The sequence below is a fragment of the Vicia villosa genome, unplaced genomic scaffold (assembly GCF_029867415.1).
Source record: "Vicia villosa cultivar HV-30 ecotype Madison, WI unplaced genomic scaffold, Vvil1.0 ctg.003077F_1_1, whole genome shotgun sequence".
In the NCBI taxonomy this organism is placed as follows: Eukaryota; Viridiplantae; Streptophyta; class Magnoliopsida; order Fabales; family Fabaceae; genus Vicia; species Vicia villosa.
Genome location: NW_026706108.1, coordinates 214,542 through 286,630, shown reverse-complemented (window position 1 = coordinate 286,630; position 72,089 = coordinate 214,542). Strand labels below are relative to the sequence as shown.

At 33.4% G+C, this 72,089-nt stretch overlaps 1 protein-coding gene and 3 long non-coding RNA genes across 4 annotated transcripts; 2 read left to right on the top strand and 2 right to left on the bottom strand.

The window, feature by feature from the left end:
• Positions 1 to 14,559: 14,559 nt before the first annotated feature.
• LOC131640361 (uncharacterized) lies at positions 14,560 to 15,486 on the bottom strand. The gene is made up of 2 exons (XR_009295230.1): positions 15,391 to 15,486; positions 14,560 to 15,217 (listed from the first exon to the last, which is right to left on the bottom strand). It is a non-coding gene; the product is annotated as an uncharacterized LOC131640361 (long non-coding RNA).
• Positions 15,487 to 30,054: 14,568 nt separating this feature from the next.
• On the bottom strand, positions 30,055 to 30,980 carry LOC131640360 (uncharacterized). Its single transcript, XR_009295229.1, has 2 exons — positions 30,885 to 30,980; positions 30,055 to 30,711 (listed from the first exon to the last, which is right to left on the bottom strand). It is a non-coding gene; the product is annotated as an uncharacterized LOC131640360 (long non-coding RNA).
• A 4,345-nt stretch (positions 30,981 to 35,325) lies between these two features.
• Positions 35,326 to 40,816, top strand: LOC131640359 (probable potassium transporter 4). Its single transcript, XM_058910764.1, has 7 exons — positions 35,326 to 35,409; positions 35,483 to 35,705; positions 36,775 to 36,996; positions 37,075 to 37,125; positions 40,186 to 40,407; positions 40,486 to 40,536; positions 40,758 to 40,816. The coding sequence occupies exons 1-7, from the start codon at positions 35,326 to 35,328 to the stop codon at positions 40,814 to 40,816; spliced, it is 912 nt and encodes a 303-aa protein (XP_058766747.1).
• Positions 40,817 to 41,886: 1,070 nt separating this feature from the next.
• On the top strand, positions 41,887 to 44,173 carry LOC131640362 (uncharacterized). The gene is made up of 3 exons (XR_009295231.1): positions 41,887 to 42,154; positions 42,254 to 42,412; positions 43,901 to 44,173. It is a non-coding gene; the product is annotated as an uncharacterized LOC131640362 (long non-coding RNA).
• The last annotated feature ends 27,916 nt before the right edge of the window (positions 44,174 to 72,089 follow it).

Genomic DNA, 72,089 nt, shown 5'->3' with positions numbered 1-72,089 from the left:
ACCCCTACAATGTCAATTTTTGTTTTAGTATATCTTGTGCACAAGTTCTTCGCGCCATTTAGTATTTTCCTTATTGTTATTGTTTACTGGATACCAACTTAGGATGAGTAGCTTGTGACCATCATACTCATTTAAATGATTTGACTAACACAGTTCTGTGCATGTTTGATATAAATAATAATATAAATAATTAACTTTTCATCTTACAAATCACTACCAATACAATACATATTTAATATAATTGAATTTATATAATTATTATCATTTTACAATTAAATAATTGATTTAAAATTTATATGTATTCTTAAATATATTTTATATCATATAAACATGTGCCAACATACATATCCAATATGCTTTATTGATAAATTTCTGTTATAATTGATGATGTGATGTTACAATATTCCATACATTGAATTTAATATATTAGTATTTTATTATAATTGATGATGTGATGTTACAATATTCCATACATTGAATTTAATATATTAGTATGCGCAATTACAAATATTCTAAGGTGGATTAAATTTTAAAAAATTGATATTCTTATATTAAAAGATATACTACATCTTATTTAGTGGTCACCATTAAGATGAACATTTTTTATTAAAAAATTAATAATTTGTTTTAAAAAAATAATTTTTATTAATTTTTTTAATTAAAGAAGATCGATATAAAAATTGTGTAAGTAATTTACTTTATTATTCAATTAATCAATATTTTTCCCTTCATTATTTATACTATTAAAAATTACTTTAATATCTAAGCGTTTATTAATCAACTTTGTCATTTATTAACCAACATTTTAAATTTTATTAATTAATTTTATTTTATTATTAAAAATTATTTTTAATATCTAATAGTTTATTAACCTAATTCAATATTTCATTAATCAAAACCTTCCACTTTATTAATCAAATTGATTTTAGAACAATAAATTATTTTTAATATCTATATATTTATTAACTAAACTATAAATTATATTTAACATCTATTTAAATTCAATTAATCAATTTTATATTACTACAATTCATGTATGGTTCAAGGGCAATATTCATACAACTTTTCATGTCACTGTATACTATTTATGATGTATATCATGAACAGTGAATTTAGGTGTACGGAATGACCTTAAAATAGTATTGGAAATAAATTTAATATATTATATAGATGGGTGGGCAACAAATGAAGTCCTATATATACTGAGTTATTGGAGTTGGAATAGTTGCATTGCTATATTCACTTGGAGAAGAGTGAGTAGTGTTTGGTGACTACTAAGTTTAGTCTTCGTTTAGTTTTCTGAGTTTGGCTCCATGGATGACCATAATCTCAATCCTCCTTCCTCAAACGATGCTGTCCTCAACGTTCCTGGTCCTTATCCATGTATTCAACAACAGGTTCGTATTCATTTACTTAGCTTTTTTTTTTCTAGCCTATTATTACTATGAATCATTCAAACAATGCATTGCAGGGAAAGGGGAAACAGGGCAATATAGTCCTTGCATACAAGAGTTTAGGTGTGGTTTTCGGAGCTCTCGTCACTAATCCGCTTTTCGTTTACCCTTCAATGCATCTGAGTTCTCCAACTAAAGAGGACTATTTGAGACTTTATAGTATTATGTTCTGGAGCCTCACTCTCATTGGTCTTGTTAAGTACGCTAACATTGCCATCAAAGCTGATGATCATGGCGAAGGTAGCTTACCTCACTTACCTTTAACTTATGAAACACATACTCAGACACGAACACCACAACACGATATGATATGAAGACTCCGACTTTGATAATATTAAAAACATAGGATATCAAAATCGCCACATATATCAAAATATTTTAATAAAAATTAGTGTATTTAATTTTTCATTAATAATATTCTTTCAATACATACAAAAATATCCAAAGATGTGAAAGGTACATTTAAAAAACAATTATTTTTTTTAAAGACTTTTCATAAGTCTTGAAATTGAAACAATGAAATATATTTTTTAAGACACTTTGACTTTTCGGGTCTGATTATTGGTGTTGTGGCCTATGTGGCATCAACATTTTTGTTTGATCTAATTAATTTATGCTTATTTTAGTGTTATGTCCTGTTTTATTTTTATTTTTTTATAAGAAATGATTATATTAATGTCAGTATTAGGGGTACTCAAACCCGCTTACAAAATAACGATAACAAAGTTTAGATAAAGAAAAATTGTAAACCAATTAAACTTAATTGAGATAAAACAAAAAACTTTTGTGGAATTCATAAAAGTTACAATTAATTTATGTTTTGTTGTGTCAGCTGTATTTGTCAGTTTTGTGTTACAACTAGGTTTATGTTGCATTTTAATAACTCTGTAGTTTCAGGTTGGAGGCCACTAGAATTGATAAAATTGATTATAGAGGTGTAAAATTGATTTGACATGTTTAATTATCATCGAGTACAATTAATTTTGCTTTTGGATTTGATTCTAATATGAAGTTATGATTTATAGTTTTTCATTTTTAAACCCGGTGAAATTTATAGTTCAAACTTACTTTTAATATAAAAATCACTCAATCAATTCTAGGGATAGAAATCACATATTATAACTAAAATCAATTTAGAAAACAAAATCAATTCTACTTTTAATAAAATAAACACCTCAAAATCATGCCAAATTAATTTTACAACTCAAGAATTAATTCTAAATCTTTCAAAAGCAAAAGCAAATCCAAATCCAAATCCAAATCCAAATATACTAATAATAAAGAATTTCTATTTCATTGTAGGAGGGACATTTGCTCTATATTCTTTACTTTGTAGACATCTCAATATTGGGTTCTTCTCTCCCAAACAGGTGGGTTTGAACTCACCTAGGGTTACTGAATCACAGACTTGGCTTGCTAAGTTGTTGAAAAATAGCTTCGTTGCAAGAAGGCTTTTGCTTTTCCTTAGAATGATGGGTACGTGTATGCTTGTTGGTGATGGTGTACTCACACCTGCCATTTCAGGTTTGTGAATATTTGTTTTTGGTCTCTTTGAAATGTGGTTTTATTTGGGTTAATTTGTGGATTCGTTTATCTTCTCAGTCTTGGCAGCAATGGATGGCGTTAGAGCCCCTTTTCCTTCCTTTAACAAAAGTAAGTATTCACTTGCAACTACAATCTTTTTATAGCCTGTGTGTTGTTTTTACTCCCAGGCCATTATTTAAGTAGGTTTTGACGTATGACAACTTTCACCAAATATATGCAATTAAGAAATTTCCTTTCTTGCTCAGATTGTGTTCAAGTATTGTGTAGGATCCCGTCCTGAACGCTTACTGTTAGAACAATGTTCAACGTTATGATAACTATTTGGTTAGGAAACTGTAGCAAGGGGAAATCGACCATGCATTATCCCCGAACAAATGCCGGTGTATAGAAAAAATGGACAATAAAGTACCCCTACAATGTCAATTTTTGTTTTAGTATATCTTGTGCACAAGTTCTTCGCGCCATTTAGTATTTTCCTTATTGTTATTGTTTACTGGATACCAACTTAGGATGAGTAGCTTGTGACCATCATACTCATTTAAATGATTTGACTAACACAGTTCTGTGCATGTTTGATATAAATAATAATATAAATAATTAACTTTTCATCTTACAAATCACTACCAATACAATACATATTTAATATAATTGAATTTATATAATTATTATCATTTTACAATTAAATAATTGATTTAAAATTTATATGTATTCTTAAATATATTTTATATCATATAAACATGTGCCAACATACATATCCAATATGCTTTATTGATAAATTTCTGTTATAATTGATGATGTGATGTTACAATATTCCATACATTGAATTTAATATATTAGTATTTTATTATAATTGATGATGTGATGTTACAATATTCCATACATTGAATTTAATATATTAGTATACGCAATTACAAATATTCTAAGGTGGATTAAATTTTAAAAAATTGATATTCTTATATTAAAAGATATACTACATCTTATTTAGTGGTCACCATTAAGATGAACATTTTTTATTAAAAAATTAATAATTTGTTTTAAAAAAATAATTTTTATTAATTTTTTTAATTAAAGAAGATCGATATAAAAATTGTGTAAGTAATTAACTTTATTATTCAATTAATCAATATTTTTCCCTTCATTATTTATACTATTAAAAATTACTTTAATATCTAAGCGTTTATTAATCAACTTTGTCATTTATTAACCAACATTTTAAATTTTATTAATTAATTTTATTTTATTATTAAAAATTATTTTTAATATCTAATAGTTTATTAACCTAATTCAATATTTCATTAATCAAAACCTTCCACTTTATTAATCAAATTGATTTTAGAACAATAAATTATTTTTAATATCTATATATTTATTAACTAAACTATAAATTATATTTAACATCTATTTAAATTCAATTAATCAATTTTGTATTACTACAATTCATGTATGGTTCAAGGGCAATATTCATACAACTTTTCATGTCACTGTATACTATTTATGATGTATATCATGAACAGTGAATTTAGGTGTACGGAATGACCTTAAAATAGTATTGGAAATAAATTTAATATATTATATAGATGGGTGGGCAACAAATGAAGTCCTATATATACTGAGTTATTGGAGTTGGAATAGTTGCATTGCTATATTCACTTGGAGAAGAGTGAGTAGTGTTTGGTGACTACTAAGTTTAGTCTTCGTTTAGTTTTCTGAGTTTGGCTCCATGGATGACCATAATCTCAATCCTCCTTCCTCAAACGATGCTGTCCTCAACGTTCCTGGTCCTTATCCATGTATTCAACAACAGGTTCGTATTCATTTACTTAGCTTTTTTTTTTCTAGCCTATTATTACTATGAATCATTCAAACAATGCATTGCAGGGAAAGGGGAAACAGGGCAATATAGTCCTTGCATACAAGAGTTTAGGTGTGGTTTTCGGAGCTCTCGTCACTAATCCGCTTTTCGTTTACCCTTCAATGCATCTGAGTTCTCCAACTAAAGAGGACTATTTGAGACTTTATAGTATTATGTTCTGGAGCCTCACTCTCATTGGTCTTGTTAAGTACGCTAACATTGCCATCAAAGCTGATGATCATGGCGAAGGTAGCTTACCTCACTTACCTTTAACTTATGAAACACATACTCAGACACGAACACCACAACACGATATGATATGAAGACTCCGACTTTGATAATATTAAAAACATAGGATATCAAAATCGCCACATATATCAAAATATTTTAATAAAAATTAGTGTATTTAATTTTTCATTAATAATATTCTTTCAATACATACAAAAATATCCAAAGATGTGAAAGGTACATTTAAAAAACAATTATTTTTTTTAAAGACTTTTCATAAGTCTTGAAATTGAAACAATGAAATATATTTTTTAAGACACTTTGACTTTTCGGGTCTGATTATTGGTGTTGTGGCCTATGTGGCATCAACATTTTTGTTTGATCTAATTAATTTATGCTTATTTTAGTGTTATGTCCTGTTTTATTTTTATTTTTTTATAAGAAATGATTATATTAATGTCAGTATTAGGGGTACTCAAACCCGCTTACAAAATAACGATAACAAAGTTTAGATAAAGAAAAATTGTAAACCAATTAAACTTAATTGAGATAAAACAAAAAACTTTTGTGGAATTCATAAAAGTTACAATTAATTTATGTTTTGTTGTGTCAGCTGTATTTGTCAGTTTTGTGTTACAACTAGGTTTATGTTGCATTTTAATAACTCTGTAGTTTCAGGTTGGAGGCCACTAGAATTGATTATAGAGGTGACTAAAATTGATTATAGAGGTGTAAAATTGATTTGACATGTTTAATTATCATCGAGTACAATTAATTTTGCTTTTGGATTTGATTCTAATATGAAGTTATGATTTATAGTTTTTCATTTTTAAACCCGGTGAAATTTATAGTTCAAACTTACTTTTAATATAAAAATCACTCAATCAATTCTAGGGATAGAAATCACATATTATAACTAAAATCAATTTAGAAAACAAAATCAATTCTACTTTTAATAAAATAAACACCTCAAAATCATGCCAAATTAATTTTACAACTCAAGAATTAATTCTAAATCTTTCAAAAGCAAAAGCAAATCCAAATCCAAATCCAAATCCAAATATACTAATAATAAAGAATTTCTATTTCATTGTAGGAGGGACATTTGCTCTATATTCTTTACTTTGTAGACATCTCAATATTGGGTTCTTCTCTCCCAAACAGGTGGGTTTGAACTCACCTAGGGTTACTGAATCACAGACTTGGCTTGCTAAGTTGTTGAAAAATAGCTTCGTTGCAAGAAGGCTTTTGCTTTTCCTTAGAATGATGGGTACGTGTATGCTTGTTGGTGATGGTGTACTCACACCTGCCATTTCAGGTTTGTGAATATTTGTTTTTGGTCTCTTTGAAATGTGGTTTTATTTGGGTTAATTTGTGGATTCGTTTATCTTCTCAGTCTTGGCAGCAATGGATGGCGTTAGAGCCCCTTTTCCTTCCTTTAACAAAAGTAAGTATTCACTTGCAACTACAATCTTTTTATAGCCTGTGTGTTGTTTTTACTCCCAGGCCATTATTTAAGTAGGTTTTGACGTATGACAACTTTCACCAAATATATGCAATTAAGAAATTTCCTTTCTTGCTCAGATTGTGTTCAAGTATTGTGTAGGATCCCGTCCTGAACGCTTACTGTTAGAACAATGTTCAACGTTATGATAACTATTTGGTTAGGAAACTGTAGCAAGGGGAAATCGACCATGCATTATCCCCGAACAAATGCCGGTGTATAGAAAAAATGGACAATAAAGTACCCCTACAATGTCAATTTTTGTTTTAGTATATCTTGTGCACAAGTTCTTCGCGCCATTTAGTATTTTCCTTATTGTTATTGTTTACTGGATACCAACTTAGGATGAGTAGCTTGTGACCATCATACTCATTTAAATGATTTGACTAACACAGTTCTGTGCATGTTTGATATAAATAATAATATAAATAATTAACTTTTCATCTTACAAATCACTACCAATACAATACATATTTAATATAATTGAATTTATATAATTATTATCATTTTACAATTAAATAATTGATTTAAAATTTATATGTATTCTTAAATATATTTTATATCATATAAACATGTGCCAACATACATATCCAATATGCTTTATTGATAAATTTCTGTTATAATTGATGATGTGATGTTACAATATTCCATACATTGAATTTAATATATTAGTATTTTATTATAATTGATGATGTGATGTTACAATATTCCATACATTGAATTTAATATATTAGTATGCGCAATTACAAATATTCTAAGGTGGATTAAATTTTAAAAAATGGATATTCTTATATTAAAAGATATACTACATCTTATTTAGTGGTCACCATTAAGATGAACATTTTTTATTAAAAAATTAATAATTTGTTTTAAAAAAATAATTTTTATTAATTTTTTTAATTAAAGAAGATCGATATAAAAATTGTGTAAGTAATTAACTTTATTATTCAATTAATCAATATTTTTCCCTTCATTATTTATACTATTAAAAATTACTTTAATATCTAAGCGTTTATTAATCAACTTTGTCATTTATTAACCAACATTTTAAATTTTATTAATTAATTTTATTTTATTATTAAAAATTATTTTTAATATCTAATAGTTTATTAACCTAATTCAATATTTCATTAATCAAAACCTTCCACTTTATTAATCAAATTGATTTTAGAACAATAAATTATTTTTAATATCTATATATTTATTAACTAAACTATAAATTATATTTAACATCTATTTAAATTCAATTAATCAATTTTGTATTACTACAATTCATGTATGGTTCAAGGGCAATATTCATACAACTTTTCATGTCACTGTATACTATTTATGATGTATATCATGAACAGTGAATTTAGGTGTACAGAATGACCTTAAAATAGTATTAGAAATAAATTTAATATATTATATAGATGGGTGGGCAACAAATGAAGTCCTATATATACTGAGTTATTGGAGTTGGAATAGTTGCATTGCTATATTCACTTGGAGAAGAGTGAGTAGTGTTTGGTGACTACTAAGTTTAGTCTTCGTTTAGTTTTCTGAGTTTGGCTCCATGGATGACCATAATCTCAATCCTCCTTCCTCAAACGATGCTGTCCTCAACGTTCCTGGTCCTTATCCATGTATTCAACAACAGGTTCGTATTCATTTACTTAGCTTTTTTTTTTCTAGCCTATTATTACTATGAATCATTCAAACAATGCATTGCAGGGAAAGGGGAAACAGGGCAATATAGTCCTTGCATACAAGAGTTTAGGTGTGGTTTTCGGAGCTCTCGTCACTAATCCGCTTTTCGTTTACCCTTCAATGCATCTGAGTTCTCCAACTGAAGAGGACTATTTGGGACTTTATAGTATTATGTTCTGGAGCCTCACTCTCATTGGTCTTGTTAAGTACGCTAACATTGCCATCAAAGCTGATGATCATGGCGAAGGTAGCTTACCTCACTTACCTTTAACTTATGAAACACATACTCAGACACGAACACCACAACACGATATGATATGAAGACTCCGACTTTGATAATATTAAAAACATAGGATATCAAAATCGCCACATATATCAAAATATTTTAATAAAAATTAGTGTATTTAATTTTTCATTAATAATATTCTTTCAATACATACAAAAATATCCAAAGATGTGAAAGGTACATTTAAAAAACAATTATTTTTTTTAAAGACTTTTCATAAGTCTTGAAATTGAAACAATGAAATATATTTTTTTAAGACACTTTGACTTTTCGGGTCTGATTATTGGTGTTGTGGCCTATGTGGCATCAAGATTTTTGTTTGATCTAATTAATTTATGCTTATTTTAGTGTTATGTCCTGTTTTATTTTTATTTTTTTATAAGAAATGATTATATTATTGTCAGTATTAGGGGTACTCAAACCCGCTTACAAAATAACGATAACAAAGTTTTGATGTTATAACTAAAATCAATTTAGAAAACAAAATCAATTCTACTTTTAATAAAATAAACACCTCAAAATCATGCCAAATTAATTTTACAACTCAAGAATTAATTCTAAATCTTTCAAAAGCAAAAGCAAATCCAAATCCAAATCCAAATCCAAATCCAAATATACTAATAATAAAGAATTTCTATTTCATTGTAGGAGGGACATTTGCTCTATATTCTTTACTTTGTAGACATCTCAATATTGGGTTCTTCTCTCCCAAACAGGTGGGTTTGAACTCACCTAGGGTTATTGAATCACAGACTTGGCTTGCTAAGTTGTTGAAAAATAGCTTCGTTGCAAGAAGGCTTTTGATTTTCCTTAGAATGATGGGTACGTGTATGCTTGTTGGTGATGGTGTACTCACACCTGCCATTTCAGGTTTGTGAATATTTGTTTTTGGTCTCTTTGAAATGTGGTTTTATTTGGGTTAATTTGTGGATTCGTTTATCTTCTCAGTCTTGGCAGCAATGGATGGCGTTAGAGCCCCTTTTCCTTCCTTTAACAAAAGTAAGTATTCACTTGCAACTACAATCTTTTTATAGCCTGTGTGTTGTTTTTACTCCCAGGCCATTATTTAAGTAGGTTTTGACGTATGACAACTTTCACCAAATATATGCAATTAAGAAATTTCCTTTCTTGCTCAGATTGTGTTCAAGTATTGTGTAGGATCCCGTCCTGAACGCTTACTGTTAGAACAATGTTCAACGTTATGATAACTATTTGGTTAGGAAACTGTAGCAAGGGGAAATCGACCATGCATTATCCCCGAACAAATGCCGGTGTATAGAAAAAATGGACAATAAAGTACCCCTACAATGTCAATTTTTGTTTTAGTATATCTTGTGCACAAGTTCTTCGCGCCATTTAGTATTTTCCTTATTGTTATTGTTTACTGGATACCAACTTAGGATGAGTAGCTTGTGACCATCATACTCATTTAAATGATTTGACTAACACAGTTCTGTGCATGTTTGATATAAATAATAATATAAATAATTAATAACTTTTCATCTTACAAATCACTACCAATACAATACATATTTAATATAATTGAATTTATATAATTATTATCATTTTACAATTAAATAATTGATTTAAAATTTATATGTATTCTTAAATATATTTTATATCATATAAACATGTGCCAACATACATATCCAATATGCTTTATTGATAAATTTCTGTTATAATTGATGATGTGATGTTACAATATTCCATACGTTGAATTTAATATATTAGTATTTTATTATAATTGATGATGTGATGTTACAATATTCCATACATTGAATTTAATATATTAGTATGCGCAATTACAAATATTCTAAGGTGGATTAAATTTTAAAAAATGGATATTCTTATATTAAAAGATATACTACATCTTATTTAGTGGTCACCATTAAGATGAACATTTTTTATTAAAAAATTAATAATTTGTTTTAAAAAAATAATTTTTATTAATTTTTTTTAATTAAAGAAGATCGATATAAAAATTGTGTAAGTAATTAACTTTATTATTCAATTAATCAATATTTTTCCCTTCATTATTTATACTATTAAAAATTACTTTAATATCTAAGCGTTTATTAATCAACTTTGTCATTTATTAACCAACATTTTAAATTTTATTAATTAATTTTATATTATTATTAAAAATTATTTTTAATATCTAAAAGTTTATTAACCTAATTCAATATTTCATTAATCAAAACCTTCCACTTTATTAATCAAATTGATTTTAGAACAATAAATTATTTTTAATATCTATATATTTATTAACTAAACTATAAATTATATTTAACATCTATTTAAATTCAATTAATCAATTTTGTATTACTACAATTCATGTATGGTTCAAGGGCAATATTCATTCAACTTTTCATGTCACTGTATACTATTTATGATGTATATCATGAACAGTGAATTTAGGTGTACGGAATGACCTTAAAATAGTATTGGAAATAAATTTAATATATTATATAGATGGGTGGGCAACAAATGAAGTCCTATATATACTGAGTTATTGGAGTTGGAATAGTTGCATTGCTATATTCACTTGGAGAAGAGTGAGTAGTGTTTGGTGACTACTAAGTTTAGTCTTCGTTTAGTTTTCTGAGTTTGGCTCCATGGATGACCATAATCTCAATCCTCCTTCCTCAAACGATGCTGTCCTCAACGTTCCTGGTCCTTATCCATGTATTCAATAACAGGTTCGTATTCATTTACTTAGCTTTTTTTTTCTAGCCTATTATTACTATGAATCATTCAAACAATGCATTGCAGGGAAAGGGGAAACAGAGCAATATAGTCCTTGCATACAAGAGTTTAGGTGTGGTTTTCGGAGCTCTCGTCACTAATCCGCTTTTCGTTTACCCTTCAATGCATCTGAGTTCTCCAACTGAAGAGGACTATTTGGGACTTTATAGTATTATGTTCTGGAGCCTCACTCTCATTGGTCTTGTTAAGTACGCTAACATTGCCATCAAAGCTGATGATCATGGCGAAGGTAGCTTACCTCACTTACCTTTAACTTATGAAACACATACTCAGACACGAACACCACAACACGATATGATATGAAGACTCCGACTTTGATAATATTAAAAACATAGGATATCAAAATCGCCACATATATCAGAATATTTTAATAAAAATTAGTGTATTTAATTTTTCATTAATAATATTCTTTCAATACATACAAAAATATCCAAAGATGTGAAAGGTACATTTAAAAAACAATTATTTTTTTTAAAGACTTTTCATAAGTCTTGAAATTGAAACAATGAAATATATTTTTTTAAGACACTTTGACTTTTCGGGTCTGATTATTGGTGTTGTGGCCTATGTGGCATCAAGATTTTTGTGTGATCTAATTAATTTATGCTTATTTTAGTGTTATGTCTTGTTTTATTTTTATTTTTTATAAGAAATGATTATATTATTGTCAGTATTAGGGGTACTCAAACCCGCTTACAAAATAACGATAACAAAGTTTAGATAAAGAAAAATTGTAAACCAATTAAACTTAATTGAGATAAAACAAAAAACTTTTGTGGAATTCATAAAAGTTACAATTAATTTATGTTTTGTTGTGTCAGCTGTATTTGTCAGTTTTGTGTTACAACTAGGTTTATGTTGCATTTTAATAGCTCTGTAGTTTCAGGTTGGAGGCCACTAGAATTGATTATAGAGGTGACTAAAATTGATTATAGAGGTGTAAAATTGATTTGACATGTTTAATTATCATCGAGTACAATTAATTTTGCTTTTGGATTTGACTCTAATATGAAGTTATGATTTATAGTTTTTAATTTTTAAACCCGGTGAAATTTATAGTTCAAACTTACTTTTAATATAAAAATCACTCAATCAATTCTAGGGATAGAAATCACATATTATAACTAAAATCAATTTAGAAAACAAAATCAATTCTACTTTTAATAAAATAAACACCTCAAAATCATGCCAAATTAATTTTACAACTCAAGAATTAATTCTAAATCTTTCAAAAGCAAAAGCAAATCCAAATCCAAATCCAAATATACTAATAATAAAGAATTTCTATTTCATTGTAGGAGGGACATTTGCTCTATATTCTTTACCTTGTAGACATCTCAATATTGGGTTCTTCTCTCCCAAACAAGTGGGTTTGAACTCACCTAGGGTTACTGAATCACAGACTTGGCTTGCTAAGTTGTTGAAAAATAGCTTCGTTGCAAGAAGGCTTTTGATTTTCCTTAGAATGATGGGTACGTGTATGCTTGTTGGTGATGGTGTACTCACACCTGCCATTTCAGGTTTGTGAATATTTGTTTTTGGTCTCTTTGAAATGTGGTTTTATTTGGGTTAATTTGTGGATTCGTTTATCTTCTCAGTCTTGGCAGCAATGGATGGCGTTAGAGCCCCTTTTCCTTCCTTTAACAAAAGTAAGTAGTCACTTGCAACTACAATCTTTTTATAGCCTGTGTGTTGTTTTTACTCCCAGGCCATTATTTAAGTAGGTTTTGACGTATGACAACTTTCACCAAATATATGCAATTAAGAAATTTCCTTTCTTGCTCAGATTGTGTTCAAGTATTGTGTAGGATCCCGTCCTGAACGCTTACTGTTAGAACAATGTTCAACGTTATGATAACTATTTGGTTAGGAAACTGTAGCAAGGGGAAATCGACCATGCATTATCCCCGAACAAATGCCGGTGTATAGAAAAAATGGACAATAAAGTACCCCTACAATGTCAATTTTTGTTTTAGTATATCTTGTGCACAAGTTCTTCGCGCCATTTAGTATTTTCCTTATTGTTATTGTTTACTGGATACCAACTTAGGATGAGTAGCTTGTGACCATCATACTCATTTAAATGATTTGACTAACACAGTTCTGTGCATGTTTGATATAAATAATAATATAAATAATTAACTTTTCATCTTACAAATCACTACCAATACAATACATATTTAATATAATTGAATTTATATAATTATTATCATTTTACAATTAAATAATTGATTTAAAATTTATATGTATTCTTAAATATATTTTATATCATATAAACATGTGCCAACATACTGTCATACCCCAATTTTTGACCTAAGATACCACCTCATATCATTGCATATGCATCATTTGCATCTCTAACAAAATTGCATAGCTTGTGTTTGCTACTTGTAACTCAGCAGGATTTAATCAGGAAATCACTCATCAGTACAAGTAACAATCAATTAGGGTTTTTGTTCTCCCTTCATCTCAAATGAATCATCTTCATCTACAATCAATATTTGGTCCTCAGAGATTCATTTCAACAAGCTCAAAGGCTCTGAATCGACTGAATTAGGGTTTTGACTGAAGATAGCATACTCCTGACTTCTGCTCAGGATTTGACCTAATGACTTGGGACATGACCTCAAGACCCCAAGTGCATCATTTTGACCTAATCCATTGGCTCAAGACATCTCCTACACAAAGATTGATCAACAGTGAAATTTCAAATCCTCAGATCAGGGTTTTGAACTATCAGAGACTGAAATCAGGGATCACATTTGGGAAACCCTAAAAATCCCCAGGAAGTCAATCAAAGGTTTCAATCATCTTCAAATAAAGTGTGCCATATCCATTTGTGTGATTCAAGAGTTTTGATTGGAATCTATTTCAAGATTTTGGCCTATGGATTCATCATGGTGAAGAATTGATTCATATGGATTATTTGAAAGTTGGTACAAGTTTGAAATAATTCACGGAAATTTCACCAAAATTGCAAGAAATATCTTTTAGTCCATTTGTTGAAAGATTATTTCAAGTATGGTTTAAAACCATAAATTCAAGAATTAAAAGTTCATTGGTGCAAGAACATTTTTCACATTACTTCAAGGACTTTTCTTTCAAGAATATCCAACATTCATGGTTCATACAAATTTATCCAAGATTCTAAAGGAAATTCAAGTGGAGTGTCTTTACATGAACAAATTCCAATTTTCAAATGAATTACAAAGGAACTTTATCTAAAGTTCAAGAATTACAAAATTCTATTCATTTTCAAGAATACAAGTTCATACAATTTTAAAGTTGGAATGAATTGGAAATTACAAGAAAAAAGAGAAAAACTACAAAGACATTCTTGAAGACTTTCTTCAATCTTCAAATCTCCATTCTTGGAATTCAAGTTTCTTCATTCTTTCTTCAAAGAATACTCATGTCACATGAAAAAAAAAAAGAAACAAAAAGGGGTGAGATTAGCAAAAAGTCCAATAAAAGAAATAATTCAAAAAGAAGAGATAATTCAAGACAAAAAGGAATCAAAGAGAGATTTTTCTTCCACTTGCATGATTCATATCATAAGAAATATCTTTGCATAATGACATGGAGAATATTCTTATTCTTATTCTTATTTTCTCAATGATTACAATCTTGCCAATCAAGTTAATTTTTATGCCAAACACATCCTAAGCTTTTCCTATAAATAGAGGTGTTCTCTTCATTGCAAATCACACCAAAGCAACCTTAACTATTTGCTTTCTCACTTCTCTCATAATTTTCAAGTTTCTTAGTCCCATAGTTTGAAAAGGAGTGAAGAAGTTGTTCATACCTTGGTTGAGAGTTCTAACTTGAAGTTCATCTTCAAGTCTTGAAGCAAAGTTCAAAGAGAGGTGGTGGCACCACCTTCATCAAAAAGCCTACAACAAGTTCAAAAAAGAGATTGTTAGTAACAACAATTAATAGTTGTTTCAAACAATTATTCAAAGTTTGTTCATCTTCAAGAATCCAAAATTCAACAATTCAACATAAAAATTCAGCATCATAACAAGAGATTCACAGCCTAATTTCTAGAAACAGAGTCGTTACATACCTTCAACAATGATCCGGCAAAAATCTCCTTGCCGTAGGTAAGTCTTCTACACTCTCGGTCTTAAAATTATTGTTGTTGTGAACTTTAGCTTTCCTGTAACACAAAAATCACCAGAAACACATAAAGCTTGAATTTGCTATAACTGAAATTGCAGAATCTTCTCTATAAATTAAGCTTAATACACCAGAATTAAATCCAATATTTCAGTTGATTCATCATAAGAAAATCGCACAAAAAAAACATTTTACGGTTCTGTTTTTTTAGCTTTGAGTCTGAAGGTGAATAACAGTGGTGTTGTGTTTGGGGTTTAACTGAACGATTAAGAGCTGAGAGAAACATACCTGGATTTTTGCTTCATAGTCTACTTCCATAGTCGCCGTGAGCCAAGGTCGAGAGAGATTTTCAGGTTGTTGTTCACCGTGAGAAGAGGTTGTTGTTGTCTGTTGTTTCTCAAGCAGAGAGAACTCGAGAGGGAAAGAGAGAACCACCGAGCGAGAGAGACTGTGAGCTCGAGAGAGAGAGACCGCAAAATCAGAGAAAGAGCGATGTTGTTGTTATTCCGCGAGAGATGAACACCGAGAGAGAGAACCGCGAGAAGAGAATCACGAGTGAGAGAGAAGGCTTCGGTTGTTGTTGATCACTAGAGAGCGTGAGAGAGACAGTAGCGAAAGAGAGTGAATCGTGGGGGGAAGTTTGAGATTGCTGGTTTTTGTTCTGTTCCTCCATTTTTTTTCTTTTCAAGAACGAGTGAGAAAGAAAAGGGGCGCTTCTGCCTCCTTCTTTTGCTTCATAGGGTTTTCAAAACCCAGCTCCCTTGTTTACAAGAGTTGGGCGGATCCGGGTCACCTGACCCGACCCGGTCCGGTCCACTCTTTTATTTTTAATTCAGCTTCTCTCATTTGGGCCATGCACCTCCAATCTGAGTTTTAGCACCCCTGGCCCAAGGTTTTAGTTCTTTTTTTTATAATTTTCTTTAAAAGATTGTTTTATATAAAAAGGTTTAGTATTTTAATTTTTAGTATAAGATTTTAATTTTCTTTTATAATCTTTATTAAAAACTCCAAAAAATATATTAGATACATATTTTTATTTATGTTTCTAATTATTTTCTTCTTCTCATAAAAAACAACAAAAAATACATTAGATGCATATTTATGTTTATGTTTCTAACTATTTTCTTTCTTTTGATGAAAAAAACACAAAAAATATCTTTTCTTAGATTAATTTCATTTGAATTTGATATTTTCATATTATTTTGTGTAATTAATCATTTAAGTTTCTATTTGATTATTATTGCACATTTTACTTGAATTTTCTCACTTCATCCAAGACTTCGAGATTATTTCTCTATTGTCTTTTGGATTTGTCTGTTTGTTTGGTCTTCCATTTGCTGTAGAAATCCATAAACAATTACTGGATGATCAAAGAATGCTGTAAGCTGTGAGATTATTCGACGTTCTATTCTGCTGGTGTGGATGCTTAACATCTGTTGAGATCCCAATTTATTCCAAGCACATCACTTGAAGATCACGGTAACACCTCAAATTCAGAAATCTGATTTCTCATTCTTCGAGGTAAGCCTAAAACTCAATCAACTGTTTTCACAACAGTAATCAATTCATTTTCAAAAACATTCAAATCATTTTCAAAACCATCCACCCTGTTTTATGAAAATAAAACAGGGGCCTCTCGAATATTAGAGAGTGTAAGTCCCATTTCTTTTCTTTTTGTACAGTTTTCAAAACAATAAAACTTCTTAACAAAATCTTTTCAAACAATTTTCAAATCATTTTCAAAACAACAAAACTTCAAATGATTCAAACTTTTCAAATATACCATGGGCCTCCATGTAGGTATAAGTCCCAAGCCCTTTTGTACATACCCACTCAAGTACATGAAATTAGGTATTTCATTGTGCGCCTTTTGTACATATCTCAATCAATCTATTTTTTTTAACTTTGAATAACAAACCAAAAATGAAGGTTTTCTTTAAATCTTCCCAAAAATATACCATGGGCCTCCATGTAGGTATAAGTCCCAAGCCCCTTTGTAAATACCTGTTTACATAGCTGTTGAATAAACTCAATGGGCCTCTCCCCGAGTATGAGTCCCGAGCCCTGTGTATACAAATGGATCATGCTTACAGGTATATTTCCTTCATAAACTCCATTATATACACACACTTTGTCATATATATAACTGTTCATATCTGTTCATGTACTTGTTCATATTTGTTCGTACTTGTTCATACTTGTGATTGTGTTATATGCTTATTCAACTTAGTACAACACTAGGTTCCCCATAGCCTCTTATTGGGCTTCGTGCAAAGAATCTTCACTAGTTTAGGTTAGGACATAGAGTATGGTTTCCCGGTGAAATCGCTCTAAGAGCTCAAACCAACTATACCATGCCTCCCCTTGGGCTTTGTACAAACGAGTGACCCTCCCATAGCCTCCTCTTGGGCTTACAATGCAAGGACCCTGGATTGTCCCTCCCATAGCCTCCTCTTGGGCTTACAATGCAAGGACCCTCGGATAGCCTCCTCTTGGGCTTCGTACAAGGACCCACGGGCTTCTTATAAGCATCCCCAATATCCAAATCAAATACCCTAGGAGATTAGACATTTTTCATCTCTATGCTAGGAGTATCTCTTATATATCATCACAAACAATCAATCAATCAAACTTTTTTGCCACAAGGCTGGCTAATCAATCAAACCGTTTTGCCACCGTACTGGCTGATTAATCAAAGTTTTTGTCACAAGGCTGACTTCATTGAAACTTTTGCCATGAGGCTGGCTGATTAATCAAAACTTTTTGTCACAAGGCTGACTTCATTGAAAGTTTTTGCCACAAGGCTGGTTAAACAAACAAAAAATCAAACAGATGTATGTGATGATATAGATTAGATACATCTAGCATTTAGACGACATTTGTCTATTTTCCTTTGCTTCCACTAGCATAAGTGGGAACTACGATTGCTCTGACTTTCTCAACATCCCTTTGAGAATACGTAGGCACAAGGTCGATCCTTGGCGAGCAAAACAAAACAAAAAAAACCATTCAAACCTTAGCACCCGTAGACCCGAGCTACAGATGCTCTGATTCCCTCTAGGGGATATGTATGCAGAGGATCGCGATGATCTTTGCGAGCATAATCAAACAAACACCTTAGGTCCCACCTATTTCACAAAAACCTCTCAATAACATGGAATGAAAAACAAAGCAAAGAAACCTATAGAGTACTATAGATACGTTGGGTGCTAATACCTTCCCTTCGTATAACCAACCCTCTTACCCAAGATCTCCCCCCACTTTTAGGTTATTGCAGCTTTTTTCCTTTTCCTCCTTTGGAAATAATAAAAAGTTTGGTCGGTACAAAAGAAAAATCATTTTTATGAGCACTCGAGCCCAAAGAAGGCATCAGGTGTCTCATCCCAAAAAAGAGGAACAAAACGGTTTTTCGCCCGCGACAGAAAAATGGCGACTTCACTGGGGACCATCTTTTTATTGTTTCCAAAGGAAGGGTTAATTCTATTTACTTTACTTTTCATTTCATTTTTTGTTATATGTGTGGTTCTGGTTCTGTTACATCTGTGGTTCTGTTACAAGTGATACATTATGGACAAATCCTAACCCGGATTAAGTACACATAAGAAATTAGGTGGAGGGTATAGTCATGTGCAGGCGCACGTGAGAATCCTTCCGCTCAGTGGAGGTTCCTTGTTTGTAATACATGTTTAGCGAGTTAATTGCGAAGACATTGTTGCTTTCATTGAACTGTAGAAGCTGAGAGACCGTAGAACCCCAACCCATCCTGGCCTTATTAGGTTGTGGTGCAGAAACTATTCAGGTGAAGACTTGGATTAGTTGTCATGCGGAGAACCACACTCAGACGAGTTTTTCTTGAGAATATTGCTGGCTCATGAGTTTAATTGTGGAAAGCCGGTAATATCCGAAAGAAAAATGTAGACTCTGACGTATCAGTAGAACATGTTGTACAGGTGATTAACTAGAACTATCCCATGTTTGGTTCTCTGACCTCATGCTCGTGACGCTGGACCTTTGAACCTGTGTGTACCATGTTTGTGTTACCATGTTTGTGTTGCCATGTTTACAGTACCATGTTTGCGTTACCATGTTCGCTTTACCATGTTTGAATGTGTGGCATCCATGCATCCATGCATTCATACATCCATAAAAAATAAAAAAAATCTTTTTCCATAAAAACATGATTTTTTCCAAACAATTAGAGAATTTTCTTTGCAAACATTATAGGATTAGGTTATGGAGTGGGTAAAAAGGCATACCAAGAGGTACGGTTTCAAAGAGCCTAATGTGGAAAGACTGAAAGAGTTAGCGTCTTTTGTACAAGATCCTTCTGATTTCAGGAAAAGCCATGGAAAGCTTTTGCCTATCTTGAACACTCATGTTGATGAAGGACTTCTCAAAACTCTGGTTCAGTTTTATGATCCCGTCTACCGGTGTTTTACCTTTCCAGACTATCAGTTGGTACCAACCTTGGAAGAATATGCCAATCTTTTGGGTATTCCTATGTCTGACAAAATACCTTTCAATGGTTTGGAAGCCATTCCTAAGTCACCGGTCATTGCAGCAGGTATCCACTTGAAGAAATCTGAAATAGAAAGTAATTGGACTACCAAAGGAAACCTTCCAGGTTTGCCTTCACAGTTTCTAATAAAGAGAGCCTTTGATTTCATCGAGACTGGTAGCACGATAGCTTTTGAAGCTGTACTAGCCTTGCTCATCTATGGGTTGGTTCTGTTTCCCAATATCGACGACTTTGTTGATATCAATGCCATAAAGGTCTTTTTGAATGGAAATCCCGTTCCGACTCTACTTGGTGACATGTATTTCTCTGTCCATCATAGGAATCACCAAGGTGGTGGAATCATTGTATGTTGTGCACCTCTTTTATACAAATGGATTGTTTCACACTTACCTAAGTCTCCCATTTTCACGGAAAACCAAGAAGGTTTACGTTGGTCTCAAAGACTTATGTCTCTTACTAATAATGATATTCAGTGGTATACCTTGGCTCGCTGCGGTACAGAAACCATTGAAAGTTGTGGAGAATTCGCCAACGTACCTCTCATTGGTACACAAGGAGGAATTAACTACAATCCGGTCCTAGCCCGACGACAACTCGGGTATGCAAATTCAACAAAACCCATTGGCCCTACAGTGGAAAGCTACTTCTATCAGGAAGGAAATGATCCTCAAGGGTTGAAGACAAAAATGGTGAAAGCCTGGTACGACATCCGATGGAAAGAAAAAGGTGAGATAAAGAACTGTATTGCTACGAACGCCTATACCTGTTGGGTGAAGAAAAGAGCAAAGGAGTTTCAAATGCCTTATGATTATGAAAAACCCATGTTCCCTGTGGTACCTCAACGACCCAACATTCCTGCTATGGAGGAATACCAAGACACTCTGACCAAGATGAGGATAGAAAAAGACGCTTGGAAAGAAAAGTTTCGAAGAACTGATGTGGAAAACAGAAAATTGAAGAAACAAGTGAAAGAACATGAAGAAACTCTCTATTATCAGGATGGATGGCTCATGAACAAAGATGAGAAGATCCGTCGGAAAGATGCCGCAATCAGAAGATACATCAAAGAAAGCAAGAAAAAGCTTGAAGGCTCAACAAGCAACACTCCAACTCCTGACAATTGGAAGAATGTGGTTGACAAGCTGAGAGCTGAAAAGGCCGAGTTGAAAGCTTACTATGGGAAAGAAATCATGAAGCTCAAGCTGCACAATGCATTTGGTTCTTCGTCTGATGAAGATGTTTAGGATTTGTTTAGATTTTCATGTATCATTTTCATTCTGTAAGGAGCTACGCTCCAATGTTGTAACATTTCCCATTATTTCAATAAAAGAATTGTTTGTGTTCAAATGTTTGCAAGGAAATAATCTTTAAAATGTTTGGAAAAATCATAAATTTTCTTTTTGCATACATCATTCTGCATATCGAGTCTGTTGTATAGAGTCTCATCTTTTGGATCTTTCTCCATTAGATCGTCAAGCTGTCGCGTCTCAAAGTTTCTCGACCGCGCTCGCAATCAGATCACAGATACAATACTCGTTCAAGCAGAAGAAGAGTAATGGAACACTCTGAACAAGAGAATATTGAGCTCCGTGGTACAGTGACCACTCTTCAGGAAAAATTGGAAAGTCTCACTACTTTGGTTGACTCCTTAATGGCCGCACAGAATCAGCCGCCACCACCCAACAGTCAAGCAGCGGTAACATCTGAAGTCACTACTCCAGTTTCTACAGTTGCATTCGGTATTCCATCTTTCTCTATGCCAGAAGGTTGGGGCCCGCCTTTCAGCTTTGGTACAGGTTTCCGCCATAATTTCTCTGGGGTTCAAACAACCACAACTGAAGCGCCTGCTGCACAAAGTTCACAGTTCACTCCAAATCAGGGGGTAACTTTTTCCCAAATCACTATGGCACTTTCTCAACCCACTATGACGGTTCCGACCCCTACGGTTCACACTGTTCCTTATGATGGCAATGAGATCTATCATGATCAAGGTGATAGCACAAATCAGCGTAACCTTGTGGAAGATCTCCAAGAGCAGTTCAACAAGATTCAACTGGAAGTCAAAGCTATTCGTGGCAAAGATTTGTTTGGAAAGAATGCCCAGGAGCTATGTTTGGTTCCCAGTGTACAAATACCTGCTAAATTCAAGGTCCCAGACTTTGAAAAATACAAAGGTAGTTCTTGTCCACAAAGCCATCTTGTGATGTATGCCAGAAAGATGTCTACTTATGCAGATAATCATCAGTTGCTTATCCATTACTTTCAAGACAGTTTGACTGGTGCCGCACTGAAGTGGTACACAGGCTTGGATAGCACTAATATTCGGACTTTCAATGACCTAGGCGAGGCCTTTGTCCGACAATACAAGTATAACTCGGATATGGCTCCGGACAGAGATCAGCTTCGGTCCATGGCTCAGAAAGATCATGAAGCTTTCAAAGAGTATGCCCAACGATGGAGAGAAACTGCTGCTCAGATTAATCCACCGTTAAAAGAGAAAGAGATGACAAAGATCTTTTTGAATACTCTCAGTCCGTTTTATTATGAACGCATGATTGCTAGTGCTCCAAGTGATTTCACCGAAATGGTAAACATGAGGATGCGTCTAGAAGAAGGAGTCCGAACCGGACGTCTGACTAAAGAAGGTGGATCTTCAAGTGGAACCAAAAAGTTCGGAAGTGGTTTCCCAAAGAAGAAAGAACAAAGTGTTGACATGGTATCCCAAGGGAAGCCAAGAGGAAACATCAATCGTCAACGACAGGTTGCTGCTATCACACCAGTCGTTAATACAACACCGAATCCGGGATTCACTCCTCAGTTTCAGCAACAACAGCCTCGACAACAGGCTCAACAACTTAACAACAATCAGAATCGTGTGCAAAGAGCTCCACAGTTTGATCCGATTCCAATGACCTACACAGAATTGTACCCTGCTTTGATTGAAAAAGGTCTCGTTCAAACTAGAGCACCACCACCAGTACCTGAGAAACTCCCATGGTGGTACAAAGCAGAGGTCTCATGCCCTTATCATCAAGGAGCACCTGGACATGATCTTGAGCATTGCATAGCTTTGAAATATGAAGTTCAGAGGTTGGTTAGATCTAATCTTCTCTCTTTCAGAAATTTGAACCCTAATGTGCAAGCAAATCCGCTGCCCAATCATGGAGGGCATGTTGTAAACATGGTGTATGGATGTCCTGGCCAATACCGAGTCTATAATATCAATTTCTCAAGAGCCGACTTGGTACAAATGCACGCCACTCTCTGTCGAGGGCCGAATTTTCGCCAGCATCAATACGGTTCCTGTAGAATATGTTGTGTGGATCCTCACGGGTGTTCGATTGTGAGAAGAGATCTCCAAGTTTTGCTAGATAATGGTACTATTGAGATCTACAGAAATAGGGATGAAAATGAAGTTAACATGATAGGATGTTATCCGCATGAGCTTTTAGTCTCAGATATCAACTCGGAAATGCCTACAGTTAACGTCATCGTTCCTCATTTCAACATGCCTGAGCGCATAGAAGTTACTTACAACAAGCCAAAGGTTCCTATTGCTCCTTTGATCATTTGTCTACCTGGACCTGTTCCTTATGACTCTGACAAGGCAGTTCCGTACAACTACAATGCAACAATGATAAAGGATGGACAAGAAGTTCCTTTACCAACTCTCTCATCTGTCGAAAACATCGCTGATGTGAGTCGAGTAACAAGAAGTGGACGTGTGTATACTCCACTACCTCCAAAGCAGCCTGTTGTTCCTGCAACCGGACAAAATCCTGTCAATGTTCCAGTGGGAAATCCTGTGGAAACTCCTGTCAGTAATACAAACACTGATGTTGGTCAGTCCAGTGGAACCAATGTGAATCCTGACTTTGACGAAATTTTGAAGCTTATCAAAAGAAGTGAATACAAGATTGTGGATCAGCTTATGCAGACTCCTTCAAAAATCTCAATACTTTCATTGCTGTTGAATTCAGAAGCCCACAGAGAAGCCCTGATGAAGGTCTTGGATCAAGCTTTTGTCGATCATGATGTGACTGTTGATCACTTTGATGGGATAATAGCCAACATAACTGCTTGCAACAATTTAAGCTTCTGTGATGAAGAACTCCCCGAGGAGGGCAGAAATCACAATCTTGCTTTGCACATTTCTATGAACTGTCAGTCAGACTCTTTGTCCAATGTGTTGGTAGACACTGGATCTTCCTTGAATGTTATGCCAAAGACGACTCTTGCTCGTTTGTCTTACCAAGGAATGCCTATGAAATTCAGTGGTGTAGTAGTCAAAGCATTTGATGGATCGCGAAAGTCTGTTATCGGCGAAGTCAACCTTCCCATGACAATTGGTCCACATACATTTCAAATCACCTTCCAGGTCATGGACATACAAGCCGCTTATAGCTGTCTGTTAGGACGACCATGGATCCATGAAGCAGGGGCAGTAACTTCTACGCTCCATCAAAAGTTAAAGTTTGTAACAAATGGAAAATTGGTAACAATAAATGGAGAACAAGCTTTAATGGTGAGTCATTTATCCAATTTCTCTTTCATTAGTGCTGATGATGTGGAAGGAACTCAGTTCCAAGGTCTCTCTTTAGAAGACGAATCTTCCAAGAAGAAAGCATCAATCTCTTCTTACAAAGAGGCGGTAAAAGTAGTGAAAGATGGAACTACCACTGGCTGGGGGCAAGTTGTGATCCCTACCAAGAATGAAACCAGAGCAGGACTCGGATGTTCACCAACATTCTCAAACTGCACCAAGAAGGATGAAACCTTTCGTCCGATCAAAGAAACGTTCCATAGTGGAGGGTTCCTTAACCCAATTCCTCAAGAGGTTAATGTCCTTATTGAAGAATGCATTGAAGAAGGTCTACCCGATCCTGAAGAAGAATGGAAATGTTATCTCAATGACTCGGGATACATATCTCAGGAAGAACCATATCCTCCTTCAGAGAAAACAAGTACTAAAGAAATTCCGCCTATTCCTGCAGAGGTTTGGGACACCTTGGGACAACCAAGTGGAAAATTTGATTATATGGTGAAATACACTGCACCTGAAAGTTACAAGATTGCGATTGAAGATATCCAACCAACTGGATGGGGAGATTCCTTTGAATATCATAGTCAACCAGAAGAGGCTTATCAGCCCTGTCAATTTTCTCAGCAGCCTGAAGTTACTGAAGATTTCGGATTTAATGCATCTGCCAAGATTAACAATCCTGAAGATGGTTATTATCACATAAATGCCATTTTTGAAGATGAAGGGGAAGATGGTCCCGCAACTGACTCAGAAAGTGTCGCTGACAATGAGTCTCTTCATCCCGAAGACTGGGAAATACATCCTGAAAATTCTGAAGATTGTGACTCGTCTTATGCTCTTCAAGAAGTAGAAGAAGACCGTTTCAACTCTACAAAGAACAAGGTTGACAAACCAGGACCTTCAAATCCTGCTCGACCAGCGGTCAATGTCAATACTGAAGATAATTCTGGAGAGAATTTTCCTGAATACATAATACACAGAGGAGTTCGTTGCTACTGGAAGGCTGTCGACGTTCCGAATGTTGTTCGCCGCTCAAAGTAATCACCTCGCTGTTATTTTGACCTCCTGCCTTGCCCAAAGCAGAGAGATGTTTTATAGGGCTTTGCTTTTAAATATTCCGCCCAAATAACTTTGTGTATAGGGCTTTATTTTAAAAGTTTCCCTCTTTGTCCTGCCCAAGACAAATGAGTTTGTGTTTAGGGCTTTGTTTCAAAGATGAATCATAAATAAAGTGTCATTTTGAATTCCCTACATTATATGTTTTATTTTTTGCTTTTTCTGGAAATGGTAATCCTAAAAAACCCAAAATAAAAAAATAAAAAAAAAAAACTTTTTCAAAAATAATCTGCATACACTCCTGCATTCATAAATTTTCTGAAATAGATATAAATCACATGTGCAGATTTACTATTGATAAACCCATTGAATGCAATAACCCTATGCCCTCTCCCAACTTTGAGTTTCCTGTGTTCGAAGCCGAAGAAGAGGAAGAAGAGGAGATCCCGGACGAGATCTCTCGATTACTTAAGCACGAGGAAAGAGCCATTCGGCCTCACAAAGAGCCTTTAGAAAAGATTAACTTGGGTTCTGAAGAAGACAAAAAAGAAGTGACCATTGGATCGCTGCTTGATGCTGATATCAAGAGTAAGTTGACAGACCTTCTCAAAGAATATGTTGACGTGTTTGCTTGGTCCTACCAAGACATGCCTGGGTTGGATACCAATATTGTTCAGCATTACTTGCCATTGAAGCCAGAATGTCCGCCGGTTAAGCAGAAATTGCGAAGGACTCACCCTGATATGGCTAACAAGATCAAAGTGGAAGTTCAAAAACAGCTCGACGCAGGTTTTCTTGTCACTTCTGAGTATCCTCAATGGTTGGCCAACATAGTGCCAGTTCCGAAGAAAGATGGAAAAGTCAGAATGTGTGTTGACTACCGTGACTTGAACAAGGCCAGTCCAAAAGATGACTTTCCATTACCACATATTGACATGCTGGTTGATAACACTGCTAAGTTCAACGTCTTTTCCTTCATTTCAACAGGGGCAACTCCCTTTTCTCTAGTATACGGCATGGAAGCTGTGCTCCCCGTAGAAGTTGAAATACCATCAATGAGAGTCCTCATGGAGACTAAGTTATCAGAGGCTGAATGGTGTCAAAGCAGATACGATCAGTTGAACTTAATCGAAGAAAAACGTATGACTGCTCTTTGCCATGGACAGTTATACCAAGCAAGGATGAAACAAGCCTTCAACAAAAAGGTTCGACCTCGTGAATTTCGAGAAGGTGACCTCGTGCTTAAAAAGATCTTGTCTTTTCAACCAGATTCTAGGGGCAAATGGTCTCCTAATTACGAAGGCCCGTATGTTGTCAAAAGAACATTTTCTGGCGGTGCCATGATTCTTACAACCATGGATGGTGATGAACTCCCACATCCTGTGAATGCTGATGCAGTCAAGAAATACTTTGTCTAAAAAATACAAAAGAACAGCTCGGTAAGTCGAAAACCCGCAAAGGGCGACTTAGGCAAAAATGAGCGTCTCGGTGGACTGAAAACCCGAAAGGGCGGTCCAGGCAAAAATTAGAGACAATAAACAGAAAAATACATCCTGGTAGATTGAAAACCTGAAAGGGCAATCTAGGCAAAAATTAAGGATTTATGACAAAGTAACTGCATCAGTCCGTACTTCGTCACCTGAGGAGTCTTTTTCATCAAAGGATCTTCAATCAAATCATCGCCAATCTGAAGCGACCAGCACAGTTGGAACTCAAAGTTGTTAGGGGGAATAGTGGTTATTGCTTTCAATGTAGCCTTTTCCGCATAATTACCATTTCCAACTTTTGTAAATACTCCATGGAATCACGCCTTTAGCTGATTACCATCCTATTAAATAAATTTGAGCCTTGTGCCCATTTGTTTGCAATCTTTAATTTCTTTCAGCTTGCAAAATGACGCTTTAATTGTGTTATTCACTTTTGAAACAAAAAAAGAAAAAAAGTTTTAAATGAATTTACTTTTCTTTTTCAAATAAAAGCGAAATTTTCCTTTGAGTTGTGAACAACGGAAGGAACATCAGCAGTCGTCTCCATAGGATGAACAAAAGGATTCTCCCTGAAAAATTGTTGAGACAACGGTATTCTTGTCCCAGAAAAGAATTCTTGAAGCAATTATCCCTCGAGGAAAAGCACTTCTATCCCCAGTGAAGAAGGCCTTTTATCCCCAGTGAAGAGGATCTGTTATCCCCGGTGTCGAAGATTTTCCATCTCCAGTGAAGAAGTTCTTCCATCTCAAAAAATGCTTATCTTACCCAGAGAAGATTAAAGCACGCGACACCGTTCATCACCTGTGTTATCTACACCGTGTTGAAGAACATTTGCCAAGTATCTGGTTGTATTGCGACATCGGTCCCTCTCCAGTATACTTCTTTGTCTGTCGGTATTGTTAGCATGCATGCGACATTCATGACATTCATCATTCATACATATTTGCATCATTTATGCATCACTGCATTTTTCAAATGTCTGCCTAAAATCACTTGTTCAGGATATATCTATCCCAAAAAAAAAGAAAAAAAGCAAAAAAAGAAGAAAAGAAAAAGAAGAAAAGAAAAAGAAGAAAAGAAACATGTATGGGCGTGTCATCTCTCCAGTAGGTTGTCACCCATAAGCAGAAATAACATCTTCTTTCTCCAGTTCCCCACTGAGATCATTCCTCGTGGAAGAAGGTTGCTTTAGTTTCTCCTCTCAAAACAAAGGAGAAAATCCCCAGTTGAGTTCATTCCTCATGGGTACAAAGTTCTGTTTGACTGTTTCTTTCCAATTCATTCATGGTTAGAACTCTGTCTTTGCCAAAGATTCAAATTCCGATTCTCCAAATAGAGTCAAGAGAAAAACAGACAATAAGCAATAGCCTCATCATCTGAGCAGCTTATGTCTCTTCCAAAAGACTTTTTCCTCTCAAGGAAATCAACCATGAAGACCATTTGACAATCAGGGCCTTATTACTGTTCACAAGGCTGAATAACCAGTAATTCCCCTAACAAAGTCTCCAGGATCATTTTATCACTCGGCTGATAATTGATCATGTCTTCAAAACCACTATCACAAGGCTGGTAGTCGGTAACCTTTTGTTCTGGTTATATTATTAAACATGTCTATCACCAGGCTGATAGTCGGTAATATTAACCGAACCTTTGAAACTCTTTTACCTTGTCAAGTCTGTCACCATGCTGATAGTCGGTAACACAGTTTCATACCTTTCACCTTCGCATTATTAAACAGGTCTATCCCCATGCTGATAGTCGATAATGTCGATAGGTAAGCTTTTCTTACAAAGCTATCATTCCCAGGTGAAGCATACACTTGCTTTCCCGAAGGAAAAACAGATTCTCTTCCTAAAACGGATGGAGACATCCTTCCCGGTCTCTTCTCCCCAGTGGAGTCAGTTCTTGATATTCCCTCGGTAAAGATATCCTTGCATCATTCGCAATTTTGGTATCTTAGGTCCAAAATTCGCGTCTTCTGATATTTAAGTCTCTTCCACCCTATCAAAACGAAGATTTTCAATCTTCATGTCTCAGGTTGAAGAAACTTAAATAGGGGCATCTGTCATACCCCAATTTTTGACCTAAGATACCACCTCATATCATTGCATATGCATCATTTGCATCTCTAACAAAATTGCATAGCTTGTGTTTGCTACTTGTAACTCAGCAGGATTTAATCAGGAAATCACTCATCAGTACAAGTAACAATCAATTAGGGTTTTTGTTCTCCCTTCATCTCAAATGAATCATCTTCATCTACAATCAATATTTGGTCCTCAGAGATTCATTTCAACAAGCTCAAAGGCTCTGAATCGACTGAATTAGGGTTTTGACTGAAGATAGCATACTCCTGACTTCTGCTCAGGATTTGACCTAATGACTTGGGACATGACCTCAAGACCCCAAGTGCATCATTTTGACCTAATCCATTGGCTCAAGACATCTCCTACACAAAGATTGATCAACAGTGAAATTTCAAATCCTCAGATCAGGGTTTTGAACTATCAGAGACTGAAATCAGGGATCACATTTGGGAAACCCTAAAAATCCCCAGGAAGTCAATCAAAGGTTTCAATCATCTTCAAATAAAGTGTGCCATATCCATTTGTGTGATTCAAGAGTTTTGATTGGAATCTATTTCAAGATTTTGGCCTATGGATTCATCATGGTGAAGAATTGATTCATATGGATTATTTGAAAGTTGGTACAAGTTTGAAATAATTCACGGAAATTTCACCAAAATTGCAAGAAATATCTTTTAGTCCATTTGTTGAAAGATTATTTCAAGTATGGTTTAAAACCATAAATTCAAGAATTAAAAGTTCATTGGTGCAAGAACATTTTTCACATTACTTCAAGGACTTTTCTTTCAAGAATATCCAACATTCATGGTTCATACAAATTTATCCAAGATTCTAAAGGAAATTCAAGTGGAGTGTCTTTACATGAACAAATTCCAATTTTCAAATGAATTACAAAGGAACTTTATCTAAAGTTCAAGAATTACAAAATTCTATTCATTTTCAAGAATACAAGTTCATACAATTTTAAAGTTGGAATGAATTGGAAATTACAAGAAAAAAGAGAAAAACTACAAAGACATTCTTGAAGACTTTCTTCAATCTTCAAATCTCCATTCTTGGAATTCAAGTTTCTTCATTCTTTCTTCAAAGAATACTCATGTCACATGAAAAAAAAAAGAAACAAAAAGGGGTGAGATTAGCAAAAAGTCCAATAAAAGAAATAATTCAAAAAGAAGAGATAATTCAAGACAAAAAGGAATCAAAGAGAGATTTTTCTTCCACTTGCATGATTCATATCATAAGAAATATCTTTGCATAATGACATGGAGAATATTCTTATTCTTATTCTTATTTTCTCAATGATTACAATCTTGCCAATCAAGTTAATTTTTATGCCAAACACATCCTAAGCTTTTCCTATAAATAGAGGTGTTCTCTTCATTGCAAATCACACCAAAGCAACCTTAACTATTTGCTTTCTCACTTCTCTCATAATTTTCAAGTTTCTTAGTCCCATAGTTTGAAAAGGAGTGAAGAAGTTGTTCATACCTTGGTTGAGAGTTCTAACTTGAAGTTCATCTTCAAGTCTTGAAGCAAAGTTCAAAGAGAGGTGGTGGCACCACCTTCATCAAAAAGCCTACAACAAGTTCAAAAAAGAGATTGTTAGTAACAACAATTAATAGTTGTTTCAAACAATTATTCAAAGTTTGTTCATCTTCAAGAATCCAAAATTCAACAATTCAACATAAAAATTCAGCATCATAACAAGAGATTCACAGCCTAATTTCTAGAAACAGAGTCGTTACATACCTTCAACAATGATCCGGCAAAAATCTCCTTGCCGTAGGTAAGTCTTCTACACTCTCGGTCTTAAAATTATTGTTGTTGTGAACTTTAGCTTTCCTGTAACACAAAAATCACCAGAAACACATAAAGCTTGAATTTGCTATAACTGAAATTGCAGAATCTTCTCTATAAATTAAGCTTAATACACCAGAATTAACTCCAATATTTCAGTTGATTCATCATAAGAAAATCGCACAAAAAAAACATTTTACGGTTCTGTTTTTTTAGCTTTGAGTCTGAAGGTGAATAACAGTGGTGTTGTGTTTGGGGTTTAACTGAACGATTAAGAGCTGAGAGAAACATACCTGGATTTTTGCTTCATAGTCTACTTCCATAGTCGCCGTGAGCCAAGGTCGAGAGAGATTTTCAGGTTGTTGTTCACCGTGAGAAGAGGTTGTTGTTGTCTGTTGTTTCTCAAGCAGAGAGAACTCGAGAGGGAAAGAGAGAACCACCGAGCGAGAGAGACTGTGAGCTCGAGAGAGAGAGACCGCAAAATCAGAGAAAGAGCGATGTTGTTGTTATTCCGCGAGAGATGAACACCGAGAGAGAGAACCGCGAGAAGAGAATCACGAGTGAGAGAGAAGGCTTCGGTTGTTGTTGATCACTAGAGAGCGTGAGAGAGACAGTAGCGAAAGAGAGTGAATCGTGGGGGGAAGTTTGAGATTGCTGGTTTTTGTTCTGTTCCTCCATTTTTTTTCTTTTCAAGAACGAGTGAGAAAGAAAAGGGGCGCTTCTGCCTCCTTCTTTTGCTTCATAGGGTTTTCAAAACCCAGCTCCCTTGTTTACAAGAGTTGGGCGGATCCGGGTCACCTGACCCGACCCGGTCCGGTCCACTCTTTTATTTTTAATTCAGCTTCTCTCATTTGGGCCATGCACCTCCAATCTGAGTTTTAGCACCCCTGGCCCAAGGTTTTAGTTCTTTTTTTTATAATTTTCTTTAAAAGATTGTTTTATATAAAAAGGTTTAGTATTTTAATTTTTAGTATAAGATTTTAATTTTCTTTTATAATCTTTATTAAAAACTCCAAAAAATATATTAGATACATATTTTTATTTATGTTTCTAATTATTTTCTTCTTCTCATAAAAAACAACAAAAAATACATTAGATGCATATTTATGTTTATGTTTCTAACTATTTTCTTTCTTTTGATGAAAAAAACACAAAAAATATCTTTTCTTAGATTAATTTCATTTGAATTTGATATTTTCATATTATTTTGTGTAATTAATCATTTAAGTTTCTATTTGATTATTATTGCACATTTTACTTGAATTTTCTCACTTCATCCAAGACTTCGAGATTATTTCTCTATTGTCTTTTGGATTTGTCTGTTTGTTTGGTCTTCCATTTGCTGTAGAAATCCATAAACAATTACTGGATGATCAAAGAATGCTGTAAGCTGTGAGATTATTCGACGTTCTATTCTGCTGGTGTGGATGCTTAACATCTGTTGAGATCCCAATTTATTCCAAGCACATCACTTGAAGATCACGGTAACACCTCAAATTCAGAAATCTGATTTCTCATTCTTCGAGGTAAGCCTAAAACTCAATCAACTGTTTTCACAACAGTAATCAATTCATTTTCAAAAACATTCAAATCATTTTCAAAACCATCCACCCTGTTTTATGAAAATAAAACAGGGGCCTCTCGAATATTAGAGAGTGTAAGTCCCATTTCTTTTCTTTTTGTACAGTTTTCAAAACAATAAAACTTCTTAACAAAATCTTTTCAAACAATTTTCAAATCATTTTCAAAACAACAAAACTTCAAATGATTCAAACTTTTCAAATATACCATGGGCCTCCATGTAGGTATAAGTCCCAAGCCCTTTTGTACATACCCACTCAAGTACATGAAATTAGGTATTTCATTGTGCGCCTTTTGTACATATCTCAATCAATCTATTTTTTTTAACTTTGAATAACAAACCAAAAATGAAGGTTTTCTTTAAATCTTCCCAAAAATATACCATGGGCCTCCATGTAGGTATAAGTCCCAAGCCCCTTTGTAAATACCTGTTTACATAGTTGTTGAATAAACTCAATGGGCCTCTCCCCGAGTATGAGTCCCGAGCCCTGTGTATACAAATGGATCATGCTTACAGGTATATTTCCTTCATAAACTCCATTATATACACACACTTTGTCATATATATAACTGTTCATATCTGTTCATGTACTTGTTCATATTTGTTCGTACTTGTTCATACTTGTGATTGTGTTATATGCTTATTCAACTTAGTACAACACTAGGTTCCCCATAGCCTCCTATTGGGCTTCGTGCAAAGAATCTTCACTAGTTTAGGTTAGGACATAGAGTATGGTTTCCCGGTGAAATCGCTCTAAGAGCTCAAACCAACTATACCATGCCTCCCCTTGGGCTTTGTACAAACGAGTGACCCTCCCATAGCCTCCTCTTGGGCTTACAATGCAAGGACCCTGGATTGTCCCTCCCATAGCCTCCTCTTGGGCTTACAATGCAAGGACCCTCGGATAGCCTCCTCTTGGGCTTCGTACAAGGACCCACGGGCTTCTTATAAGCATCCCCAATATCCAAATCAAATACCCTAGGAGATTAGACATTTTTCATCTCTATGCTAGGAGTATCTCTTATATATCATCACAAACAATCAATCAATCAAACTTTTTTGCCACAAGGCTGGCTAATCAATCAAACCGTTTTGCCACCGTACTGGCTGATTAATCAAAGTTTTTGTCACAAGGCTGACTTCATTGAAACTTTTGCCACGAGGCTGGCTGATTAATCAAAACTTTTTGTCACAAGGCTGACTTCATTGAAAGTTTTTGCCACAAGGCTGGTTAAACAAACAAAAAATCAAACAGATGTATGTGATGATATAGATTAGATACATCTAGCATTTAGACGACATTTGTCTATTTTCCTTTGCTTCCACTAGCATAAGTGGGAACTACGATTGCTCTGACTTTCTCAACATCCCTTTGAGAATACGTAGGCACAAGGTCGATCCTTGGCGAGCAAAACAAAACAAAAAAAACCATTCAAACCTTAGCACCCGTAGACCCGAGCTACAGATGCTCTGATTCCCTCTAGGGGATATGTATGCAGAGGATCGCGATGATCTTTGCGAGCATAATCAAACAAACACCTTAGGTCCCACCTATTTCACAAAAACCTCTCAATAACATGGAATGAAAAACAAAGCAAAGAAACCTATAGAGTACTATAGATACGTTGGGTGCTAATACCTTCCCTTCGTATAACCAACCCTCTTACCCAAGATCTCCCCCCACTTTTAGGTTATTGCAGCTTTTTTCCTTTTCCTCCTTTGGAAATAATAAAAAGTTTGGTCGGTACAAAAGAAAAATCATTTTTATGAGCACTCGAGCCCAAAGAAGGCATCAGGTGTCTCATCCCAAAAAAGAGGAACAAAACGGTTTTTCGCCCGCGACACATACATATCCAATATGCTTTATTGATAAATTTCTGTTATAATTGATGATGTGATGTTACAATATTCCATACATTGAATTTAATATATTAGTATTTTATTATAATTGATGATGTGATGTTACAATATTCCATACATTGAGTTTAATATATTAGTATACGCAATTACAAATATTCTAAGGTGGATTAAATTTTAAAAAATTGATATTCTTATATTAAAAGATATACTACATCTTATTTAGTGGTCACCATTAAGATGAACATTTTTTATTAAAAAATTAATAATTTGTTTTAAAAAAATAATTCTTTTTTTAATTAAAGAAGATCGATATAAAAATTGTGTAAGTAATTAACTTTATTATTCAATTAATCACTATTTTTCCCTTCATTATTTATACTATTAAAAATTACTTTAATATCTAAGCGCTTATTAATCAACTTTGTCATTTATTAACCAACATTTTAAATTTTATTAATTAATTTTATTTTATTATTAAAAATTATTTTTAATATCTAATAGTTTATTAACCTAATTCAATATTTCATTAATCAAAACCATCCACTTTATTAATCAAATTGATTTTAGAACAATAAATTATTTTTAATATCTAAATATTTATTAACTAAAATATAAATTATATTTAACATCTATTTAAATTCAATTAATCAATTTTATATTACTACAATTCATGTATGGTTCAAGGGCAATATTCATACAACTTTTCATGTCACTGTATACTATTTATGATGTATATCATGAACAGTGAATTTAGGTGTACGGAATGACCTTAAAATAGTATTGGAAATAAATTTAATATATTATATAGATGGGTGGGCAACAAATGAAGTCCTATATATACTGAGTTATTGGAGTTGGAATAGTTGCATTGCTATATTCACTTGGAGAAGAGTGAGTAGTGTTTGGTGACTACTAAGTTTAGTCTTCGTTTAGTTTTCTGAGTTTGGCTCCATGGATGACCATAATCTCAATCCTCCTTCCTCAAACGATGCTGTCCTCAACGTTCCTGGTCCTTATCCATGTATTCAACAACAGGTTCGTATTCATTTACTTAGCTTTTTTTTTCTAGCCTATTATTACTATGAATCATTCAAACAATGCATTGCAGGGAAAGGGGAAACAGGGCAATATAGTCCTTGCATACAAGAGTTTAGGTGTGGTTTTCGGAGCTCTCGTCACTAATCCGCTTTTCGTTTACCCTTCAATGCATCTGAGTTCTCCAACTGAAGAGGACTATTTGGGACTTTATAGTATTATGTTCTGGAGCCTCACTCTCATTAGTCTTGTTAAGTACGCTAACATTGCCATCAAAGCTGATGATCATGGCGAAGGTAGCTTACCTCACTTACCTTTAACTTATGAAACACATACTCAGACACGAACACCACAACACGATATGATATGAAGACTCCGACTTTGATAATATTAAAAACATAGGATATCAAAATCGCCACATATATCAAAATATTTTAATAAAAATTAGTGTATTTAATTTTTCATTAATAATATTCTTTCAATACATACAAAAATATCCAAAGATGTGAAAGGTACATTTAAAAAACAATTATTTTTTTAAAGACTTTTCATAAGTCTTGAAATTGAAACAATGAAATATATTTTTTTAAGACACTTTGACTTTTCGGGTCTGATTATTGGTGTTGTGGCCTATGTGGCATCAAGATTTTTGTGTGATCTAATTAATTTATGCTTATTTTAGTGTTATGTCTTGTTTTATTTTTATTTTTTTATAAGAAATGATTATATTATTGTCAGTATTAGGGGTACTCAAACCCGCTTACAAAATAACGATAACAAAGTTTAGATAAAGAAAAATTGTTAACCAATTAAACTTAATTGAGATAAAACAAAAAACTTTTGTGGAATTCATAAAAGTTACAATTAATTTATGTTTTGTTGTGTCAGCTGTATTTGTCAGTTTTGTGTTACAACTAGGTTTATGTTGCATTTTAATAGCTCTGTAGTTTCAGGTTGGAGGCCACTAGAATTGATTATAGAGGTGACTAAAATTGATTATAGAGGTGTAAAATTGATTTGACATGTTTAATTATCATCGAGTACAATTAATTTTGCTTTTGGATTTGACTCTAATATGAAGTTATGATTTATAGTTTTTCATTTTTAAACCCGGTGAAATTTATAGTTCAAACTTACTTTTAATATAAAAATCACTCAATCAATTCTAGGGATAGAAATCACATATTATAACTAAAATCAATTTAGAAAACAAAATCAATTCTACTTTTAATAAAATAAACACCTCAAAATCATGCCAAATTAATTTTACAACTCAAGAATTAATTCTAAATCTTTTAAAAGCAAAAGCAAATCCAAATCCAAATCCAAATATACTAATAATAAAGAATTTCTATTTCATTGTAGGAGGGACATTTGCTCTATATTCTTTACCTTGTAGACATCTCAATATTGGGTTCTTCTCTCCCAAACAGGTGGGTTTGAACTCACCTAGGGTTACTGAATCACAGACTTGGCTTGCTAAGTTGTTGAAAAATAGCTTCGTTGCAAGAAGGCTTTTGATTTTCCTTAGAATGATGGGTACGTGTATGCTTGTTGGTGATGGTGTACTCACACCTGCCATTTCAGGTTTGTGAATATTTGTTTTTGGTCTCTTTGAAATGTGGTTTTATTTGGGTTAATTTGTGGATTTGTTTATCTTCTCAGTCTTGGCAGCAATGGATGGCGTTAGAGCCCCTTTTCCTTCCTTTAACAAAAGTAAGTAGTCACTTGCAACTACAATCTTTTTATAGCCTGTGTGTTGTTTTTACTCCCAGGCCATTATTTAAGTAGGTTTTGACGTATGACAACTTTCACCAAATATATGCAATTAAGAAATTTCCTTTCTTGCTCAGATTGTGTTCAAGTATTGTGTAGGATCCCGTCCTGAACGCTTACTGTTAGAACAATGTTCAACGTTATGATAACTATTTGGTTAGGAAACTGTAGCAAGGGGAAATCGACCATGCATTATCCCCGAACAAATGCCGGTGTATAGAAAAAATGGACAATAAAGTACCCCTACAATGTCAATTTTTGTTTTAGTATATCTTGTGCACAAGTTCTTCGCGCCATTTAGTATTTTCCTTATTGTTATTGTTTACTGGATACCAACTTAGGATGAGTAGCTTGTGACCATCATACTCATTTAAATGATTTGACTAACACAGTTCTGTGCATGTTTGATATAAATAATAATATAAATAATTAACTTTTCATCTTACAAATCACTACCAATACAATACATATTTAATATAATTGAATTTATATAATTATTATCATTTTACAATTAAATAATTGATTTAAAATTTATATGTATTCTTAAATATATTTTATATCATATAAACATGTGCCAACATACATATCCAATATGCTTTATTGATAAATTTCTGTTATAATTGATGATGTGATGTTACAATATTCCATACATTGAATTTAATATATTAGTATTTTGTTATAATTGATGATGTGATGTTACAATATTCCATACATTGAATTTATTATATTAGTATACGCAATTACAAATATTCTAAGGTGGATTAAATTTTAAAAAATCGATATTCTTATATTAAAAGATATACTACATCTTATTTAGTGGTCACCATTAAGATGAACATTTTTTATTAAAAAATTAATAATTTGTTTTAAAAAAATAATTTTTTTTTTAATTAAAGAAGATCGATATAAAAATTGTGTAAGTAATTAACTTTATTATTCAATTAATCAATATTTTTCCCTTCATTATTTATACTATTAAAAATTACGTTAATATCTAAGCGCTTATTAATCAACTTTGTCATTTATTAACCAACATTTTAAATTTTATTAATTAATTTTATTTTATTATTAAAAATTATTTTTAATATCTAATAGTTTATTAACCTAATTCAATATTTCATTAATCAAAACCTTCCACTTTATTAATCAAATTGATTTTAGAACAATAAATTATTTTTAATATCTAAATATTTATTAACTAAACTATAAATTATATTTAACATCTATTTAAATTCAATTAATCAATTTTATATTACTACAGTTCATGTATGGTTCAAGGGCAATATTCATACAACTTTTCATGTCACTGTATACTATTTATGATGTATATCATGAACAGTGAATTTAGGTGTACGGAATGACCTTAAAATAGTATTGGAAATAAATTTAATATATTATATAGATGGGTGGGCAACAAATGAAGTCCTATATATACTGAGTTATTGGAGTTGGAATAGTTGCATTGCTATATTCACTTGGAGAAGAGTGAGTAGTGTTTGGTGACTACTAAGTTTAGTCTTCGTTTAGTTTTCTGAGTTTGGCTCCATGGATGACCATAATCTCAATCCTCCTTCCTCAAACGATGCTGTCCTCAACGTTCCTGGTCCTTATCCATGTATTCAACAACAGGTTCGTATTCATTTACTTAGCTTTTTTTTTTCTAGCCTATTATTACTATGAATCATTCAAACAATGCATTGCAGGGAAAGGGGAAACAGGGCAATATAGTCCTTGCATACAAGAGTTTAGGTGTGGTTTTCGGAGCTCTCGTCACTAATCCGCTTTTCATTACCCTTCAATGCATCTGAGTTCTCCAACTGAAGAGGACTATTTGGGACTTTATAGTATTATGTTCTGGAGCCTCACTCTCATTGGTCTTGTTAAGTACGCTAACATTGCCATCAAAGCTGATGATCATGGCGAAGGTAGCTTAACTCACTTACCTTTAACTTATGAAACACATACTCAGACACGAACACCACAACACGATATGATATGAAGACTCCGACTTTGATAATATTAAAAACATAGGATATCAAAATCACCACATATATCAAAATATTTTAATAAAAATTAGTGTATTTAATTTTTCATTAATAATATTCTTTCAATACATACAAAAATATCCAAAGATGTGAAAGGTACATTTAAAAAACAATTTTTTTTTAAAGACTTTTCATAAGTCTTGAAATTAAAACAATGAAATATACTTTTTTAAGACACTTTGACTTTTCGGGTCTGATTATTGGTGTTGTGGCCTATGTGGCATCAACATTTTTGTTTGATCTAATTAATTTATGCTTATTTTAGTGTTATGTCCTGTTTTATTTTTATTTTTTTTATAAGAAATGATTATATTATTGTCAGTATTAGGGGTACTCAAACCCGCTTACAAAATAACGATAACAAAGTTTAGATAAAGAAAAATTGTAAACCAATTAAACTTAATTGAGATAAAACAAAAAACTTTTGTGGAATTCATAAAAGTTACAATTAATTTATGTTTTGTTGTGTCAGCTGTATTTGTCAGTTTTGTGTTACAACTAGGTTTATGTTGCATTTTAATAACCCTGTAGTTTCAGGTTGGAGGCCACTAGAATTGATTATAGCGGTGACTAAAATTGATTATAGAGGTGTAAAATTGATTTGACATGTTTAATTATCATCGAGTACAATTAATTTTGCTTTTGGATTTGATTCTAATATGAAGTTATGATTTATAGTTTTTCATTTTTAAACCCAGTGAAATTTATAGTTCAAACTTACTTTTAATATAAAAATCACTCAATCAATTCTAGGGATAGAAATCACATATTATAACTAAAATCAATTTAGAAAACAAAATCAATTCTACTTTTAATAAAATAAACACCTCAAAATCATGCCAAATTAATTTTACAACTCAAGAATTAATTCTAAATCTTTCAAAAGCAAAAGCAAATCCAAATCCAAATCCAAATCCAAATATACTAATAATAAAGAATTTCTATTTCATTGTAGGAGGGACATTTGCTCTATATTCTTTACTTTGTAGACATCTCAATATTGGGTTCTTCTCTCCCAAACAGGTGGGTTTGAACTCACCTAGGGTTACTGAATCACAGACTTTGCTTGCTAAGTTGTTCAAAAATAGCTTCGTTGCAAGAAGGCTTTTGATTTTCCTTAGAATGATGGGTACGTGTATGCTTGTTGGTGATGGTGTACTCACACCTGCCATTTCAGGTTTGTGAATATTTGTTTTTGGTCTCTTTGAAATGTGGTTTTATTTGGGTTAATTTGTGGATTCGTTTATCTTCTCAGTCTTGGCAGCAATGGATGGCGTTAGAGCCCCTTTTCCTTCCTTTAACAAAAGTAAGTATTCACTTGCAACTACAATCTTTTTATAGCCTGTGTGTTGTTTTTACTCCCAGGCCATTATTTAAGTAGGTTTTGACGTATGACAACTTTCACCAAATATATGCAATTAAGAAATTTCCTTTCTTGCTCAGATTGTGTTCAAGTATTGTGTAGGATCCCGTCCTGAACGCTTACTGTTAGAACAATGTTCAACGTTATGATAACTATTTGGTTAGGAAACTGTAGCAAGGGGAAATCGACCATGCATTATCCCCGAACAAATGCCGGTGTATAGAAAAAATGGACAATAAAGTACCCCTACAATGTCAATTTTTGTTTTAGTATATCTTGTGCACAAGTTCTTCGCGCCATTTAGTATTTTCCTTATTGTTATTGTTTACAGGATACCAACTTAGGATAAGTTGCTTGTGACCATCATACTCATTTAAATGATTTGACTAACACAGTTCTGTGCATGATTGATATAAATAATAATATAAATAATTAACTTTTCATCTTACAAATCACTACCAATACAATACATATTTAATATAATTGAATTTATATAATTATTATCATTTTACAATTAAATAATTGATTTAAAATTTATATGTATTCTTAAATATATTTTATATCATATAAACATGTGCCAACATACATATCCAATATGCTTTATTGATAAATTTCTGTTATAGTTGATGATGTGATGTTACAATATTCCATACATTGAATTTAATATATTAGTATTTTATTATAATTGATGATGTGATGTTACAATATTCTATACATTGAATTTAATATATTAGTATACGCAATTACAAATATTCTAAGGTGGATTAAATTTTAAAAAATTGATATTCTTATATTAAAAGATATACTACATCTTATTTAGTGGTCACCATTAAGATGAACATTTTTTATTAAAAAATTAATAATTTGTTTTAAAAAAATAATTTTTATTAATTTTTTTTAATTAAAGAAGATCGATATAAAAATTGTGTAAGTAATTAACTTTATTATTCAATTAATCAATATTTTTCCCTTCATTATTTATACTATTAAAAATTACTTTAATATCTAAGCGTTTATTTATCAACTTTGTCATTTATTAACCAACATTTTAAATTTTATTAATTAATTTTATTTTATTATTAAAAATTATTTTTAATATCTAGTAGTTTATTAACCTAATTCAATATTTCATTAATCAAAACCTTCCACTTTATTAATCAAATTGATTTTAGAACAATAAATTATTTTTAATATCTGTAATATCCCGATCTTTTGACACCGATAATTATCATTTAAATGAGTAAATGGTAATTAGAGAGAGATCATTGGTCTTATTCCCTATTAATCTAAAGAATGGTTATTAGAAGAATTAGTGGAGTGATTAGAGACAAAGAGGATTGGTTAGAATGGAACTAAATGGCATTGTTGTAAATAAGGTTAAGTTGGAAGGCATCATGGACTTATCTAATGCTTGCATGTGGACATAAAGGACATTAGATTTAATTGCATGAACTTAGGGGGTTGTTTGGCTTGCAAATCAGAATTTGGAAACAAGAAAGGAAGAAGAACTCATGAAGCAAGTTCCATTTTCGCAACTATTGGTACAGCTCCACTAAATCAGGTATATCTCTCTGCTCGTAAATCCGATTGAGCTGATTCTGGTCCCGTTGGAAAGCTAACGAATTTCTCTTTGATTTGCACCTATGGTTCCCGTTCATAGCTTCTGTTTTGGAGGAGAAAACTGACCTTGAAGTTGTGTCAGTTATGCTGAATGTGTGTTATGGAGAGCTACGAATTTCTTGCTAATGGAGATGGAAGTTTGAGTAAGATAAGAGTTCAAAGGCTGCATTAACACCATCTAAACCTCTATTAATCCAAGGTGAGTCCTTAGTTAGAGACTTTGGGGAAAATTATGGGAATTGCATGTTTGGGGTTTAGGGATTGTGAGATAAATCCATGAAATTCTTGATGCTAAAACAAGCTATGTGATAATTGTTGTTTGTTTGTGATGCATATTACTGTTATATGTTGTAATTTGACACATGCAGGTGGATTCTAGGGGTTAGAATACCCCCATAGCGGAACTGGTGCGTTCTGCATTTTTCTGATTCTGCTATGGTCCGCTAAGCGGGCTAAGGCCGCTTCGCGGATGATGAACATTTTACCAGAAAATCGCGAGTCCGCTAAGCGGACGTGAGGCCGCTAAGCGGAAGATGCTGTTTGTGGAAAAATAAAATATCGCGAATCCGCTAAGCGGACAGGAGCCGCTAAGCGGAAGATGCTGATTGCAGAATTCTGTTTCTTACCCCTTGAGTGCAGTTCTGGTTTTCATTCGTAATCGGACTCCTCCCTTATTGTTTATGCGTACCTGTTGGTAGTAGGTGACGCTGTTAAGTATTTAATTTCAATACTTCCATTTGATTATTTGGAAATTGTGAATTATGCGTGATTTGAATGTGATAGTGTAACTATCATTATTTGTTCCTTAATGCTTGATGAATGCAATGTGATGGAACATGGAAATGTGGTGATATCCAAATGTTTTGGTTAAACATTCGGATTGAATTGTCTTATGACCTTACGCTTGTTGTGTGTGCGTATGCTTGAATCGAAGTGACCGGGGGCTAGATTGGGATATACCTCTTACTATGAAGTCAAGGTATTTTCCCGGACCATGGAGTCCGTAGAATAGTCCGATGATGTGATCAAAGGTCGCGCACCTGAGCTACCGTTGCAGTGTGCTCGTGAGTTTCCGTACGGGGTTTTACTCACTTGGCGTTAACACACTTGCGTGCTCGGTATGGTGGGATTATGTGGCCACGTAGGCCAATACATTTTCGGTAACTCACCTCTAGTGAAGTCATGTAGACTACTACTAGGCTTTCGCCCGGTGGGCTCATGCGTCAAGATGGCGGTTCGGAACTTGGTGTTAACACACGTGCGTAAAGGTGGTTACCGGGACAATGACGCCATTTCGGCTAATGTCATCTCGCGGCCAGATAGGCTTGTGCGAACCCGCTTAACTACTCTTGCAGTGTGCTTGTACGAGTCTCTTGACAATAGGCATGGGTGAACCCATCGAGGGTGCGTTCATTCTATAATCTAGTCGAGGTTTGTAACGACTTCTGGATTCCCCGTACATGGGTATGGGTTTTAGCATACTTGTTTGTCGATACTTGTGTATGATGAGTCCTATGGTGGACGATTCCTTGTTTTCTCCGTACTTGTACCGGATGTGAGGATAACCCCGAATCAATGGTGGATTCGGTTTTGATGCATGTACCCTGTAGATCTGAGTGGACCCATAGGATAGGAGGACTCACTGAGATTTAGTAATCTCACCCCAATCAACTTTTATTTTTTTCAGGTGCAGTTTAGTAGCTTTTGATAGATAGCAGGTTCGGATTTATGGCTTGAAGTGGTGTTGGCTCGAAGACCTCGTCAGATCTCTCTTTCCGCTGTTCAGATCCATTGAAGACATATGTTTTGAAATTCTTGTTAGAATTTCATGTTGTATTGTATTATGGATCTTTCTATATCTATAGCTTTTGTATGTATTCAATATCAATTTTAATGTTTCATGCATAATATACTAGTCAATTATGTATGGGCTGTTACAGTTGGTATCAGAGCTGGTTGATTCTCGGCCGAGCCATGAGACATCACTAGAAATTCCTTTCCTCCTCACATGTGTGCGTTGCTAGCCTGATTTTACTAGTATCTCATTCAGTCATTGAACTTGATCAACTCATCGACTGAGTGTGGGACGGTAGAATTACGGCAGAGCCGCCACGAGGACTCGTAAACCTGTAAGTGCTGTGAACCCAAGTAGTTGGAGTGGGACGAGTAATGGATTGTTTGGACGATGTAAGTGGAGAATATTGGAGTCGTCAAGTTTAAGGAGAGCGGTTGATGTGAAGTAGTGATACCCGGACTATCAAGGTGTGGATCGAGACAACTAGAACTCACAAGATTTTGATTGGACGGAGTGAAACTTTCTCTAAGTCTTGGTAACAGCAAGGGAAATCCAGTAAGGATTGAGATAGGGCCTTGTAAGTGAGATTCTCCGAAGGTGTTGAGCTGGGATTTATTAGGATTCAGTACTGATGATGCTGCCGGTGTTAGGTGTGGCTGGTGAGCCGATAGGACAGAATAACCCTTGGAAGCGCGGATAGAGGAGTCAGACCTTTCTGATTACGCTGGCATGGACAGTAATTGGATGGACGGAGTATTGGATCCTGATTCAACTTGGTGTATCTTAGACGAAAGTGGTTACCTATTAAAGGTTGGTGGAATGTACGAGTGTGGTAACTTACGATTGGGCGAGGCTTGAATACCCAGTCGATAGAAGAGGATGTGTATTTCTGTTCTTATCATTTTATGTTTAGGTTCTAGAACTACGCTAGATGGAATATGAAATGATGTAGAAGTGTGATTCGAAGGACTTGAGGAACAATGAGCCTATTGGAAGCCTGTTCAGATACTTGTCGGTTGTGACTTTAGGATACGCGTGGAGATCATTATACGCCACTGAGGTAGGTTACCTAGATACATGGCCTCGGAGTTGGACCACCATGTTGGTACTACCAAACGGGTATAATGCCGCAGTATCGCTATTGTGCACAAGATGCGTGAGTCATCCTTTTTCCGACATGTGTGGGACAAAGGTGATCTGGAGCTCAAGGCAGAATTCTGAATTGGCACTCGTGAGATGCAGATTCAGACTCTCATAAGGTATGTGGGATAAGGATCCATACGTCGCGCTCGATAGTAGAGGAATAACTAGGCAGACGATGGTGAAATGGATCAAGATCCAATACTATACTTATGGAGACTCTGAGTGATCGTGATTCCGTGGGTTAATATCAGATTGTACCTTGGGGATGTTCTTGTTTCGTGAAGTGTTAAGTTGGCAATGTTGCATGAGTGTCTAGAGTGGGACTCATGTGCGGTCATGATATCCTGGTCAGCATGGAGTGTGGCTATGAGAGGATTGTTATATCAGTAAGTCGCACGAGTTATCATAGGTGATACTACGCTAAGAGAATGAAGGTGTCTGGTTGGGTAGAAGTTGCGTAAAACTGCTAGAGTTATCATGAGCTGGAGTACGTTCTTGAAGGGTTTATTATACCAGTTAAGCAACAAGACTTGTTGGAAGGGAAAACGTAGCAGTTGTACGCTGTGGAAATCAGTGACAAGGAAGAACCTCTGAGTCAGTGAGTATTTGGGTTTCAATGTCTTGAGATCGAAATGTGAGCCTAAATTGTGATAGATGGATCTAATCTGAAATGATAGAGTAACTAGAGACTTGGTTCTGGGGAATACGCAACTTCGAGGAGTTGTAGTCGGCGATGGATGTATATGGATTCCTGGCACATGTTGTATTTGGACAGCTGTAGATAAGGAATTATTGTGTATTAATGGAAACTAACTGAACTACGGATATAGCGTAACTCAAAGGATTTCAAGGTGTGTGAATTGTTGGAATCAGAGTAGCGCAACAGATCGAGGAAGAACCGAATAAGTCTGAGGTAGGAATGAACGGACTAATTGTAGGATCTTCTCTTGGGATGGAAGTATCTTCCCAAGAGGAAACCGTCGAAGCAGCATTTCGTTTTGTCACGAGAGATACCGACAGTGGGCCAAATTGGGAAGAGACCTTGTGGATGACATGTGATCCGATGTTCGTAGATCATCAGTTGAACTTGTAAGCATCAAGAGTTGGACATAGTATCGTGATTGCCGGAATGCTGGAGGCTAGTGAAGACATTCAGCTGGCACAAGTTCTTTGTGGTTAAGCCTTGTGCACTATGATTGTGCAGGAAGACTTGGGAAATGATTACAGGTCAGCCGTTGAATTTCACCTCTCATCAGTATAATCTTATGTGAGGTTGTCAAATGTCAAGGCTATAGTTGCAAGATGCTACGCTATCATGGATTGCGGTGATGACTGATACGTCTAGAACTGAGGCGAGAGTTAAGTAAGGAGATTCAGTTGTATAAGTAAGGGGTAAACTTGAGACAACCATCCTAACATTTTGGAAACCAGAAGTTAAGACCAAGATAATTGGCTAACGCCTAACATCATTGTATGGACTTTGGTGGAGAATAATTTGAAGCGTCGCCATAGAACGGAATATTGTGACAAGAATGCTTGGATGGGAAGTAATTCAAGGAGCCTGAGTGAATCAATAAGTGTGTTGGACAAGGGTGAACACAATAGAGTTTGAACAGCAGATATCCAATATGAGTGGATTACTAGGGTTTCTGAAGTTCTGGGGATTCCGTGCAGAGCAGTAAAGGTCAAGGACCCTGGAAGGATATTTCCCAAGGTATGTCAAGATGAAGTATCTGAATAGATGTGTTGCTTGACGGTTAAGGTTTCTAATCATGTATAGTGGGACGCAAGTATTTTGGCAGATTAAGTTTCTTCGTATGGAACGACCATCAGACAGAGTAGTGAAATTATCTAAACAGGAGTGTGAGTAACATTCTTTCCCTTGGTTGGATAGATATGAGGGGTTGATTTTCATGGTGAACAGAAGGAATTCGAGGACGAATTCTAATTAAGGAGGGGAGAATGTAATATCCCGATCTTTTGACACCGATAATTATCATTTAAATGAGTAAATGGTAATTAGAGAGAGATCATTGGTCTTATTCCCTATTAATCTAAAGAATGGTTATTAGAAGAATTAGTGGAGTGATTAGAAACAAAGAGGATTGGTTAGAATGGAACTAAATGACATTGTTGTAAATAAGGTTAAGTTGGAGGGCATCATGGACTTATCTAATGCTTGCATGTGGACATAAAGGAAATTAGATTTAATTGCATGAACTTAGGGGGTTGTTTGGCTTGCAAATCAGAATTTGGAAACAAGAAAGGAAGAAGAACTCATGAAGCAAGTTCCATTTTCGCAACTATTGGTACAACTCCACTAAATCAGGTATATCTCTCTGCTCGTAAATCCGATTGAGCTGATTCTGGTCCTGTTGGAAAGCTAACAAATTTCTCTTCGATTTACACCTATGGTTCGCGTTCATAGCTTCTATTTTGGAGGAGAAAACTGACCTTGAAGTTGTGTCAGTTATGCTGAATGTGTGTTATGGAGAGCTACGAATTTCTTGCTAATGGAGATGGAAGTTTGAGTAAGATAAGAGTTCAAAAGCTGCATTAACACCATCTAAACCTCTATTAATCCAAGGTGAGTCCTTAGTTAGAGACTTTGGGGAAAATTATGGGAATTGCATGTTTGGGGTTTAGGGATTGTGAGATAAATCCATGAAATTCTTGATGCTAAAACATGCTATGTGATAATTGTTGGTTGTTTGTGATGCATATTACTGTTATATGTTGTAATTTGACACATGCAGGTGGATTCTAGGGGTTAGAATACCCCCATAGCTGAACTGGTGCATTCTGCATTTTTCTGATTCTGCTATGGTCCGCTAAGCGGGCTAAGGCCGCTTAGCGGATGATGAACATTTTTCCAGAAAATCGCGAGTCCGCTAAGCGGACGTGAGGCCGCTAAGCGGAAGATGCTGTTTGTGGAAAAATAAAATATCGCGAATCCGCTAAGCGGACAGGAGCCGCTAAGCGGAAGATGCTGATTGCAGAATTCTGTTTCTTACCCCTTGAGTGCAGTTCTGGTTTTCATTCGTAACCGGACTCCTCCCTTATTGTTTATGCGTACCTGTTGGTAGTAGGTGACGCTGTTAAGTATTTAATTTCAATACTTCCATTTGATTATTTGGAAATTGTGAATTATGCATGATTTGAATGTGATAGTGTAACTATCATTATTTGTTCCTTAATGCTTGATGAATGCAATGTGATGGAACATGGAAATGTGGTGATATCCAAATGTTTTGGTTAAACATTCGGATTGAATTGTCTTATGACCTTACGCTTGTTGTGTGTGCGTATGCTTGAATCGAAGTGACCGGGGGCTAGATTGGGATATACCTCTTACTATGAAGTCAAGGTATTTTCCCGGACCATGGAGTCCGTAGAATAGTCCGATGATGTGATCAAAGGTCGCGCACCTGAGCTACCGTTGCAGTGTGCTCGTGAGTTTCCGTACGGGGTTTTACTCACTTGGCGTTAACACACTTGCGTGCTCGGTATGGTGGGATTATGTGGCCACGTAGGCCAATACATTTTCGGTAACTCACCTCTAGTGAAGTCATGTAGACTACTACTAGGCTTTCGCCCGGTGGGCTCATGCGTCAAGATGGCGGTTCGGTACTTGGTGTTAACACACGTGCGTAAAGGTGGTTACCGGGACAATGACGCCATTTCGGCTAATGTCATCTCGCGGCCAGATAGGCTTGTGCGAACCCGCTTAACTACTCTTGCAGTGTGCTTGTACGAGTCTCTTGACAATAGGCATGGGTGAACCCATAGAGGGTGCGTTCATTCTATAATCTAGTCGAGGTTTGTAACGACTTCTGGATTCCCCGTACATGGGTATGGGTTTTGGCATACTTGTTTGTCGATACTTGTGTATGATGAGTCCTATGGTGGACGATTCCTTGTTTTCTCCGTACTTGTACCAGATGTGAGGATAACCCCGAATCAATGGTGGATTCGGTTTTGATGCATGTACCCTGTAGATCTGAGTGGACCCATAGGATAGGAGGACTCACTGAGATTTAGTAATCTCACCCCAATCAACTTTTATTTTTTTCAGGTGCAGTTTAGTAGCTTTTGATAGATAGCAGGTTCGGATTATGGCTTGAAGTGGTGTTGGCTCGAAGACCTCGTCAGATCTCTCTTTCCGCTGTTCAGATCCATTGAAGACATATGTTTTGAAATTCTTGTTAGAATTTCATGTTGTATTGTATTATGGATCTTTCTATATCTATAGCTTTTGTATGTACTCAATATCAATTTTAACGTTTCATGCATAATATACTAGTCAATTATGTATGGGCTGTTACAATATCTATATATTTATTAACTAAACTATAAATTATATTTAACATCTATTTAAATTCAATTAATCAATTTTGTATTACTACAATTCATGTATGGTTCAAGGGCAATATTCATACAACTTTTCATGTCACTGTATACTATTTATGATGTATATCATGAACAGCGAATTTAGGTGTACGGAATGACCTTAAAATAGTATTGGAAATAAATTTAATATATTATATAGATGGCTGGGCAACAAATGAAGTCCTATATATACTGAGTTATTGGAGTTGGAATAGTTGCATTGCTATATTCACTTGGAGAAGAGTGAGTAGTGTTTGGTGACTACTAAGTTTAGTCTTCGTTTAGTTTTCTGAGTTTGGCTCGATGGATGACCATAATCTCAACCCTCCTTCCTCAAACGATGCTGTCCTCAACGTTCCTGGTCCTTATCCATGTATTCAACAACAGGTTCGTATTCATTTACTTAGCTTTTTTTTTTCTAGCCTATTATTACTATGAATCATTCAAACAATGTATTGCAGGGAAAGGGGAAACAGGGCAATATAGTCCTTGCATACAAGAGTTTAGGTGTGGTTTTCGGAGCTCTCGTCACTAATCCGCTTTTCGTTTACCCTTCAATGCATCTGAGTTCTCCAACTGAAGAGGACTATTTGAGACTTTATAGTATTATGTTCTGGAGCCTCACTCTCATTGGTCTTGTTAAGTACGCTAACATTGCCATCAAAGCTGATGATCATGGCGAAGGTAGCTTACCTCACTTACCTTTAACTTATGAAACACATACTCAGACACGAACACCACAACACGATATGATATGAAGACTCCGACTTTGATAATATTAAAAACATAGGATATCAAAATCGCCACATATATCAAAATATTTTAATAAAAATTAGTGTATTTAATTTTTCATTAATAATATTCTTTCAATACATACAAAAATATCCAAAGATGTGAAAGGTACATTTAAAAAACAATTATTATTTTTAAAGACTTTTCACAAGTCTTGAAATTGAAACAATGAAATATATTTTTTTAAGACACTTTGACTTTTCGGGTCTGATTATTGGTGTTGTGGCCTATGTGGCATCAAGATTTTTGTTTGATCTAATTAATTTATGCTTATTTTAGTGTTATGTCCTGTTTTATTTTTATTTTTTTATAAGAAATGATTATACTATTGTCAGTATTAGGGGTACTCAAACCCGCTTACAAAATAACGATAACAAAGTTTAGATAAAGAAAAATTGTAAACCAATTAAACTTAATTGAGATAAAACAAAAAACTTTTGTGGAATTCATAAAAGTTACAATTAATTTATGTTTTGTTATGTCAGCTGTATTTGTTAGTTTTGTGTTACAACTAGGTTTATGTTGCATTTTAATAACTCGGTAGTTTCAGGTTGGAGGCCACTAGAATTGATTATAGAGGTGACTAAAATTGATTATAGAGGTGTAAAATTGATTTGACATGTTTAATTATCATCGAGTACAATTAATTTTGCTTTTGGATTTGATTCTAATATGAAGTTATGATTTATAGTTTTTCATTTTTAAACCCGGTGAAATTTATAGTTCAAACTTACTTTTAATATAAAAATCACTCAATCAATTCTAGGGATAGAAATCACATATTATAACTAAAATCAATTTAGAAAACAAAATCAATTCTACTTTTAATAAAATAAACACCTCAAAATCATGCCAAATTAATTTTACAACTCAAGAATTTAATTCTAAATCTTTCAAAAGCAAAAGCAAATCCAAATCCAAATATACTAATAATAAAGAATTTCTATTTCATTTCAGGTTTGTGAATATTTGTTTTTGGTCTCTTTGAAATGTGGTTTTATTTGGGTTAATTTGTGGATTCGTTTATCTTCTCAGTCTTGGCAGCAATGGCTGGCGTTAGATCCCCTTTTCCTTCCTTTAACAAAAGTAAGTATTCACTTGCAACTACAATCTTTTTATAGCCTGTGTGTTGTTTTTACTCCCAGGCCATTATTTAAGTAGGTTTTGACGTATGACAACATTCACCAAATATATGCAATTAAGAAATTTCCTTTCTTGCTCAGATTGTGTTCAAGTATTGTGTAGGATCCCATCCTGAACGCTTACTGTTAGAACAATGTTCAACGTTATGATAACTATTTGGTTAGGAAACTGTAGCAAGGGGAAATCGACCATGCATTATCCCCGAACAAATGCCGGTGTATAGAAAAAATGGACAATAAAGTACCCCTACAATGTCAATTTTTGTTTTAGTATATCTTGTGCACAAGTTCTTCGTGTAACACCCCTCTAATACCCCACGGCAATTAACAAAATTAAATTAGAGTAAACATGCAAAGGGTTTCACAATTCAAAAATAAAAGAAAACACACGTTCGACATATGTCATGCATTCAGTGAAACATCTGAAATTATAACTCATTAGATAAAAATCATGTTTACACAGCGGAATCAAATCATCAAGTCAACATTACATCGTTAATGTATCAGACTTCAAATAAAATAAACAATAGAGTTATAATCGAAACTCAAAACATCGCGTCCCCAGTGTTACATCTATCAGAGCATGACACCGACATAACAACTAAACTGACTTATGAGCTAATCCTCACCAAGTCGAAAGCAGCTATCCTCAATCTGAAAATGTCAACAGTAAGGGTGAGTCTCATTACAGTTAAAAAATGTTATTGCATCTTAAATAACAACACATCATAGTTATATTATTCACCCAATTTCATCATATTCAGATTATCAGGAACATCCATGATTTACACAAACGTTAACAAAACACATCTTTCAAACAGACAATCATACTCAACATTAATCCAACAAAACACACAACCAACACGTCATCAATATTTATAACACTGGAATACTTCCAATCATGTTATAAAAGTATCCATATGTATGAACTGACACTATGCATGTGGTACCAACATCATCCAATGGGAATAACCCATGACCGATCCAACATCATCAAGATACGGCCCTGCCAGCACAGATTCCACACAATGGGAATCATGCCCTTCACTGATCCAACACACCCTTATGGATACAGTATCATCAATGAACATGAATGAATGCAACATATACAACATACTTATACCATCGTCAAGTCTAATGAGTAACATCATCAAATACCCATTTCATCATCATCATCATCATCACCATCATCAAAGTATGTTTATATACATTAGCATCATTCAAATACAATCAATCATCATTATCATCATCATTTAAGAACATACATGCGTCCACATCATTCCAAAACAATCAATCATCATCATATAATTCTCAACAATCATCACATCATAATGTTTTCAAAACAACATCTTATATTGTCACATTTCATCATATATGTCAACAATACATCATTCAATTAAACAAATCGTCACATGATTAATATTTCGACATAGCATGTATTTAACACATCTTATCACATATATGTACAATACATCATTCACCAAGAAATAAAATCATATTTAAAAATAATTGGATTCACACCTCATTCCATCATTTAAACACGTAGGCTATCTCATAAGATTCATCGTACTCGAAACGACACTAAAAACAGACCTACGGTTCGAAGGTTACACATCATTTAACTTTCCCAAGAAATAACTATCGCTACAGCACGCGGCGCAACCAAAGTTCGCGGCGCGACCTGAAGCACACAAGCACGTTCGCGGCGCCAGCCTATGCACGCGGCGCGATGCGAGAAAACAAGTACGCCTTTGCGGCGCAAGCACTAGGACGCGGCGCGACTTGAGCGTATCACAACTTCTTGGCATTCTGCCTAACGGTTCGCGGCGCAAACAGGGGTTCGCTGCGCGACCTGGCGATTTTGCAGAATTACGGGTCTGCGTTCAGATTCTGCGATCTCACCCAATTTGAGTCCAAAACTGACTCTAAACATTATATATAGGCAGTTAATCATCAATTGCATCATTATTCATCATCACACATCAAAACAACACATAAATCAATCAATAATCCATGCAATTTTCATCAATTCATAACCTCCCCAAACCTAACATATAATCCAATTGACTCAACAACATCCCTAATCAATATTATTATCTAAGAACATGATAATAGATGATAACCGGAGAGTCCCCCTTACCTTAGCCAAAGATTCTTGATTGGTCTCTCCCTCCATTGCTTCTCTTCACGTACCAGCTTTCCAATCCCTCATCTCCTCTGCTCTGCTTTTCACGTTCCTTTTTCCTTTCTCCCAATTTTCCTTATTTTTATGAAAATAACATTTTAATTAGTAAAGGGCTTTACTAACATATCACCCCCTCTTTACTAACACCACACTTGGCCCAATAGCCCATCTCAAAATTCTTTCCAAATAATTCCACAAAATACCGAATAATTCCAACTAATAATTTAATTTCCGATTAAATTAAAATTAGAAAATACGGGGTGTTACAACTCTCCCCCACTAAAAGAGTTTTCGCCCTCGAAAACATACCTCAAGTAACCAGCTCGTATAAGAGTCCTTCACTTGACTCTCCAGCTCCTAATCAACATTACCATCAGTCAATCCTCAAAATCCATCTGACATAACCAACAGGAAACATGTTTCATACATTCAAATCCCAATTCTTACGTTGCATTTGACCATCCAATAGTATATCACTCGCTATATCTCCAAAAGGTTAACAACAACAGAACATTGAGGTACAACCTATACAATACGCTCAACAATCGAGTAATACAATTACACAATTTATAGTATGATCACACTCGATCAACAATACAGTAATGGATCCCTTCTACCGAACATACCAACCTTAGACACGCTCTTCCATTTGAGCGATAAGGTAATACTTACACTTCTCACCAACCGCTTCCTTCAAGAAACTCAATACTCATATTCCTACACCATTGAATTCTAATTATCTGACTCCCCTCAAGTCACACCATCAATTATCCAACACGTTACATTCCGCTTTTCCGCTCTACTCTAATTACTCATCACAATCATCTATACCAAATAGATTTCTGAGTTTCACCCGATTCCGACTCTCTTTACTCATTCGTCCAAGAATCACTCCTCATCATTCATGGTACCACTTAGCAATACTTACTCGCACTCAAAAACAAATCCCTGAGTTACTACATCTATTAAACATTCCGGCCATCGGAACGAGTGCACACAAGTAATTATAATCATGCTCATCAGCCTCAATACGCCATTTCTTACAAAACAACTCAAATTGAGTTTCGCTCTTTTCTGAGAATTAAATCAATTTCTCCCTTCATAGAGTATAATTCCTCATCATATCTGGAAATCTACAATAACCCTTAACAACAACACCAAATTATTATAGCATCAAGTGGCATCAACTCTTCATTTTAATTTCGCCGAATACATACTCATTAACTACGTACAACCATAATAGCATATTCATCATCTCGACAATTATTCAAAAGAGTTATAATTCTTCGACACGACATACTTACATCCACTGGATTCTAAATCCAACATATAGATCAAGACATATTCTCCATGTAGGCTTCCGACATATTAATTCCTTACTTCCCGCGAGTAGTACTCATAACACTACTCCACATCACACTTTCGCTGCGCGACTCTGATTACCCGTCTTAAGTCATCATCCACCATGTTGCACTCTTTCATATTCACTTCTTCATAAGTTCACACAACATAGTGAGCGATTATTCTCACGGCTTAGTATTCATCACATCTTAAACCATCAAGGTAACAAAACAAGCTTATCTCTTCTATATGATTCCATCTACTACCAACAAGAGATTTAGGGTGATCAAGTCCTAAATTTGCCAACATTAGTTGAAAATCATATTTAAGCATAAACCGTCGTTACTACATAATAGTGTCCCTTTCCGAGTTTGCACCCAAACTCATTAACATCGTCATAGTCCAATAATTCACTACGGTGTCCTTCTAGAATATCCTTCTGAAGCTCAAAACATCAGTTACACAAATCCGATCACTCAACCTCATTACATCGTTTTCGTCGATTCTGAATTCACCGCCTTTACCTTGGTAATTCAAAGTCAACCTATCGATCAACTCAACATCAGCTTTCTGACCTTCTCTAATCTCGTCAAGAATACCACTAGTAATCTCCTAGCATACCCAATCTAACACTATTACGAGTTCCTTCACATACCAACTTAAGTCTCTAAATTGTCCAATTAAATCCAACTCCTTCACCATTTGCACCGACGTATTTAAAGACTTCCTACGCAACACAATAACACAACATTCATAACTTGTGGTTTTAATCCAAATTCCATGACATCCTTCACGTCCAAATATCATTCCACTCGGAATCTCAACAAAGTCTTCCTCACATTAACAGATGTTAGAAATTCCCTACAATTCTTCTTTTATACTTATCGTTACTTTGCCATCACAAGTACGATTCCAAGAGTTCTAAAGTTTATTCCATCTTTACTACAAATTCACTCTTCACTAAAATCAATCGGCATTCAAATCATCTTTATTACCGAATATCTCACCGACTTATTCATCAACAACATGTCCTACTCAACTTCGTTTCAAATAATCAGTAGTAGACATCCCTATTCAACAAGTTCCACGCTTCCTTAACCGAATTCAGACTATCTCCTCATAGGATCACCTCTACTGTACTTATAACTCTCCCATAAGGTAGAACATAATTTCACTTCTTCGTAGGCTCCAACGGCACATCAACCCGACACTCGGAACTCAAGATATGAATTTTCCAATCGTTATCCGAAAATCCAACACCGACATCATGCAGCGACACTCTATACGATGTATCCAAAACTCCTCAATTGATACATTCAATTCTTAAAATTACTTCTTAACAAACCTTCTAATTATTCCTTCAATCCGTTCAACACTGACACTGACATCCCGTGCAGTACTAATAAACAAGTCTAGTTATAAGAACAAGAGCAACCCCAACTTCACCTTTTCCCAACGTCATCCTGTCACAATTAATTATCTTACAGCTGTTGCAACCATTTTTATAACAAAGTTCATCTCGTTAGCTTTCCGACGCTTCAAACGGAACTCAATTCGAATGTCCAGAACTCCAGTTATGAATTTTCGAAGTTCTGCAGCTACTCAGCGATTTTCCTGCGTTTCGCTTACGAAAATCTCACTCCAAAACTCATTCTCTTCAACTCGATCACATTCCAAACAGCTCCTTATCATATCTCTTCACTTCCAAACATTCTTATAATTTGAGCAACATATCCCATCACCGAAAAGCGATTTCTGGAACATTACGACAACGATCCTCTTTGCAACTTGCAGCTGAACCTCTTCCGAAACGCAAGACTACTCAACTGACAACTTCGCAGCACACCCGCAGAGCTGACACATCGCAACTTTCCAATTTCCTTCTCTTACAATAATTTTCAATTAACTCTAATCATCTTCCTTCAAGATGTCCCAACTCAATTACCAGTCAAGTCTTAATTCCAAGTCACCTTCAATTCGGGAAACAACAAACTCCCACAACGCTTGCACTATTGCCAACAACAGCCTACTGAATCAATCATCTTTCAACTGAAACATAACCGAGAAGCGAAGCTTCTCCCCCACTTGTTTCAATCCAACACCTGCAACAAACAACCAAGTACCGAAAGTGATTCACTCACATGTCGCGTACCAAGGAATAAAATGCCGACAATATACAACTGTCGCGCAACTCAACTGACTCAACAATTGGCCGGACGGACCGACCTGCTCTGATACCACTATTGTAACACCCCTCTAATACCCCACGGCAATTAACAAAATTAAATCAGAGTAAACATGCAAAGGGTATCACAATTCAAAAATAAAAGAAAACACACGTTCGGCATATGTCATGCATTCACTGAAACATCTGAAATTATAACTCATTAGATAAAAATCATGTTTACACAGCGGAATCAAATCATCAAGTCAACATTACATCGTTAATGTATCAGACTTCAAATAAAATAAACAATAGAGTTATAATCGAAACTCAAAACATCGCGTCCCCAGTGTTACATCTATCAGAGCATGACACCGACACAACAACTAAACTGACTTATGAGCTAATCCTCACCAAGTCGAAAGCAGCTATCCTCAATCTGAAAATGTCAACAGTAAGGGTGAGTCTCATTACAGTTAACAAATGTTATTGCATCTTAAATAACAACACATCATAGTTATATTATTCACCCAATTTCATCATATTCAGATTATCAGGAACATCCATCATTTACACAAACGTTAACAAAACACATCTTTCAAACAGACAATCATACTCAACATTAATCCAACAAAACACACAACCAACACATCATCAATATTTATAACACTGGAATACTTCCAATCATGTTATAAAAGTATCCATATGTATGAACTGACACTATGCATGTGGTACCAACATCATCCAATGGGAATAACCCATGACCGATCCAACATCATCAAGATATGGCCCTGCCAGCACAGATTCCACACAATGGGAATCATGCCCTTCACTGATCCAACACACCCTTATGGATACAGTATCATCAATGAACATGAATGAATGCAACATATATAACATACTTATACCATCGTCAAGTCTAATGAGTAACATCATCAAATACCCATTTCATCATCATCATCATCATCACCTTCATCAAAGTATGTTTATATACATTAGCATCATTCGAATACAATCAATCATCATCATTATCATCATTTAAGAACATACATGCGTCCACATCATTCCAAAACAATCAATCATCATCATATAATTCTCAACAATCATCACATCATAATGTTTTCAAAACAACATCTTATATTGTCACATTTCATCATATATGTCAACAATACATCATTCAATTAAACAAATCGTCACATGATTAATATTTCGACATAGCATGTATTTAACACATCTCATCACATATATGTACAATACATCATTCACCAAGAAATAAAATCATATTTAAAAATAATTGGATTCACACCTCATTCCATCATTTAAACACGTAGGCTATCTCATAAGATTCATCGTACTCGAAACGACACTAAAAAAAGACCTACGGTTCGAAGGTTACACATCATTTAACTTTCCCAAGAAATAACAATCGCTACAGCACGCGGCGCAACCAAAGTTCGCGGCGCGACCTGAAGCACACAAGCACGTTCGCGGCGCCAACCTATGCACGCGACGCGATGCGAGAAAACAAGTACGCCTTCGCGGCGCCAACACTAGGACGCGGCGCGACCTGAGCGTATCACAACTTCTTGGCATTCTGCCCAACGATTCGCGGCGCACACAGGGGTTCGCGGCGCGACCTGGCGATTTTGCAGAATTACGGGTCTGCGTTCAGATTCTGCGATCTCACCCAATTTGAGTCCAAAACTGACTCTAAACATTATATACAGGCAGTTAATCATCAATTGCATCATTATTCACCATCACACATCAAAACAACACATAAATCAATCAATAATCCATGCAATTTTCATCAATTCATAACCTCCCCAAACCTAACATATAATCCAATTGACTCAACAACATCCCTAATCAATATTATTATCTAAGAACACGCTAATAGATGATAACCGGAGAGTCCCCCCTTACCTTAGCCAAAGATTCTTGATTGGTCTCTCCCTCCATTGCTCCTCTTCACGTACCAGCTTTCCAATCCCTCATCTCCTCTGCTCTGCTTTTCATGTTCCTTTTTCCTTTCTCCCAATTTTCCTTATTTTTATGAAAATAACATTTTAATTAGTAAAGGGCTTTACTAACATATCACCCCCTCTTTACTAACACCCCACTTGGCCCAATAGCCCATCTCATAATTCTTTCCAAATAATTCCATAAAATACCGAATAATTCCAACTAATAATTTAATTTCCGATTAAATTAAAATTAGAAAATACGGGGTGTTACACTTCGCGCCATTTAGTATTTTCCTTATTGTTATTGTTTACTGGATACCAACTTAGGATGAGTAGCTTGTGACCATCATACTCATTTAAATGATTTGACTAACACAGTTCTGTGCATGTTTGATATAAATAATAATATAAATAATTAACTTTTCATCTTACAAATCACTACCAATACAATACATATTTAATATAATTGAATTTATATAATTATTATCATTTTACAATTAAATAATTGATTTAAAATTTATATGTATTCTTAAATATATTTTATATCATATAAACATGTGCCAACATACATATCCAATATGCTTTATTGATAAATTTCTGTTATAATTGATGATGTGATGTTACAATATTCCATACATTGAATTTAATATATTAGTATTTTATTATAATTGATGATGTGATGTTACAATATTCCATACATTGAATTTAATATATTAGTATACGCAATTACAAATATTCTAAGGTGGATTAAATTTTAAAAAATTGATATTCTTATATTAAAAGATATACTACATCTTATTTAGTGGTCACCATTAAGATGAACAATTTTTATTAAAAAATTAATAATTTGTTTTAAAAAAATAATTTTTATTAATTTTTTTTTAATTAAAGAAGATCGATATAAAAATTGTGTAAGTAATTAACTTTATTATTCAATTAATCAATATTTTTCCCTTCATTTTTATACTATTAAAAATTACTTTAATATCTAAGCGTTTATTAATCAACTTTGTCATTTATTAACCAACATTTTAAATTTTATTAATTAATTTTATTTTATTATTAAAAATTATTTTTAATATATAATACTTTATTAACCTAATTCAATATTTCATTAATCAAAACCTTCCACTTTATTAATAATATTGATTTTAGAACAATAAATTATTTTTAATATCTATATATTTATTAACTAAACTATAAATTATATTTAACATCTATTTAAATTCAATTAATCAATTTTGTATTACTACAATTCATGTATGGTTCAAGGGCAATATTCATACAACTTTTCATGTCATTGTATACTATTTATGATGTATATCATGAACAGTGAATTTAGGTGTACGGAATGACCTTAAAATAGTATTGGAAATAAATTTAATATATTATATAGATGGGTGGGCAACAAATGAAGTCCTATATATACTGAGTTATTGGAGTTGGAATAGTTGCATTGCTATATTCACTTGGAGAAGAGTGAGTAGTGTTTGGTGACTACTAAGTTTAGTCTTCGTTTAGTTTTCTGAGTTTGGCTCCATGGATGACCATAATCTCAATCCTCCTTCCTCAAACGATGTTGTCCTCAACGTTCCTGGTCCTTATCCATGTATTCAACAACAGGTTCGTATTCATTTACTTAGCTTTTTTTTTTCTAGCCTATTATTACTATGAATCATTCAAACAATGCATTGCAGGGAATGGGGAAACAGGGCAATATAGTCCTTGCATACAAGAGTTTAGGTGTGGTTTTCGGAGCTCTCGTCACTAATCCGCTTTTCGTTTACCCTTCAATGCATCTGAGTTGTCCAACTGAAGAGGACTATTTGGGACTTTATAGTATTATGTTCTGGAGCCTCACTCTCATTGGTCTTGTTAAGTACGCTAACATTGCCATCAAAGCTGATGATCATGGCGAAGGTAGCTTACCTCACTTACCTTAAACTTATGAAACACATACTCAGACACGAACACCACAACACGATATGATATGAAGACTCCGACTTTGATAATATTAAAAACATAGGATATCAAAATCGCCACATATATCAAAATATTTTAATAAAAATTAGTGTATTTAATTTTTCACTAATAATATTCTTTCAATACATACAAAAATATCCAAAGATGTGAAAGGTACATTTAAAAAACAATTATTTTTTTAAAGACTTTTCATAAGTCTTGAAATTGAAACAATGAAATATATTTTTTTAAGACACTTTGACTTTTCGGGTCTGATTATTGGTGTTGTGGCCTATGTGGCATCAACATTTTTGTTTGATCTAATTAATTTATGCTTATTTTAGTGTTATGTCCTGTTTTATTTTTATTTTTTATAAGAAATGATTATATTAATGTTAGTATTAGGGGTACTCAAACCCGCTTACAAAATAACGATAACAAAGTTTAGATAAAGAAAAATTGTAAACCAATTAAACTTAATTGAGATAAAACAAAAAACTTTTGTGGAATTCATAAAAGTTACAATTAATTTATGTTTTGTTGTGTCAGCTGTATTTGTCAGTTTTGTGTTACAACTAGGTTTATGTTGCATTTTAATAACTCTGTAGTTTCAGGTTGGAGGCCACTAGAATTGATTATAGAGGTGACTAAAATTGATTATAGAGGTGTAAAATTGATTTGACATGTTTAATTATCATCGAGTACAATTAATTTTGCTTTTGGATTTGATTCTAATATGAAGTTATGATTTATAGTTTTTCATTTTTAAACCCGGTGAAATTTATAGTTCAAACTTACTTTTAATATAAAAATCACTCAATCAATTCTAGGGATAGAAATCACATATTATAACTAAAATCAATTTAGAAAACAAAATCAATTCTACTTTTAATAAAATAAACACCTCAAAATCATGCCAAATTAATTTTACAACTCAAGAATTAATTCTAAATCTTTCAAAAGCAAAAGCAAATCCAAATCCAAATCCAAATCCAAATATACTAATAATAAAGAATTTCTATTTCATTGTAGGAGGGACATTTGCTCTATATTCTTTACTTTGTAGACATCTCAATATTGGGTTCTTCTCTCCCAAACAGGTGGGTTTGAACTCACCTAGGGTTACTGAATCACAGACTTGGCTTGCTAAGTTGTTGAAAAATAGCTTCGTTGCAAGAAGGCTTTTGATTTTCCTTAGAATGATGGGTACGTGTATGCTTGTTGGTGATGGTGTACTCACACCTGCCATTTCAGGTTTGTGAATATTTGTTTTTGGTCTCTTTGAAATGTGGTTTTATTTGGGTTAATTTGTGGATTCGTTTATCTTCTCAGTCTTGGCAGCAATGGCTGGCGTTAGAGCCCCTTTTCCTTCCTTTAACAAAAGTAAGTATTCACTTGCAACTACAATCTTTTTATAGCCTGTGTGTTGTTTTTACTCCCAGGCCATTATTTAAGTAGGTTTTGACGTATGACAACTTTCACCAAATATATGCAATTAAGAAATTTCCTTTCTTGCTCAGATTGTGTTCAAGTATTGTGTAGGATCCCGTCCTGAACGCTTACTGTTAGAACAATGTTCAACGTTATGATAACTATTTGGTTAGGAAACTGTAGCAAGGGGAAATCGACCATGCATTATCCCCGAACAAATGCCGGTGTATAGAAAAAATGGACAATAAAGTACCCCTACAATGTCAATTTTTGTTTTAGTATATCTTGTGCACAAGTTCTTCGCGCCATTTAGTATTTTCCTTATTGTTATTGTTTACTGGATACCAACTTAGGATGAGTAGCTTGTGACCATCATACTCATTTAAATGATTTGACTAACACAGTTCTGTGCATGTTTGATATAAATAATAATATAAATAATTAACTTTTCATCTTACAAATCACTACCAATACAATACATATTTAATATAATTGAATTTATATAATTATTATCATTTTACAATTAAATAATTGATTTAAAATTTATATGTATTCTTAAATATATTTTATATCATATAAACATGTGCCAACATACATATCCAATATGCTTTATTGATAAATTTCTGTTATAATTGATGATGTGATGTTACAATATTCCATACATTGAATTTAATATATTAGTATTTTATTATAATTGATGATGTGATGTTACAATATTCCATACATTGAATTTAATATATTAGTATACGCAATTACAAATATTCTAAGGTGGATTAAATTTTAAAAAATTGATATTCTTATATTAAAAGATATACTACATCTTATTTAGTGGTCACCATTAAGATGAACATTTTTTATTAAAAAATTAATAATTTGTTTTAAAAAAATAATTTTTATTTTTTTTTAATTAAAGAAGATCGATATAAAAATTGTGTAAGTAATTAACTTTATTATTCAATTAATCAATATTTTTCCCTTCATTATTTATACTATTAAAAATTACTTTAATATCTAAGCGCTTATTAATCAACTTTGTCATTTATTAACCAACATTTTAAATTTTATTAATTAATTTTATTTTATTATTAAAAATTATTTTTAATATCTAATAGTTTATTAACCTAATTCAATATTTCATTAATCAAAACCTTCCACTTTATTAATCAAATTGATTTTAGAACAATAAATTATTTTTAATATCTATATATTTATTAACTAAACTATAAATTATATTTAACATCTATTTAAATTCAATTAATCAATTTTATATTACTACAATTCATGTATGGTTCAAGGGCAATATTCATACAACTTTTCATGTCACTGTATACTATTTATGATGTATATCATGAACAGTGAATTTAGGTGTACGGAATGACCTTAAAATAGTATTGGAAATAAATTTAATATATTATATAGATGGGTGGGCAACAAATGAAGTCCTATATATACTGAGTTATTGGAGTTGGAATAGTTGCATTGCTATATTCACTTGGAGAAGAGTGAGTAGTGTTTGGTGACTACTAAGTTTAGTCTTCGTTTAGTTTTCTGAGTTTGGCTCCATGGATGACCATAATCTCAATCCTCCTTCCTCAAACGATGCTGTCCTCAACGTTCCTGGTCCTTATCCATGTATTCAACAACAGGTTCGTATTCATTTACTTAGCTTTTTTTTTCTAGCCTATTATTACTATGAATCATTCAAACAATGCATTGCAGGGAAAGGGGAAACAGGGCAATATAGTCCTTGCATACAAGAGTTTAGGTGTGGTTTTCGGAGCTCTCGTCACTAATCCGCTTTTCGTTTACCCTTCAATGCATCTGAGTTCTCCAACTGAAGAGGACTATTTGGGACTTTATAGTATTATGTTCTGGAGCCTCACTCTCATTGGTCTTGTTAAGTACGCTAACATTGCCATCAAAGCTGATGATCATGGCGAAGGTAGCTTACCTCACTTACCTTTAACTTATGAAACACATACTCAGACACGAACACCACAACACGATATGATATGAAGACTCCGACTTTGATAATATTAAAAACATAGGATATCAAAATCGCCACATATATCAAAATATTTTAATAAAAATTAGTGTATTTAATTTTTCATTAATAATATTCTTTCAATACATACAAAAATATCCAAAGATGTGAAAGGTACATTTAAAAAACAATTATTTTTTTTAAAGACTTTTCATAAGTCTTGAAATTGAAACAATGAAATATATTTTTTTAAGACACTTTGACTTTTCGGGTCTGATTATTGGTGTTGTGGCCTATGTGGCATCAACATTTTTGTTTGATCTAATTAATTTATGCTTATTTTAGTGTTATGTCCTGTTTTATTTTTATTTTTTATAAGAAATGATTATATTAATGTCAGTATTAGGGGTACTCAAACCCGCTTACAAAATAACGATAACAAAGTTTAGATAAAGAAAAATTGTAAACCAATTAAACTTAATTGAGATAAAACAAAAAACTTTTGTGGAATTCATAAAAGTTACAATTAATTTATGTTTTGTTGTGTCAGCTGTATTTGTCAGTTTTGTGTTACAACTAGGTTTATGTTGCATTTTAATAACTCTGTAGTTTCAGGTTGGAGGCCACTAGAATTGATTATAGAGGTGACTAAAATTGATTATAGAGGTGTAAAATTGATTTGACATGTTTAATTATCATCGAGTACAATTAATTTTGCTTTTGGATTTGATTCTAATATGAAGTTATGATTTATAGTTTTTCATTTTTAAACCCGGTGAAATTTATAGTTCAAACTTACTTTTAATATAAAAATCACTCAATCAATTCTAGGGATAGAAATCACATATTATAACTAAAATCAATTTAGAAAACAAAATCAATTCTACTTTTAATAAAATAAACACCTCAAAATCATGCCAAATTAATTTTACAACTCAAGAATTAATTCTAAATCTTTCAAAAGCAAAAGCAAATCCAAATCCAAATCCAAATCCAAATATACTAATAATAAAGAATTTCTATTTCATTGTAGGAGGGACATTTGCTCTATATTCTTTACTTTGTAGACATCTCAATATTGGGTTCTTCTCTCCCAAACAGGTGGGTTTGAACTCACCTAGGGTTACTGAATCACAGACTTGGCTTGCTAAGTTGTTGAAAAATAGCTTCGTTGCAAGAAGGCTTTTGCTTTTCCTTAGAATGATGGGTACGTGTATGCTTGTTGGTGATGGTGTACTCACACCTGCCATTTCAGGTTTGTGAATATTTGTTTTTGGTCTCTTTGAAATGTGGTTTTATTTGGGTTAATTTGTGGATTCGTTTATCTTCTCAGTCTTGGCAGCAATGGATGGCGTTAGAGCCCCTTTTCCTTCCTTTAACAAAAGTAAGTATTCACTTGCAACTACAATCTTTTTATAGCCTGTGTGTTGTTTTTACTCCCAGGCCATTATTTAAGTAGGTTTTGACGTATGACAACTTTCACCAAATATATGCAATTAAGAAATTTCCTTTCTTGCTCAGATTGTGTTCAAGTATTGTGTAGGATCCCGTCCTGAACGCTTACTGTTAGAACAATGTTCAACGTTATGATAACTATTTGGTTAGGAAACTGTAGCAAGGGGAAATCGACCATGCATTATCCCCGAACAAATGCCGGTGTATAGAAAAAATGGACAATAAAGTACCCCTACAATGTCAATTTTTGTTTTAGTATATCTTGTGCACAAGTTCTTCGCGCCATTTAGTATTTTCCTTATTGTTATTGTTTACTGGATACCAACTTAGGATGAGTAGCTTGTGACCATCATACTCATTTAAATGATTTGACTAACACAGTTCTGTGCATGTTTGATATAAATAATAATATAAATAATTAACTTTTCATCTTACAAATCACTACCAATACAATACATATTTAATATAATTGAATTTATATAATTATTATCATTTTACAATTAAATAATTGATTTAAAATTTATATGTATTCTTAAATATATTTTATATCATATAAACATGTGCCAACATACATATCCAATATGCTTTATTGATAAATTTCTGTTATAATTGATGATGTGATGTTACAATATTCCATACATTGAATTTAATATATTAGTATTTTATTATAATTGATGATGTGATGTTACAATATTCCATACATTGAATTTAATATATTAGTATACGCAATTACAAATATTCTAAGGTGGATTAAATTTTAAAAAATTGATATTCTTATATTAAAAGATATACTACATCTTATTTAGTGGTCACCATTAAGATGAACATTTTTTATTAAAAAATTAATAATTTGTTTTAAAAAAATAATTTTTTTTTTTTTTAATTAAAGAAGATCGATATAAAAATTGTGTAAGTAATTAACTTTATTATTCAATTAATCAATATTTTTCCCTTCATTATTTATACTATTAAAAATTACTTTAATATCTAAGCGCTTATTAATCAACTTTGTCATTTATTAACCAACATTTTAAATTTTATTAATTAATTTTATTTTATTATTAAAAATTATTTTTAATATCTAATAGTTTATTAACCTAATTCAATATTTCATTAATCAAAACCTTCCACTTTATTAATCAAATTGATTTTAGAACAATAAATTATTTTTAATATCTATATATTTATTAACTAAACTATAAATTATATTTAACATCTATTTAAATTCAATTAATCAATTTTATATTACTACAATTCATGTATGGTTCAAGGGCAATATTCATACAACTTTTCATGTCACTGTATACTATTTATGATGTATATCATGAACAGTGAATTTAGGTGTACGGAATGACCTTAAAATAGTATTGGAAATAAATTTAATATATTATATAGATGGGTGGGCAACAAATGAAGTCCTATATATACTGAGTTATTGGAGTTGGAATAGTTGCATTGCTATATTCACTTGGAGAAGAGTGAGTAGTGTTTGGTGACTACTAAGTTTAGTCTTCGTTTAGTTTTCTGAGTTTGGCTCCATGGATGACCATAATCTCAATCCTCCTTCCTCAAACGATGCTGTCCTCAACGTTCCTGGTCCTTATCCATGTATTCAACAACAGGTTCGTATTCATTTACTTAGCTTTTTTTTTTCTAGCCTATTATTACTATGAATCATTCAAACAATGCATTGCAGGGAAAGGGGAAACAGGGCAATATAGTCCTTGCATACAAGAGTTTAGGTGTGGTTTTCGGAGCTCTCGTCACTAATCCGCTTTTCGTTTACCCTTCAATGCATCTGAGTTCTCCAACTGAAGAGGACTATTTGGGACTTTATAGTATTATGTTCTGGAGCCTCACTCTCATTGGTCTTGTTAAGTACGCTAACATTGCCATCAAAGCTGATGATCATGGCGAAGGTAGCTTACCTCACTTACCTTTAACTTATGAAACACATACTCAGACACGAACACCACAACACGATATGATATGAAGACTCCGACTTTGATAATATTAAAAACATAGGATATCAAAATCGCCACATATATCAAAATATTTTAATAAAAATTAGTGTATTTAATTTTTCATTAATAATATTCTTTCAATACATACAAAAATATCCAAAGATGTGAAAGGTACATTTAAAAAACAATTATTTTTTTTAAAGACTTTTCATAAGTCTTGAAATTGAAACAATGAAATATATTTTTTTAAGACACTTTGACTTTTCGGGTCTGATTATTGGTGTTGTGGCCTATGTGGCATCAACATTTTTGTTTGATCTAATTAATTTATGCTTATTTTAGTGTTATGTCCTGTTTTATTTTTATTTTTTATAAGAAATGATTATATTAATGTCAGTATTAGGTATGTCCGCCAAAAAATGAGCGGGGGGGGGGGGGGGGGGGGGGGGCATGCCCGCCAAGTAAAATGGGCATAAAAGTCATGCCAGCCCCGCCAAGATGGCGGGTTGGCGGGCGGCGGGCTTACCCGCCTATTTTTATTTATATTTTTTTAATAGATTAATAGGCTTTTTTACCTTTTAATTAAACTTTTCACTTATTTTTTAAAACAATTTTTTATAAAAGTAACTTTTTAACAAATTTACTTAAAAAAATATTACATATATTTATAAATAAATGTATAAAATAAACCATCAAGAATTAAAATTACTAGAATTAACTAAAAAAAGAGTGAATTTTGGAGGAGAGACGGGTTTTGGCGAGCGGCGGGCTTTGGCGGGGCGGGTATGGCGGGCGGTGGGTTTTTGCGGGGCGAGCTTTGGCGAGCGGCGGGCCTAAAATCCCAACCCAACCCGCCATTTTTTGGCGGGTGGCGGGCCGACCCGGCGGTCCACGGCCCGTTTTGCCACCCGGTACTCAAACCCGCTTACAAAATAACGATAACAAAGTTTAGATAAAGAAAAATTGTAAACCAATTAAACTTAATTGAGATAAAACAAAAAACTTTTGTGGAATTCATAAAAGTTACAATTAATTTATGTTTTGTTGTGTCAGCTGTATTTGTCAGTTTTGTGTTACAACTAGGTTTATGTTGCATTTTAATAACTCTGTAGTTTCAGGTTGGAGGCCACTAGAATTGATTATAGAGGTGACTAAAATTGATTATAGAGGTGTAAAATTGATTTGACATGTTTAATTATCATCGAGTACAATTAATTTTGCTTTTGGATTTGATTCTAATATGAAGTTATGATTTATAGTTTTTCATTTTTAAACCCGGTGAAATTTATAGTTCAAACTTACTTTTAATATAAAAATCACTCAATCAATTCTAGGGATAGAAATCACATATTATAACTAAAATCAATTTAGAAAACAAAATCAATTCTACTTTTAATAAAATAAACACCTCAAAATCATGCCAAATTAATTTTACAACTCAAGAATTAATTCTAAATCTTTCAAAAGCAAAAGCAAATCCAAATCCAAATCCAAATCCAAATATACTAATAATAAAGAATTTCTATTTCATTGTAGGAGGGACATTTGCTCTATATTCTTTACTTTGTAGACATCTCAATATTGGGTTCTTCTCTCCCAAACAGGTGGGTTTGAACTCACCTAGGGTTACTGAATCACAGACTTGGCTTGCTAAGTTGTTGAAAAATAGCTTCGTTGCAAGAAGGCTTTTGCTTTTCCTTAGAATGATGGGTACGTGTATGCTTGTTGGTGATGGTGTACTCACACCTGCCATTTCAGGTTTGTGAATATTTGTTTTTGGTCTCTTTGAAATGTGGTTTTATTTGGGTTAATTTGTGGATTCGTTTATCTTCTCAGTCTTGGCAGCAATGGATGGCGTTAGAGCCCCTTTTCCTTCCTTTAACAAAAGTAAGTATTCACTTGCAACTACAATCTTTTTATAGCCTGTGTGTTGTTTTTACTCCCAGGCCATTATTTAAGTAGGTTTTGACGTATGACAACTTTCACCAAATATATGCAATTAAGAAATTTCCTTTCTTGCTCAGATTGTGTTCAAGTATTGTGTAGGATCCCGTCCTGAACGCTTACTGTTAGAACAATGTTCAACGTTATGATAACTATTTGGTTAGGAAACTGTAGCAAGGGGAAATCGACCATGCATTATCCCCGAACAAATGCCGGTGTATAGAAAAAATGGACAATAAAGTACCCCTACAATGTCAATTTTTGTTTTAGTATATCTTGTGCACAAGTTCTTCGCGCCATTTAGTATTTTCCTTATTGTTATTGTTTACTGGATACCAACTTAGGATGAGTAGCTTGTGACCATCATACTCATTTAAATGATTTGACTAACACAGTTCTGTGCATGTTTGATATAAATAATAATATAAATAATTAACTTTTCATCTTACAAATCACTACCAATACAATACATATTTAATATAATTGAATTTATATAATTATTATCATTTTACAATTAAATAATTGATTTAAAATTTATATGTATTCTTAAATATATTTTATATCATATAAACATGTGCCAACATACATATCCAATATGCTTTATTGATAAATTTCTGTTATAATTGATGATGTGATGTTACAATATTCCATACATTGAATTTAATATATTAGTATTTTATTATAATTGATGATGTGATGTTACAATATTCCATACATTGAATTTAATATATTAGTATACGCAATTACAAATATTCTAAGGTGGATTAAATTTTAAAAAATTGATATTCTTATATTAAAAGATATACTACATCTTATTTAGTGGTCACCATTAAGATGAACATTTTTTATTAAAAAATTAATAATTTGTTTTAAAAAAATAATTTTTTTTTTTTTTTTAATTAAAGAAGATCGATATAAAAATTGTGTAAGTAATTAACTTTATTATTCAATTAATCAATATTTTTCCCTTCATTATTTATACTATTAAAAATTACTTTAATATCTAAGCGCTTATTAATCAACTTTGTCATTTATTAACCAACATTTTAAATTTTATTAATTAATTTTATTTTATTATTAAAAATTATTTTTAATATCTAATAGTTTATTAACCTAATTCAATATTTCATTAATCAAAACCTTCCACTTTATTAATCAAATTGATTTTAGAACAATAAATTATTTTTAATATCTATATATTTATTAACTAAACTATAAATTATATTTAACATCTATTTAAATTCAATTAATCAATTTTATATTACTACAATTCATGTATGGTTCAAGGGCAATATTCATACAACTTTTCATGTCACTGTATACTATTTATGATGTATATCATGAACAGTGAATTTAGGTGTACGGAATGACCTTAAAATAGTATTGGAAATAAATTTAATATATTATATAGATGGGTGGGCAACAAATGAAGTCCTATATATACTGAGTTATTGGAGTTGGAATAGTTGCATTGCTATATTCACTTGGAGAAGAGTGAGTAGTGTTTGGTGACTACTAAGTTTAGTCTTCGTTTAGTTTTCTGAGTTTGGCTCCATGGATGACCATAATCTCAATCCTCCTTCCTCAAACGATGCTGTCCTCAACGTTCCTGGTCCTTATCCATGTATTCAACAACAGGTTCGTATTCATTTACTTAGCTTTTTTTTTTCTAGCCTATTATTACTATGAATCATTCAAACAATGCATTGCAGGGAAAGGGGAAACAGGGCAATATAGTCCTTGCATACAAGAGTTTAGGTGTGGTTTTCGGAGCTCTCGTCACTAATCCGCTTTTCGTTTACCCTTCAATGCATCTGAGTTCTCCAACTGAAGAGGACTATTTGGGACTTTATAGTATTATGTTCTGGAGCCTCACTCTCATTGGTCTTGTTAAGTACGCTAACATTGCCATCAAAGCTGATGATCATGGCGAAGGTAGCTTACCTCACTTACCTTTAACTTATGAAACACATACTCAGACACGAACACCACAACACGATATGATATGAAGACTCCGACTTTGATAATATTAAAAACATAGGATATCAAAATCGCCACATATATCAAAATATTTTAATAAAAATTAGTGTATTTAATTTTTCATTAATAATATTCTTTCAATACATACAAAAATATCCAAAGATGTGAAAGGTACATTTAAAAAACAATTATTTTTTTTAAAGACTTTTCATAAGTCTTGAAATTGAAACAATGAAAT

What these genes read in the sequence shown, in the direction of transcription:
- LOC131640359 (XM_058910764.1), top strand. Translation starts at nt 35,326, where the DNA reads ATGGATGACCATAATCTCAATCCTCCTTCCTCAAACGATGCTGTCCTC. An exon ending in AGCTGATGATCATGGCGAAG is followed by an intron (nt 35,706 to 36,774) that starts GTAGCTTACCTC and finishes ATTTCATTGTAG; the next exon opens with GAGGGACATTTGCTCTATAT. An exon ending in TTTTCCTTCCTTTAACAAAA is followed by an intron (nt 40,537 to 40,757) that starts GTAAGTATTCAC and finishes CTATTTGGTTAG; the next exon opens with GAAACTGTAGCAAGGGGAAA.